Source organism: Euphorbia lathyris, chromosome 1 (assembly GCF_963576675.1).
Source record: "Euphorbia lathyris chromosome 1, ddEupLath1.1, whole genome shotgun sequence".
Lineage (NCBI taxonomy): Eukaryota > Viridiplantae > Streptophyta > Magnoliopsida > Malpighiales > Euphorbiaceae > Euphorbia > Euphorbia lathyris.
The window spans coordinates 22,395,660-22,467,748 of NC_088910.1; the positions used below are offsets into that span (position 1 = coordinate 22,395,660).

Genomic DNA, 72,089 nt, shown 5'->3' on the forward strand with positions numbered 1-72,089 from the left:
GGTTATATTTTACAATTGGACAAGTTTGAGGGGTAAGTTGTTACAATTGAAAGTTAGAGGGGGAAGTTGCAACATTTGGACAAGTTCAGGGGGTTATTTGTGTATTATGCCTTCCTAGAATAACGCTTAACTGCACTGAAAATAAATTTCCTTTCACTTTGCAACGCCGCCAATTCCCTATTAGAATATGTTATTGTATGACAATTAATAAAAGTCAGGGGTAAACTCTTAATCATGTCGGACTATTTTTAAGTGAACTTGTCTTCACAAATGGACAATTATATGTTGCCTTATCTAGGGTTACAAGCGCATCTGGCCTGCGTATTATCATTGAAAATGCTTCCATAAAAGAAAATAACACTATAATTTACACTTGACAAAAAATGTTATTTATCCTGAAATTTTTCAACAATTGAATATCTATGACTTTTTCATCTCGACATCATCTCCTTATTCAACTAATCATTTTAAAGCATAGTGGAGTTCTCTTTAGTCCTTTATTTACTAAGGTAACTAATGCATAGTTTTTTTATTTATCCTTTATTCTTTTTTGTTTTCCAGATTGGTCTATGTTTTACGGGCCTATTTGGAACATAAATAAAGGTAGCAAAAACATTCGGATTAAGGTGCGAGTCGCACAATGTTGGGACTTTATTAACCCAAGAAACACCAAGCAAATTTTGAGCTTCGACCAGCTCTTCATCAATTCACAGGTTCTGTCTTTAATTCCTAAATTACACGTTACGATGACAGATGTCTGTCATCCCAAAAAAATACGATTTTAATCGAAAAGATACATAATCATCAGATGGTATGACGTATATATAACTGTCGTTGTCTCAAAAGAAAAAAGCGTCAAACGAAATAAGTTACGCGACCAACCAAAAGTTATTCCAAATTTAACGCACTCAAACGTTTTACATTTTAGCTCATCAGTCATATATAAACCAAAACCTGCAGAGTAAATTAGGTTTTTAGGTTTCTTCATTGAGGTTGATGCTTCAGGATTTAGCTCTCTCATCCATCTCTTTGACTAACTCCATGGAACCTTTCTACATGAAAATCTATGTTTCTCAAATCGAAACGTAGAAATGGTAAGCTCTATTTGTTCTCTTCCTCCATTTTTTAGTGTTTTATTATTCCTTAATCTAGCTTTTCCTGATCAAACCTATAATAATCATCAGATTTAATCTTGCTATAGTTGTTGAGTTGCTCCAACAAGGATGTATTAATTGTTAGATTTACCAATGAAAATGGTTGGTCTTTCTCTTAGATGCACTGATTTCACCGTATTAATTTAGTATGTGATTTTCTGATCAAATATGTAATAACCATCAGATTTACCAATGAAAATGGTTGGTCTTTCTCTTAGATACACTGATTTCACATTTGGAATTCATGTTACAAGTGGGTCTTTCTACTGGCAATATACTTCGTGAAGGTATTGTGGGTGCTACTGACATAGGTAGATCTTGCTCTTTTTATTTGCAAATATTATTAACATTAGGGATTATGTTTTTACTTGAATATGTATGAACTGATTCTATTCTCTATCCCTATCAATTTGCAGGGATATTAACAATTCTTATCTACATGGGAATATTGATTAAAAAATATAACGTGAGAAGATTGTTCTAACTTATTGTTATTAATAGATGTTCAATACTTTATGGGTTATTGTTTTCACTTGCATAGGTATGAAATATCAAAGTCAGTGTCCTTATGAAATTTGCAGGGATTGTAATATTCATTGATATTTTGTATTGAACATATATTGTTGTTGTTGGGGTAAAAACATGTGTGTAGCATAACATGTTAAACAAGCAAAGATTTTCATTTAGTATTTGTATAAATATAAATGATGTTGATGTTGGCCTAAGTACTTTATTTGAGTGGAAAATCAATGAGTAGATTTTCAATACTTTATGGATTATTGTTTTCACTTGAATATGTATGAAAGATCAGAGTTTGTGTCCTTATAAAAGTTGCAGGGATTGTAATGTTCATTGATATTCAGTATATAACATATATTGTTGTTGTTGGGGCTAAAAACTTGTATATCATAACATGCTAAACAAGTATAGATGTTCATTTAATATGTGTATGAATATAAATGATGTTGATGTTGGTCTAAGTACTTTATTTGAGTGTGGACTTAGCAAGGTCATAATCAATGCATAGATGTTCAATACTTTATGGATTATTACTTTCACATGAATAGGTATGAAAATCAGATTCCATGTCCTTATGAAATTTACAGGGATTGTAATGTTCATTGATATTCAATATATGTATGAACTTAGCTTCGCTGGTATTAAGAGGTTTCACTTCCGGCAACTGTTTTTGTGAAGTTACCCTATTCATATGCTTTACACTTAGTATCATATTTATTAATTGTCTTTCTCTTTAATACCATTAAGTTTGTTTGTTTGTTTTGTAAGGTATCATTTCTATCATTAAGGTATCTTTCATACATTGGTTTTATTATTCATACCCTAATTTATGGAATTTTATAACATTAATTAGGGGATTCAAACACAGATATTGTAAAGCTAGAAAAACTAAGAATCACATCAATTGTTGGGTGCACCTAGCAAGGTCAGAATCAATTGCTTACTTGCCAAACATAGATGTTCAATGCTTTAAATATTATGTTTTGACTTGAATAGGTATGAACTGATTAGGAAGTATATAAATTTCTATTTCAAAACATGAATAAGTTATGTATGACACAAAATCTATAAAAAAACATATATCCACAAGTTAGACAAACAAGTTAGGCCTCACACACTTGAAAACTAAGGGGAACTTAATCTTCAAGTTGTGGAACTGCTTAGTACTCTCCCTCTTGCACATCATGCCCCCATCGCATGCTCCTTCTTCCATCTCCCAACAGTTGCATCATATTCTACCCTATTGCTATTGTATTGCTCAGCAACTTGTTCCTACTCTGGAAATTGACCCTCAATGCAGGGTTCTACAATTAGGGAGTATATATGCCACATTAGCTAACAAATGAATAGATAAATTAGACGAAAACATGAATAATTACGTAGCAAAGAAATAGATAAAAACTTGTGGAAAATCTAACCGTGGCAGTGGGATAAGCAGGGCAAGCAACGAGCTGGGGAAGAGAGATCATCCCCATAGGACTAACATTAGGATGATAAATCACTTTTTTGGAAACTTGGATCTTTTCTTGGTCATTTCACTCAAACCAAGTTTAAATTCGTATCTTGGATTAAACATCACTCTATATGTCTGCTTCAGGTACAATCCGATGAATCAGTTATTTCATAGACCGTTTTCATAGGATCTGTTGCTTTTTCAATCTCGGGGTCTTCAGCTCGGAGCTAAGTCTGTCAATGAATTCTGCACTCTCATCTCCTTTAACAGTCATTGATGTGTTTAGGTATCATCTCCGAGCAAAAAATATGCATAATTTATTCTTAATTGAATGCATCGGCAACACTATTATTAAATAGTTCCTATGTAATAGGGTTATAACAGATTCAGCCAACCTTTCCCCTTAAGATCCAAGGCTCATAATGGAATATTCTCGACAAACTTCTAGGTAAACTATTTCATTCCTTTAAGATAGTTGAGTGTAATATACTTCATTACGTTTCAGTATGGTTGGTCCCTAGACTTGGTCTTCCTTACATACCTCATGTGTTCCTTTTGGCAGAAAAACAACTTCTCTTTTTATTATGTCTGAATTTTCATTTTTTGAAAAATCTTTTCAAATCTCAATTAATGTTGGTGTAATCTTTCAGATTCTATGTCTACAGTCCAATTTACTTCCTATTACAATTGATGCCATCCCCCTACATTTATTGTTGTTTGTTGAAACTAAGTCCATAAGCTTACTTCTTTCTTTGTTTTAGCTACTTAAGTTTTACATTTGGGCTCCTAGTCTTTTGATGTTATATATAAAAACAATTGTACTTTATACTTGCATTTTAGAGGCAATTTATTTTTATATACTCTGGCTTATTTCCTTTAAGGTACATATTATCTAGCCTCCTTATTCTATTAATCCACATGGTTTTCCAAAACATGAACTTTGTTTAAAACTGAAACTATAATGCTTTTACGAAATCTAGACCCGACAAATGGCCTTTGTAATGGGACCATATTGGTTGTAATACAGTTAAGGAGTAGAATAATGTGCAGGTTTTAACATGTTCTTCTATTGGTGAAAGAGTCTTCATTCCTAGAAGGCCTAATACACAAATAACCCCCTAAACTTGTCCAAATATTGCAATTGCCCCCCTCAACTTTCAATTGTAACAACTTACCCCTCAAACTTGTCCAATTGTAAAACATAACCCCAAATTGGGATTTTTTTTACCCCGTACTTGAAGCAACTGTAAAAATATTTCCCCGAATTCGTATCACGCTATGAAATCTTCAATGGAGCTATTTCTCCACATAAATACATTTTCACCCACATAATATCCCAAAACTTTGAATCAAGAAATCACTAAAAAACGAATAGCAATAACAAAAAGAAGAAGAAGAAGTTGAAGAATTGAGGATTTGGTTACTTAAATACTGATTTTTTGGGGTCTAAAGATCTGATTATCACATTCCACGAGCGTTTGCAGCTTTTGTATTTCATGTGTTTCTTCAATTGCAGCCCGTGTCAACAATTTGGGGTTCTGTTTTATAATTGAACAAGCTTGAGGGGTTATATTTTACAATTGGACAAGTTTGAGGGGTAAGTTGTTACAATTGAAAGTTAGAGGAGGAAGTTGCAACATTTGGACAAGTTCAGGGGGTTATTTGTGTATTATGCCTTCCTAGAATAACGCTTAACTGCACTGAAAATAAATTTCCTTTCACTTTGCAATGCCGCCAATTCCCTATTAGAATATGTTATTGTATGACAATTAATAAAAGTCAGGGGTAAACTCTTAATCATGTCGGACTATTTTTAAGTGAACTTGTCTTCACAAATGGGCAATTATATGTTGCCTTATCTAGGGTTACAAGCGCATCTGGCCTGCGTATTATCATTGAAAATGCTTCCATAAAAGAAAATAACACTATAATTTACACTTGACAAAAAATGTTATTTATCCTGAAATTTTTCAACAATTGAATATCTATGACTTTTTCATCTCGACATCATCTCCTTATTCAACTAATCATTTTAAAGCATAGTGGAGTTCTCTTTAGTCCTTCATTTACTAAGGTAACTAATGCATAGTTTTTTTTATTTATCCTTTATTCTTTTTTGTTTTCCAGATTGGTCTATGTTTTACGGGCCTATTTGGAACATAAATAAAGGTAGCAAAAACATTCGGATTAAGGTGCGAGTCGCACAATGTTGGGACTTTATTAACCCAAGAAACACCAAGCAAATTTTGAGCTTCGACCAACTCTTCATCAATTCACAGGTTCTGTCTTTAATTCCTAAATCTAATTATTTAGCATGGCTGGAAAATTTCGGGAATTGTTGGTTGAAGGTGGCATATACCATATATCTGGATTTACCATAATCTCGGCTCAAAGTGGTTACAAACCCACATGTCGTCCTTTTCGCCCAAGACTTCCTTACAACACGTACGTTATGAAGTTAGATGACAATGACTCTGTAATTCCATATGACAAGTCCAATTTTTTAAACTTTGACTCCATTAAGGAACATGTTGGTCTTATTGAATATTTATGTGGTACCATTCTTTGATCTAGACTTGACACATTATTTAGTTTAGCTTGAATTTTATATTCCTTTGTCCTAATTACCAAACTCATAATTGACAAATTTATTTGGTCTACTTACTGATATTGGTGGCCTTGAATAAACACGGGCTCTGGGTCAAGTAAAGACCAAGCGCAACGTGCTTCTACAAAACAACAAGTACGAACATATATTATATTTCTTGTTGAATGTTATATGTAGTTTCTAAATTATGCAAACACATACGTAGATATAAAAAAAATTATTCCTTTCTCTCCTTTCAATTTACATTACATCGTTTGGTATTTCGAAATGAACTAATAACTACAAAACTTTTGTCTTTGTATTTTTCTCAATAGTGGGGAAGAACTAAAAGTTACATTATGGGAGCGAATAGCTATATATTTCCCCGAAGATGGGGTCCTTTCACTTGCAAAAGATGACCCTGTCATTATCGCTTTTGCCGCCATGATTCCTAACCCTTTCGACGGTACTGCATGCTCTTTTAGTTAGCATTATTTGATGAGTATAAAAAAATACAATTGAAATTTCCATTACCATACTTTGTAGATGCATTCACCCTTAATAGTACTTTAGCAACAAAGCTTTATGACAATCCACAAATTCCAGAGATTGAGGTTTTTTCTTAATAGTATTTTTTTAATTTTTATTTTAAATTTTACAAGAATCATTACATTTCTTTTCGCTATTACATTGACATATGCAATTGTTGCTTATCAGACTGCGAGCGTCTTTTCGTTAGCTTAAAAAGGAATGAAAATAAATCGCTTGAAGTGCTTGATGTTAAAACAGAGAAACATGTCAGCAGGAAAACAATCTCAGAACTCTTGCAAGTTGATATCCATACTGACAAGGTTTACTTACTATTCCAATATTTTTTTAATTGTCTCAATTAGTATTTCACGAGATATATATACCATTTTATACTAACATTTATTTGTATATGACATAAAATTTACTTGCAAAGCTACAATCAAAGAAATTGATGCCCCAGAGGGTTGGTGGTACCGCACGTGCCCTCAGTGCAAAAGTAGCCTCCAAAATTTGGTGTAAAAACTGCAAATTCATCAATGAACTCCCATTAACATGGCACATCTTCTAACCTTAACAAACAAACACATTGACTAATGCAAAAAAAAAAAAAAAAAAAAACTAACATATTTTGTTACTTTCAGATAGAGAATCAAACTAGTTGTTGAAGACAGTACATGCAATATATATATACATCTTTCGTGCTCTTTGGCCACATGGCAGCCGATCTAATCGGCATACCTGCAGATTCCCTCAGCTCATGTTTTAAAGAAAGACATGAAATCCCACCTTCAATTAGTAAGCTCTATGGCATGGAAAGAATCTTCCAGGTGTAGCTCAGCAGCATGGTCGAAGACTTAACATATCATTTAAAGTGGTCTACATTTTAAAAGACAACTTCTTAACTCCCAAAAAAGAGATCTTAAGTCCCATTTCAACACCTGCAACATTAACCTCGTCCATATCTTCACATACTACTGCCTAATCTGCTCGAAAATGATTCATTTTATAGACGAGGTAAGGAACACAAGCAGAGCAGATATCCAGTCACCTAAGAAAAAGAAACGCATCGAGTAAGTTTGTTTAGAACTTCCCAATTTTTTTGTTCACCTAGTGCATTGCAACTAAAATATTAATTTCGTTCACTTTTGAAGGGCATAATCATCTTCATCCAAGCAGCCTTAACCACGAAAAAAAACTGACGTTATGTCTCCACTTATGTGCCTAGAATAATGATATGTCTTGAATGTATTGTTTGCCTTTCTTTATGGTTAACTTCAACTTATGTAAGTCTTTGTGAACTATATTCTATGGCTAAATTGCTATCCTTATGAAGTTTAAGATATTAGTTTTATTCTAATATTTATCTACTACACTTATGCTTTTTAAAGTCTCTTTTCTGTATAACATTCATCCCGACGCGAAACGAAGGTACCATCTAGTATATTTTAAAAAATCAACTAATAACAAATTATTATTCAATCTTACAAGTCAAATTCAACTAAGTACAATAAAATTGTATTATTTACCATTAAGTCAAACGGATTAAAACAAGTTATCAATGGGTTGACAAGTCAACCCGTGATCCAATCAGTTTATTTTAAGAGTTAATCGTGTTGGCGACTTGATCCATTAAGCATCAATCTTAATTCATTTAATTTGCGAGTTACACGAATCGTGTTATCGTGTTATGACCCATTTTGAAGACGCTAATCTCTATTAATCTGTAAAATAACCTGTACATGCTGCAATACATAATTGATAAGCATAAAACAAGTATAATATCATATCATTAATTAGCCATATCTTCAAAAACTAATAAAAAAAGAACAAAGCAAACACAGAAAAGGTCTCAACTTTTATCTTCTTCTTCCCACATCTCAACCCAATGCTTCTGAGCCTCATCAAATCCAAGAACTGAACCTTTTCTGTCAGGATCCAAACTTGTAGACAAAGCACCATAAGGAATCCCAAAACAAGAAGCTCCAAAAGTAAGAAAACTTGACAAAAATGGCATCCATTTAGGCACATCATAACCTTGTTCTCTAAGAGCTCCAAAAATGCTCAAGAATCCATACCCTAACACCATAGGCACTCCTACGCAGACACAGACCCTTAATATAAGCCTATTAAACACATCCCTCGGAATTTCTTCCTCATCTTCGCCGCCGGAATTCTGGATTTTGGGGATTTCGAATTCGAGTTTGGGTTGTTTAATGGGCGGTGGTTTTTTGCTGGTAAAGCCTTTGGCATTTGCGTTTTGCTGCCATTTAGTTAGGTTTCGTGGGGTTGTAGGGAGGAAATTTGTATGAAGCTTCGATGGAGATGGAGATGGAGATGAAGAACCTGTGAGATAAAAGGGTGATCTTTGTGAAAGGATTAGGGAGTTCATAACTTGTTAATCTGTAACTTCGTCACTATGAGGATGAGCATTGATTAATATCTGTTTATGGTGTTATGGCGGTTATCTTATCCAAAATAATGAATGGCTATACTAAATTCTGCTCCTATTTTTATTTTATTTTTTTGTTACCAAAGATATTTTTTTCGAGGAGATCCTTGGGATTTTATACTAACTAGTTACTCAATTTTCTGCTCCGTTTGTCTTTAAAAGTAAGATGTTTAACTGTTTGGTTAGGCACCCCGAATATATTTAAAAAGCATGGAATCCTTTTAGGAAAACAGTTCTTCTCACCAACAAACGGTAACATCAAACACTAAGAAGCAATAAGAGTTAAAGTGCAAAAATATCCCCTAACGTTTTGAGTCATGATCAATTTTATCTCTAACATCTAAAATTATGCAATTTTACCCCTAACGTTGATTATTTGGATCAATTTTAGACAATATTATAAAACACATATATTTTTGTTCCTTATTCTTTACCAATTACATATCAATTCGTACAAAAGACATTATTATTTTATTTATTTTTACATTCCAACATATGTTTGTGATTTGTTACTGATAAAATGACGTACGTGTGAAGTGTAGATGACAAAATTCATGAAGACATGGAAAAGAGTAGTTTCATTACGCCTGAAGAAACATACTGCTATAAGGTCATGTCTTTCGACCTTAAAAATGCAGGAGACACTTGGCTGACAAAATCTTCAAAGATATCATAGGAGAGAAAATCGGGATCTATGTTGACCATGTGGTTGCTAAGAGCAAAACCGTTGAGAATCATGCTTTAGACCTCGAAACGGTCTTTAAGACACTCCATGAGTTTGAATTGAAGTTTGATCTGGAAAAGTGTACATTCGACGTGAGGTCAAGCAAATTCCTAGGATTTATGATCTCACAAGAGGAATCAAAGACAATCGAGACAAAATCCAAGTGATCATAGACCTCACCTCGCCTAAAATAGTGAATGATGTCCAAAGGCTGAATGGAAAGATAAATGTTATAGGCCAATTCATCTCAAATTCCTAGGCTGAATGATGCATGCCCTTCTATAAAAGCATTATAAGGGTGAAGAGCTTCAATTAAACATCTAATACCAAAAGTCCTTCGAAGATCTCAAAGACTTCTTGCTGCCTCCTCATTTGTTGAGTCGACCAGTTCCGTGATAAATACTTTACTTGTATGTGAGTGTGGCATCAGAATGTATAGGGATGGTCTTGGTCCAAGAGGAAGGCACGGAGCAGTTCCATGTGTCTTACGTGAGCTGAGTCTCGAGAGACACTCAAACGAGATACTCAGAGCTTGAAAAAAAATAGCATATGATGTAATGATTGCCATGCAGAAGCTCTGACATTATTTTCGAAGTCATTCCATCATGATGTGTACAAACACTCTGCTATGCAAGGTACTTCAATGACCGAAGAATTTGGGAAGATTGGTCGAATGGACCCTTAACAGATTTCGATATGAGATTTGAACTAAAAAAGGCTTTTAACGCTTATGTGTTTGCTTACTTTCTTACAGAGATAACAGAATATGAGTCACACAATCTATCCACTTTGGATGTTTGGGAGATATTTGTAAATGGAAGCTCGATCAAAGAAGGTGTTTGTATCGGCGTGTTCGTTAAGTGCCTAGATAACATCGCCCTTAAGAATGCTGCTTCACATTCCTTCCCTGCCTCCAATAATGTAGCAGAGTATGAAATTTCGTTTAGGGAATCCGGATACTGAATGTCATAAAGCCGAAAAGAGCAGCGCTAAAAGTGATTCCAAACTCGTGGTAAGCTAGCTCTCAACAATTATGAAGCTAAAGATACCACCTTGAAACAATATATTGGGTTATGACATTAGGACAATAAGAACGAAGAAAGGTGGAGATAAAGTGCATTCCCAGGGAGAGATAGGTCTCGATTTGTCCATATCATATTGAGATCATCTCCAAAACAAGCATTCGTAAACCGAAGGTAATGGTTATGGGCCTCAATGATGAGTTTTTTTCCCATTTTCTCACACTTGACAATAAAAACCCTACTAAGGAAAAAATCGAGGAATTCAAGGTCATTAAAGTCCCGATGGTACTCTATAATAGATGACACTCTCTACTGAAGGTCTTTCAACCATATATGGCTTAAGTGTGTTGGATTTGGCGAAGCTCAACACATATATTGTGAAATCTTGTTGTCGAAACCATGAAGGTAAAGATTCTTTAGTGAGAAAGACAACACTCTAGGGATTCTACTGGCCTAGAATGGCCCCGGATGATGTTGATATTTTCCGAAAGTGCCCATGCCAAATATATGTGCCCTATTTAAGGTCTCTTGCCGCCGTAATGAAAATCATCCAATTAGTGTGGCCATTTTCCACATGGAAAATTGACATAATAGGCTTCATCATAGAGGTACAATATGAAAAGAAATATCCGATTGTGGATGTTGATCATTTCACTAAGTGGATGGAAGTCGAACGTCCACACACTTAAGAAAATAATCAACTTTTTGGAAAAGGCCATTATCAGCAAATTTGGAATCGTGATACCATCATCAGTGATACAATAAATAGTTTGAATGTACTTTCTTCATGTCGTATATGTATACATATCAAGTTTCGGTTCACTTCAGTATCCCATCCTTAAACAAACAGGGTGACCGAGGTAAGGAATCAAACCATAGTGCATGGTCTAAAGAAGAGGGTAGACACTCATGGTTCATTTATGGTAGAGGACTTTCACAACGTCTTTTAGGCTTACCGAACAACGCCTAGGAAGCCCACAAGAGAAACACCCTTCTCTCTCACATACGAGATTGAAGCATTCGTCCCAGCTGAGATTGGAGCCTCCAACCTAAAAGTAGTTTACTACTCGGAGGCAAATAATGAAGGGAACTTGAGAAAACAAATGGATTTGTTAGAGGAAAAAAGAGATCAAGTAGCAATCAAGATGTTTGCATATTGACAAAGAATGAAAGCTGCTCATGACAAAAAAAAGTTCGGTTTATGCAGTTTTACGTCGGAAACCCCATCCTCAGAAGTAGTGAAACCTCTCGGTCAAGGAAGGATGTTATTCCAAACTATGGTTGTTTTGCTAGCTTACAAAAGGATGCTTTGGGTTTGATATATGACAAAAAGCATTCTGAGACTCTTGATCATTCTCATTTTAGTGGATTAGAGTTTTAATAATTTTAACACGTTAATCTTTTGATCTTTTTTTAATCACATTTAGCCTCAAATGACCGGAAGAATCAACTTTGAACATAAAAAAATTGTTAACAAAGCATCAATAATTTCATTCGCGTTTAAAATTGGTATTTTTAACGGTTTGAAAGCAAATTTTTGTAATATGGCTACTGAAAAACTTAAAAAAAAACATAATTCAAATTGCAAAAAGTGCAACTATAGACACTTAAGAAATTAGTAATGGTATTTTAATTGAATTAGATAGGATAACTAATTTAATGTGACTACAATTAAAGGATAAAGAATTTAATATGTTGAAATAAACAAATGAAAACTCAGTCCACCAAAATGGGTTCTGATGGAGTTACTGAATCTAGTTTTTGCCTTGATATATGAACCACCTATGTTTTGAATCTTAAATTTGTGAGATAACAAAATATCACATGTTCATTCTGAATTAATTACTCATATAACATACATGACTAGATACATAATTTGCCGCCTTTCACTCTCATCTCAAGCAAAAATCAACTGTTTTTTTATTAACAATGATGAACATAGAATCAAGTTGTTAAAGAAGCATGCACAAACTAATATTTACACCACCAACCATCTACTCAAAAGCAGGTGCATACACAAATATAATATTAAAACTAGAAATATGTAGATGTAAGTAATCTTTTTTCTTAGCTCATTTATTTAAAAAATAAGAGTCTTGAAAACTTCACCACCAGATCTACATAGAGCAATTTATAAGATAAGAAAAACCTATGGTCAAATTTTGAGTTTAAAAAAAAAAAACATATATATCACAGTTCATTCAACCAGAGAGTCAACTCATGATATAATGGCAATTACAATCATCTTCCAATAATCACATATGATCCACTGGTGCAGATGGAGCAGTTGAAAGTGCAGATGTAAGCAAGAATCTTACTCTGATTAGTTGTTGTCTAAAGCAGCTTGTAAAAGTCTAATGAGAGAAACGAAGGTCCCTTTCACATTGAGAACAAGAGTCTTTTGACTTTTTAGATGAATTAATATATCAAAATAAATATGTTTAGTTATAATACCAAACCCGGCCTGTCTTCATGGCTTGAGGTCTATGTGTCGATTTGTTTTAGCTATTCCTGTTTCCTGCTGTTGTTAGTTGTTGCTGATAGGTAGTAGATATTAGTTGTTTTTTCTGCAAAAAGCAGTTGTTTCGGAATTTGTCAAACACTTTCTATCTCTGTTTAATATTGAAAGGCAAAAAGCACACTAAACATGGAGAAATGAACCTGGCTGAGCAATAGAATAATAAACCGATGAATCTAGATACCTTACCAACAGTTCATATAGGCACGCAAGAAATGACATTTAGCCGTATTTCATCGATTCAAGCCATTAAAATTGTGAAATTTTACAATACTCCGATAGCATTTACTTCTCATCAAAACATTTACTTGTTCTAAAGTACTCATGGAGAATGTAGTATCAACCCTTTTTACCCTTCTACTTTTAAGGACTATTTCACTTATAATAAGTAGAGAGTGCTGATGTGTCCGAAAAGCTGATGTGGCTCGCAATTGATGATGTGGATGAGATAGCTATGGGTTTACTCTTAATTTTTTCTGTTCTCAGTGCCTGAATAATACTAAAGAAAAGATGCTAATGCTGCTGTCTTTATTCAGACATAATAAGAAAAAGATTGCTGCTTCTTATAACTTCAAACTTCACTGGTGATAACAGACAACAATTCCCACAATCCTAGAAGATTACAAACTTATTTATGTTTACAGAGTCAATTTGCTTATTTTCTTTGACAGAAAACCTTCTCATCTAAAAATTCTCTGGTCTTCTCATCTTCACATATGATTTCCCTGAAACCTGCAAAAATGTAAGATGTAAACAGAGAAGTTTATGACAGAATACAGACATTTTCTTTGCAGAATTGCAAATTTTCAGCAAAAAATACAAGAACATCTACCTCTGCTGTTTGTAGTAAGCAGGTTTTCTCAAGGAATAATAATTGAAGCATTAAATGGAACTAACTTAAAATTCATGTACTTAGTAGTAGCAAAACATACATTAGCAGAGGATGGTGAGCAATGTACAGCAGGAGAAGCTGATAAAGTTGATCTAATCAATGGAGAATGAACATAAGGTGGAATTGGAGAATGCAGTATGGGACTTTGATTGCAGGAGGATAGTGGACTATGATGATAAGAAGAAACTGGTGAAGCCACTGGAGTCCGCCACTGAATATGGGAAGGCGATGCTGCTACTGGAGACAGTAATGGTGATCTTCGCCAAGGTAGCATATTGATTTTAATCCTTTCAAGGGGAAAAAAACAGGAATCATTTAATTGACTGATATCTATGGTGCACAAAATAAAAAGAGGGAGATGACACAATGAAAATGACAACTGATGTCCCCTTACTTGTTGTGGACATCAAGATACTCATCAGTCTCATCCAGGATTTCTTCCTACAATACAAATACATTGACAACTTTTCTGATTAAAGATCATATTCATCTTGCAGGTGCACTAACTAGGCTACTTTTAATGTATTGAAATAAGTTAAGGATTCATCACCTGCAGCAATTCCTCAATTACATCTTCTAAAGTTATGATGCCAATGACCTCTTCATCTAAAGCTGAAAGAGATTTCAGATTGTCAATCAAAAGATTTTGATCTTGGTATGCACTTCTCAGCTGTAACATTTGGTTCAAGTAATTTCCTTGGTCGATGACATCTTTAGGGATTCGACTTTCAACTTCAGTGTTAGTGCAGTAAAGAGATGATGGTGAGTGGATACAGATGTTCAATTTCTCGATCTGACCAGGCGGATGAACGATCCCTGAATATACTATAGAGCTTAGAAGCTGTAAACAAGTGATATTTTATATGTTTAGTTAATTGATATGCAATGCAATTCTACCTTTAATGTCTCCATTTCTTTGTTTTGATTTAGGAGTTGTATTTGTTTTGGATTTTCTTTCTTCAGCAGTGTCTTTGTCATGATCATTTTTGCATTTGACAACAACAGCCATGTGGCTATGACCAATTTGAAATTGATTCAATATATCATATAGAGGCAAATTATCAGGTACCCTAGCATAAATTGTAAGATCAAAGATTTAGTATAACTGCTTCATGAAAGATCAAATTACTTTTTCTATAGCTCAGAAATCAGCAACCTAAGAAATTAACAACAATTTATACCTTGGAACTTTCCTGATTGTTATCTCTTTTAAAGGAGTTTCATCTTCTGGACTGAACTTGATTAAATTTTTAACCTACAAAATATAGGAACATATTTGACATTTCACTTTCTCCACAAGTCCACAGTCACCAATACAAGAGAGCAGAATCTGAATTAAAGAAACAAGATCCTATGCAAAAGAAGCATGTTTAGTGCTTACCAAAATTAGGCCAATAATATGTGCTGGATTTCCAGAAGAAATGGGAATGCGACTATGTCCTTTGCTTACTATCATCTCCATTGTTTTCCTGGGAAACAGATTAAAAATTATAAGCACACATAGACATATTAATCAGATGGTAAGAATGAACGGAATTCTCTAAAGAAATTCAAGAACAATACTCATCAAGTTTAGAATTTATATCGAGTGAAAATATTTTTGATAATGGTGTCATGGCATCTTTGGCTGTCTTCTGAGTCATATCCAACGCTCCAGTAATGACAGTGGTTTCATCATGTGTAAGCTCTCCACCTTTCCCTGCCTAAGAATTAATTAGACATGACCTTCAAAGAAAATTTATCAATATAGTTTCATTTCTAGTAAATGGGTAGGTTCTCAGTTAATCACAGCAAGTAAACTTGCTTTAGGAGTTATTTTCTTTTCCTTTAAAGGGAAGAAAGAAGAAAGGGGTTAACCTCATTTCCATGCATGTCAATCAAAGTCTTCAGTTCTGCCCGTCTTAAGAGTGCAGAATGCTTTTTCCCAAGGACCCAATCCAACAACTGTCATAGAGGGAAAAAACTTAGAATATGTTGTGGTACGGAAACGGAAACTAAAAGAGAAACGACACACTGAGAAACCTTATTTATGAAGCATAGTGTTCAAACAATAGAAAGGAAATGGAAATGGACATCGAAATGGAAAAAAAACTGAAACAGAAACAAAACTCGGAAACGCTACTGAAGAGGAGTTTTCGTGCTGTCAGAGATTAATATAAGATACATGATTGAGCCTTAACTATTAGCTTGAGCTTTTAGTTTAATCGGTTCCATGACATGGTATCAGAGCCTCGTCGACCAAACGGTCGAGGGTTCGAGTCCCGGCAACCTCATTAATTTGTGGAATTAAAAGCACATGGCGGGATGGGCCTGTGTTGTGCACGCTGCAAGCCTAATGGGCATTTGCGTGTGGGGGGTGTGTCAGAGATTAATATAAGATACATGATTGAGCCTTAACTATTAGCTTGAGCTTTTAGTTCAATCGGTTCCATGACACGTGCAACATAGCTTAGAACTGAAAATGTTAAACACGTACATATACAAAAATCAGAACATGATTTCCACAATCAAACAAAAACCATCCTTTTCAAAGCAGAAACTGGTGCAAGTTACCTTACTGATCGGATAAGCTAATGGGAAGAGGACTATAACAATCAACTGAACTAGAAAAGACAATTTCGCACCAACACTCAGTCCATACCGAGAACAAACAGCCTGAGGGATAATCTACAAAAAAAAAAAAAAAAAAACCCATTAAGCTCTTAGTACATTAATCATGCAGTTCCAAATAAGATTAGTTGTAAATATTAGGAATTTACCTCACCAAATGCAAGTATTAGAGTAACTGATATTAGTATAGCACCCCAAGCTGGAAGCAGCGCATCAATGAATATAGGCAGGGCCTTTATATTGAAAACAAACTCAGATCAGATTATCTTCAGTTGGAAGTTTGAAAGATTAATGTTATAAGATAAATAGATAGATAGATAGATAGATAGATATATACCTCCATTGCAAGGGCATTGCCTATGAGGAGGGTACACAAGAGTAAATGCTGATTCTTAACAACTGGCAAAATTTTCTCTGCCATCAATAAAGCACAAACTCAGGTTTTTCTGGCAGACCGGGCGGTTAAGAAATTTGAAAGGAAACAAAAATATTGATAAGTAGAATTTACCTGCATTCTTGCGGTCTTGAGGCTGACCAGCTTTGATGAGGACCTCAAGATCAACCAAGCTGAGAGACATGAGTCCTAGTGTAAGGCCAGACATGAGGCCAGCAAAACACACCAAAGCCACACATATGACTAGATAAGTCCAGAACATGGGTTCACAACATGGCACATCATTTGCTGCCATTACTCTCCAGAAAAATCAATAAAACCTCAAAGCTTTGGATTAGTGAAGTGAATGTAGGAGTGTTAATGAAAAAAAGAGAAGCATGAGGTATGAAAGCTCAACAGAGGTGTTATATAAAGCAAACTACCTAATATAATATTTGGAATAGTTTAGGACATGACAGTTTCTCAGGGGTTTCACTATAGATAATAATATCTGATTTGCTGAATTCTACCTAAAAGAGAGTAGTCATGATGTATGGGGGCTAAAAATATTGTAATTGCAATAATAAAGGGTAGAATACATTCATGCCCCTTAATTATATAGCCGTACTAACACTGTGGCCCCTAAATTTCATTTCATGAGTCGTGACATTAATTATGGTCAAATACCTATTTCCATGTCATCATTATACAACGGATTTTCTTTGGTTTGGACTTTAATGTTAGTATCATGTAAAGTTCAAGAAGGACTTTTATGTCACAAAGTGAAGTTTAGAGATCATAATGTTAGTAGTGCTATAGTTCAGGGGCCATGTATGTATTTTACCCTAATAATAAAGTTCTTTCACTAAGATCACTAGTAGAATTATTTCCTCCTTTTTGATGCAATTCTATATTTGATGATGTCCTCTGAAGTGTGATAATGATGCTACCTAGTACTAATATAAAAGAGTGGAGCAGTTGAATCTTACACTAATTTGGTGTTTTGCCACTGGATTTTGCAGCTTGTGAGGCTTGGCATATAACAGCATGTCTAATAAGAATAAAATATTTTAGGGTCACACAGACAAAAACTGCCCCTTCAAGATGAGAAGAAGAGCAAATAAATGGGGTATAACCAAACTGACCTGACCTTTGAGAAGCATGCATAGAAATAGTATTAGACCAATGTAAAGACACAGTGTTGATGGCAGAGAACTTTACACTTGTCACTTATCAGAAATGGTTGAAACTAATTAACAAAAAGTGCTCTCTAAGGACAGGAAAGATCCAAAGTTTTCTTAATTGATTGGGACAAGAACCTAACTTATAATTTGCTAAGTTATGCACTAAACTTAGCAACCTTGTTCTAATTCTTCTGTTGTAGCCACTGCAAATTGTAAGAAAACAACCATTTTCTGGTCAATTATGAGACACGGAGCACTTGTGGCTTATGAGATGCTACTTTTCATGGGGGAAAAAGGCACTAATGTAGAAGACATTGACAGATAAAACCATGTAAATGCAAGTTGCCATTCCATAATAGAGCTGTTTCGAATTTGCTTCGGAGCAGAGCAGTTCTCCATATTTTTTAAATTCAAGATACCGATATTCTTCGCTCTGTTTTGAAATGGGTAAAAGATTGAATTGCTGCACTCCAATTTCGGTTTTGGTGCAAGGAAAGTAAATCAATAAGCTATCTTGTTTTTCATATGAATTTGGGAAATTTTTGGTAACTTCCCAAAATGGATCCATGCTTATGGAAGAGAGCAAAGACGGAGGTACAGTATGCAAAATCAGGGTCTAACAGTTATTATTAGAGTTTGCTAGCTTCAGTTTGTGCAAATTTCAATCTAATACTAATTAAAATACTTTATAATCAATTAAGTCCTCATCAATCTAACATTTTTCATAATCTATCTAAACTTGTAGATTTCTACAAGAGTAAATTTGCATCCACATCCTTTGCTGATAAATCCAGTGAAATCAAATGAAAATATAGTTTTTTCTGGGTTCATAATACATAATTGTAACTACATTATTAGATGTAACAATCAAGCTTGAGAAAGAAAACAATAATTAAAATTAATAATTAATTTGATGTTGGAGTATCACGATCCAAGTGGAGATGGTTCCGGATTTATACGATGACGATGAGAAGAAGAAGCTCTTCCAAAAGATCCTGATGATGTTCTTGAACTCGCCAGCCTAATTCTAATACTGCAAATTTTTTTTTTTAAAAAAAAAACATAAAATATATAATCAGTACCATTATATATATACACACACCCATTGGTCATTTTTATTGAATGTGAATTAAAGCAGATTAATTAGAAATAATCAGGGCCAGATTTAGAGGTGTTACCCCCAAATACGGGTAGAAAAAAGAAAAACATATTTACCGTCCAAGTTGCCATCGCTAAATATTAAATAAATTTGGCAACACGGGGGAAATTGGGACGGATATTTCTGTCGTATTTTTTAATCCAAAAATATTGTGTTTCTTATTGACTAGATGTTCAAATTTTTCATGCCGAATAGAGGACCTCCACACATTTTCATTTTTTGACATGTGTAGTTTTGAGATCTCCATTTAACACGAAGGACCTGGACGCTTTAATAATTTCTCCTTATTGACCCTCAAGTATTTGGTTTGGATTCCGCCACTAGAAATAAATATAAGCACGAAGCTACTCACTTGTCATGGACAGCAATATATTCATCGGTTTCATCCAGAATTTCCTCCTTCAAAATAGAATATAAAAAATTATCAGTCTTGTATATATACTGCATATATCAAATAAAATCGAAGAAAATCTGTTGTCCCAAATCCCCTGTCTTTCCCTGTCCCTCGCACAAAAATGTCATTTTTTAAGGGAAAAAAATAAGAACCTGTAGTAATTCCTCCATAACATCCTCCATTGTTATAATACCAGTAGCCTCCTCATCCATGTTTGGATCGCCCTGCCGATGAACCTCTTTCTCCTGCTCAGTCATAACCTTGTCCCTGAAATCCAACGACGAACTAATTGTGCCGATGCTGATATTTTCACTCTGATCCTGTGAAGAAGTCATTCCTGTGAAAAAGATAAATAACATTAGACCAAGAACAGTCTAAAAATAATATAATTGGAAATTTTTCTCAACCTTTTATTATTTGAGTTGGTCTTGAATTTATATCTGCAGTGTCATTCAGGAAAGGAGGCTGGGGCTGGCCTAGTTCAGTGTTAACATTAATCTTCACATCCTTGTTACTCTTCACAACAATAGCCATGTGGCTGTGACCCTTCTTGAATTGACTCATTATACTATATAGTGGCCATTCTTCATACACCCTGCAATGTCAAATTTATCACATGTATACAAAAGTATTCAATGTTAAAGTGAATGTAACTCATCAGGAACTGTGCTTATACGAAATGAATCAAGACATGTGGCGTTACAAGGACCCTCAGATCAGGCACCACGTGTCAAAACACCGACCTTTGAATATACCAAAGACTTTCATGGAACATTTCCCATTAAGGAAAATCTCCATGCAGCTGGATCAGAAACTCTCTATCATGAAGGACTTCTCCCGAAGTCAGATTTCTAACAGAAAAAGGATTCCTAATACAAAAGGAATTTCTAGAAGAAGAAGGGATCAGCCTAACCCTATAAATAGGCAGGTATGTTCACAACCAATGTTATGTTGATACTACTATCTCACAAATTCGTCTTTACTCTTCGACCCTTCCAAATAGCTACTAACGTAATCATCAGAGTGCGCGAGTTCGACAGACTCCAACCTCTCTCTGAACTTCTTATTCCATTTTACACTTAAAACCTCCGAAGACTCCACAGAAACTTCGACACTCAATAGCAAATTCAGATACAGAGTTATCAACGTACATACCTAGGGATTTTTCTGATTGTCATATTTTTTATTGGGGTTTCATCTTCAGGACGGCAGAATATCAAATCTTTTACCTATCCAAACAAAAAATCGTTACTATGTCTTATTCAAAATAATAAAAATCTTTAAATTAGATACTCTCGAAGTTGATCAATTTAATTACGAATTTGATTGTTAAAGTTAAAAACAGCTTTACCAGAATGATGCCCATAATGTTGTTTCGGGTTCCGGAGAAGATGGGTATACGGCTATGTCCTTCATTCATTATCATCCCCATTGTATCTCTATGGATCATTCATTAAATTTTGATATATGAGTCAGTTAATTTAAACAATTCACATGGAAGAGAAGAAGAAGAAGATGATGATGTTAATTACATGTCGAGTTTGGAATTTATATCTAGACAAAATGTTTGAGAAAGGGGTGTCATAGCATCTTTAGCAGTCTTTTGAGTCAAATCCAAAGCACCAGAAATAATTGTAGTTTCATGATGTGACAAATCTCCACCTTTCCCTGCCTAATAAATAGAAATCAAAACTATAATTTTACTAATACATAGAGTAAAAAAAAGAAGTTCATATTAACCTCATCGGCGTGCAAATCCACTAATGTCTTCAGCTCTGCCCGCCTTAATAGTGCAGAATGCCCCTTTCCCAGCAGCCAATCTAGCAGCTGCCCCAAAAAGAAACAATGTTCAGCTAATTTAATCAAAACAATTAATAATTAGAACGGAAATTTCCATCGCCAAATGTGTATTTTTCATCAGTAATTTCACTAAATTGAGAATCTGCAACGAATTTATAATTATCGACGGCATTAGCGACGATATTTCCGTCTGTTCTAATTTTCGTTGTTAGTGCTTAACAGACAAACCTTGCTTATTGGGAATGCTATAGGGTAGGACACCAGCAGGAGAAATCGAACTACGGGAGAGAAATGTGCACCGAGACTTAGTCCATGCCGAGCACACACTGCTTGAGGTATAATCTAATTAAGGAAAATAAAATCAATAATCTCCTTTATTAAGAAAAGAAAAGTGAAAGATTTTTATATGTGTAATAAAAGATTTACCTCTGCAAATGCAAGTACAAAAATGACTGACATGAGAATGGCACCCCATGGTGGGAGAATGTTGTCCAGAAAAATTGGCAGTGCCTATAAAAACAACTAATCAACAACAGAAGCAATATTTTAAAAAAACTAAAAACTTTCAGCGACGGATCCAAGGAGGACCGAGAGAGTTTGAGAATCCAATGGTCGCCAAAAAAATATCAAATTGAAAGCATCTCAAAACTCCCTCTGTCAGTGAATTCTTGAATCCGTCGCTGAAAACTTGCATTGTCACATACGAACCTCGGTGGCGAGTGTTTTGGCTACAAGTAGTGTACACAATAAGAGATGTTGATTCTTGACAATTGGGAGAATTCTTTCTGCATATTTGCGGTTTTTGGGCTTGCCGGCCTTGATGAGAACCTCAAGATCGACTTGACTGAAAGACAAGAGACCTAAAGCGAGGCCTGATGTAATGCCAGCAACAGATACAAGGATGCCACATATGGTAAGATATGCCCAGAATTCTGGTTTGCAACAATATGCCTCGGCAACATCTTCCATACTTATGGGAGCACTGGAATAGGTATTAATATATGGTCATTAATTGGTCAGTACTCAGTAACTAAGTTTGTTATATATATATGGATATGAAGATCGAATAGGTTAGTAAGAGTGACACTGCAGGCTGCAGCAGTTAACTTGAATATTGGATTAAGACAAGAAATGGAGAAAATATGATATTGGAATATCCAATTTTTGTGAAGAAAAGCCAAATATTCATGAGTTAAAATATATATACTTTAGTGAGAACTATTTGGTTTGATTGTTGTTTGCTGTTATAGTTTTTTTTTTTTTACCGTTGAAAAAAGACTGTTTTTTCAAAAAACAATGATTCACTTTTATAAGCTACTTTTCAACTATAAAAGACATATAGCAGTGTCTAACCAAATACTAAAAACTCTTCTGATAAAATAGCAGTAGCCAAACACCTTGAATCTTTACCAATGCCTTGTAAATTGTGTCATTTTCACTTTAATTTTAATGAACTAGTCAACGCCCAACACATTGCCGTTTCATTTGTAGGTATGTATGAAGCGGCAAATTCCATAGGGAGATTAGATAATCATAAATATATATGGATAGCTCTCTCATCACATTAGGAGATTTTGTATAATTTGTTCATTGTTATGAACAGCAACATTAGGAGATTTTTTCCCGTTTTAAACTTTTAACTTTATTCACCGTTTGACATTATATATAAAAGTCAATGTTGGCCTTGTGTATAACTTTTAGGTCAACTAGTTTTAGTTGACAAATGATGTCAAAACCAAGTTTTGTTTTAGGAAAGAGTTCACTTTTTTTTTTTTTTAACGAAGAAAGAGTTCACTCTTAATTACTCAGCTTATTCCATCAAAAAAATAAAATATTACTCAGCTTATTGTTATTCTGTAAATATAAGGTTATATGTATAAAATTAATACGGTAATAATAAAATTATGGGAATAAAAGTAAAATAAGAAACACACATTTAGGAGATTTTATACCGTGCTATTGTAGTTCCATGTAGGATATCCAAATGGAACTTATATCCAATACAATGAATACACGTTTATTCATTAATACATTTCAGCTGGGCCCACGTTAAATTAGAAAATAAAAAATTAAAATTAAAACTTGCATTGTTTCCTGTGTTTGGTACGTGTTTAACTCAATCGGATTCTACCTTTTTCCACCCTACCTCCGGCAACTGTCGTTGCAACCTTTTTCTGCCTTTTTACCTCCGGTGACTGCAACTGTCGTTGCAACCTTTTTACCTCCGGTTCGTTGCTATCTATGGCGACTTCGTTGCGTACTTCTGATTCTTCTAAACCAGCCCAATTTTCGAATCTAATGGCCGAGGTAGAATCGACCGGAGGAGTCAATCCGTGGCCAACCGAAGTTTGACTGTTCTGAAGAGGTTCATCTCCGATCATTTTGATTTCCAGAGTGCTTACACAATTGAAATCAGGCTTGAAATTAAGGGTATATCGTTTTTCAGTTTTTAAATTAAGGGTTTCTACCCTTTCAGGATTTCTCAATTTCTTTCTTCATGTATGTGTATTCAAGAATCTTGTTGTTTTGTTTTTACAGGGTTCTGTTTTGAGCGGTGCATTAAATTACCTCCTTAGACAACTGGAAGACGAATATGGAGTACATACGTTCTGGCCTTCTAGTTGGAAGTAAAGTGGGCACCTGTTGATTTTCCAAAAGAAATTGAAAGAAATTGGTATGGTTACTGTTTTTAACATGTTGAGTTGCATTTTTGTGTCAAGAAATCTTATGAACTATGAAGATTTAGAAAATGGAGATATGAAGTGGCTTTTGAGTAGAATATTAGAGGTTGCTTCAACTCCTAATTTGTCTGATTTGTATCCAGTTTTTGGTAGGTTTGATTTGCAAGGTTTGCAGAAGAAAATTAAGGAATTACATGAGAGATGTTTTGAGATTTTTGAAGGTATTGTTGAAGAAAGAAGAGTATGCAAAGGAAAAGATAGAGATTTTCTTGATACTCTCATCACCAATGGTTCATCCAATGATCAGATCAATGTGCTACTTATGGTTTGTTTTCTCTCCTTACTGAAGATCATGCCCAAACTCACAAAACAGTTTGATTAACTATTACTTATGCTTTCCTTTCATTAGGTGATGCTTGAGAGCCATTGATATATAATATTGAATATTTTTATATATAATTTGTGCCAAATTTTGTGAATATGGGAAAAGCTTTACATATAACAGCAACATTAAAATTGCAGTGCCAATCAATGGTAGATTGATAACTCATGCTCTTTTTCACATTGGAATTGAAATGTCTTGTCTTGTGTTTCCAGTGGAGTAGCGAAGAAGTATCCCGAAAATAGAATGCTTGGTTGGTGAAAATTTGTTAATGACAAGGTAAGTAATTCAACGGAACATCAATTTCATATTATACTAAGCAAATGTCTGTTCTTTTCTTAATAATAGAAGTTATCTCTCTTTGATATGCAAGCGTTTTCCATCGGCTGATTTTGTCCTCTTGGATCTAATATTAATGATCTTACAGAACTGGCTAATGCTTTAAGAAAACATGTTTTTGTGCTGTCATATGCTTAAATTAAACTCTACAATATCATGGAGTTAGAAGTTATTACGATGTATGAATGCAGGTGGTCATCTCAAAACGCAGAAGATCATCTCCACCGTCTTTAGCAATTTTGACAAGTCTTTGGAATAGCCCCAAGTTTTGTACCCTTGGGCAGGACAACACCTTGTTTGAAAAGTGAGTCAATGGCATTGAAGTAAAGGAATCCAAGTGTTTTGTCAAGTAATCTTATGGCAATTTGTGGAACTAGGCTATGAAGAACAGATTTTACTGTCTTTCCTATAAATGAAGCATCTTTTATCTATGAAAATGCCTCATCCCTTGGCACGTAAGTCTTGATGTTGCTTCTTGATTCCGATAATGGGTCTAGCATTTGAATTCAAATAATGTGTTAGTGAAATTGATATTAATTGATGTGGAACAATTTAAAAAATCATGGTTTTTTTTTTATCGATTTTAGAGGGTGGGCATCCAGTTCTGCAACGCCTTGGATATGGAAAAGGATTGGCAATGCCACCTAAAACAGGTCATTTGAGATGAATGTTAGAAACAGGTCTAATTCTTTCTTCCTCAGCCTTTTCAATCCACTTGGTGTCTCTGATGGCAAATAGCTCTGTATTACATCCCATTTATTAGTTCCTGATCTTATTAAAAAATAAAGGTTTAATACATCATGCACTCTAAATTTGTTCAAAAAAAACTTAATTAGCATTTCAAACTTCCAAAATGTGCATAAAATATTCGTTAGTCTACTTTCATGCATTTCCTTTATGCTGATAAATAATGCAGGTGGATTCCAAGTTTGTCATTCATTGGGTGGAGGTACTGGTTCTGGCATGGGAACTCTTCTTATTTCCAAGATTAGAGAAGAATGTTGATGAATGTATAGTTTTGGACAATGAGGCCTTGTATGACATCTGCTTCCGGACTCTCAAGATTGCTACTGCAGTGACAGATTTACTTTCAATGCTTGTAAAAAATAAGCATGCATATTATCTCAACATTCATGCTTTTAATTTTTCTATAATACTCTTATTATATGTACTGCTTGTGTTTCTAATTCATGCTCCATTATTCTTTTTACTGAAATCAGGTTTATTCATGATTTTTTTTTTTGCATATATAGATGACATTATATTTCATTTACTCTCCTCCACGGGTTCATTATATTGAAATAAGGTACCAAAATAGACCTATGGTTTTTAGTAAGTATCAATTTAGGCATCGAGAACAGATTGGACACGTCATTCCACGTACAGAACTTAACAGAGTAATATCAATAACGTGTTTCGTTTCGTTATCGAGACCTAAATTGGTACATTTTTTAAATGCTAAGCTTATATTGGTACTATTTTGTACGTGATATCTAAATTGATACTTACCAAAAACCATAGGTCTATTTTGGTACCTTATCCCTATTGAAATTAGTTATACGTTTCTTATTTTTCAATCAACATATTGATTGAATTATGCCACTCAGTACTAACTTTTAACATTAGCTGAAACATCAATTCTAAAAATATAGATGATAATGACTTAACAAGTTTGTGAACCAAAGAGTTATGCAAAATAATATATGATAACTCGAAAAAACATCTGTTAACATCCAAAATAAACTTCACCCCAATTAAATGTTTCAAAACTGAAATTATTAAATTTATAAAAAAAATAAGACATTAATGTGAAAATTGTTCACATTCAAAGTACACAAAAAGAACATATTGTAACAACTCAGTAGCAATAGGAAAAACGGATAAAAACAACTATTTCATATTTTTGCATTTCCTCCTCAACCTCCTTCATCTTTCTGCACTTCATCTTTAACCACCTCATACCCTTCTTCTTACACTGATACAAAAAAAAAAGAACAATTCACAAATTATCAGAAACTCAATTACAACAATTAAACAATGCAATTTACGAGCCTAAGCTCTCACCTTAGCTCCCATGCTCATTTAGTTTTTCCATTGCAGACGTGAAGTTAATTCTTATAACAAAAAGTAATAGTTAGTTTAACAATGAATATGGATATTTGTAAAATTATCATAAAGTTTAAATACTTACTTGATTCAAATTAGTCCTATGATTAATGTTTTGCATCATGGATGTGAAAGACATATTTGATTCAATACCATTATAATCATATTGCATGTTCTATAAAAAGTATCAAAAAATCATTAGCATATATAGTATATATTTAAATAAAGGGATAAGGTACCAAAATAGACTTATGGTTTTTGGAGAAGTATCAATTTAGGTTCCACATATAAAATAGCACCAATATAGGTTTAACGTTTAAAAAATGTATCAATTTAGGTCTCGAGAACGGATTGCACACGTCATTTCCATTACTCCGTTAAGTTCCGATTTCTCCCTCCACTTACAATTGATAGAACTTAACGGAATAATATCAATGACGTGTCTCGTTCCGTTATCGATGCCTAAATTGATATTTTTTTAAAACGTTAAGCCTATATTGATGCTATTTTATCGCGAAGCCTAAATTGATACTTTCCTAAAAACTATAGATCTATTTTGGTACATTATCCCTTAAATAAATAAAATTTTGAAAAACCTTACAGGAATCTGTTGCATTGTTTGCATTGATAAGGATAATGTTGTAGATGAAGGAATATTCTCGGGAGACACGATAGGAGTAAACCAACTCTATAAAAACAATATAACTAATAATTAGTTGAACTATTTCATTGGATCTTTTTTGTTCAAGTATATAAGATCAAAACTATTTCATTATAAAATAACTCATTTATTCTTCTAGTCAAAACTCTCACCTGTGAAGGTACAACCATTCTTTGAGAAATTTCTATGGGTTGAATCACAACATCCTCCACGTTTGTAACTTTTTGTTTAACTACAAATTTAAAAAAGATTATTAGTACACATATAACAAAATATTCAACTAGAGATTCTTATTAGTATAAGAAAACATACCTAATTTTTTAGATCCTTTTTTTGCTCTTGTTTTTCTTTTTTCAAAGTGGCCCTTCAATCTTACATTCCCAACACCTTTTGGCTTAACCCGTGGAGGATTTAAAATTGCAGTATTATTATCATCACAAAAGTCAGGGTTCACTTTATCATCAACCTTATCACCTTCCAAGTTTAATTTTTCTAGTTCACGCTCAACTTCCATCTCAATTCTAGTCAATGCATCTTTACAAATTTTCCTTGTTGTCTCAAATCGTTGACTTCTAAAAAATAAATTATATGCACGAGATGTTAAGTGATTGCGGAATATAGTTTCGGTCTCTTCAACAACATGGTTGCTTGATTCTCCTAACTCTATAGACTTAATCACATTTGCTTTTGCACTTCGAGTCCACCTCTTTAAAATGTACTTTTCAGGTATCATCTTTACATTTTTCACACTGAGAATTCGTAATGCATCAGAACAAAGTATACCCATAGACTCAAATTTCTTACAGCTGCAACTAATTTCTATTGTATCTGCATTAAAAATCACTATTCGAGTTTTCGTATCTCTCTCTTCTTCAACAATCACCTCAAAAGTATATATATTCTCATGTGATGAAACTTCTCTCCAAGTTTTTGCAATCCCATAAACAACGAAATATATACAACGAAAAAATCGAAGAAAGAGGTGAAGTCTTTGGCTGCCAGAAAAAAATCGTAAAAAACAGATGAAGAGATTGTTTTGCAGTTAAACACAGGGAGTGGTGGGAGGAATCGGAAATTCTGTTCATAATAGAGTAAATAATGTAAAATTAAAATTTAATTTTTTTATTTTCTAATTTAATGTGGGTCCAGCTGAAGTGTATTAATGAATACACATGGATTCATTGTATTGGATATAAGTTCCAATTAGGTATCCTATATGGAACTATCATAGCACCATATAAGAACTACACATTTAGGGGGTGTTTGGTTCACTAAAAATATACCTTGGAATGAGAATGAAAATAATTGATTCCCTTTTATAATGTTTGATTCACTAAAATTAGCTTAGGAATGGGAATCTAATTCCCCAAACTATGGGAATCATGATTCTCATCTCTAACCCCATTAATCAAATTTCATTCCCCCTTATTTATTAAATTTAACAAAAAAAAAAAAAAAATAAAAGATAAAACCGTAAAACCCACCCACTACCTCAAAAACAATCCACTTCCAATATTATAACCCATGATTAGTTTTTTTTTTTTTAAAGAATGATGAATATTAATTATAAAGAATAGTTGGACAAAGAATAACATGAGGGTTTGAATACCACTCCTGGCAACCAGACATAGAATCTGCAGCTCTAGCTAACACATGTGTTGCTTGATTCGCTGATCGGCGAACAAAACTAAGACTACAATTGTCTAAACTTTGAAAAATATATCTACAATCACCTATGATTACACCCAGTGGTGAGTTAACAGGCAGTTGCTGCTTGATGAGTTGAGTCAAGAGTTGAGAATCGGACTCGAAGTGGACGCTTGTCTTGTTTCGTTGTTTCGCCCATTTGAGAACTTCCCTAAATGCCAGCGCTTCAGCCATTAGGGGATCTAATGGTCATCGCACTGTTCCATTCCCACAAGCTTTGAATGATCCGAGTTCGTCCCTTTCAATGAAACCGAAGCCCAGGGAGTTGTGGAAGACTGCTGCATCAAAGTTTATTTTAACAGTTCCAGCTCGTGGGGGAATCCATGTGGGATTAGCTGCTTGAGGAGGGCTTGGAGAGATGCGGGCCGTTGCTTGCGCCTATTTCCATTTGGAGAGAAACGCGGTCGCCTTGCTAAAGATAACAGAGGCTGGGTCGATTTGGTGCTTCCAGATCCACATATTTCACGCCTGCCAGAGAGACCAACAGATTGCTGCTGCAATTTCTTGCTGATTCCTCGAGTAATTGCTTCTTATATGTGACCAGAAGTCCGTGAAGCTCGAAACCAGTGAACTGCAATCCCCCATATCAGAAAAATTCCATACATGTTTAGCTCGTGGACATGAGAGAAGAGCGCGGAAGCTATCCTCAATTCCGTTCCTGCACCAAACACATTGTTGAGGGATCGGAACAAAATGGGCTACTAGCGCTGCGCATGTCGGTAGACAGTTCGCAAGGCTTCTCCATAACAAATCCTTCACCTTTGGAGGGATAAACAAGTTCCAAACTCCACTCCACATTGGCGCTGATATATCGACTATTTGAACATTTTTGCTTGCATAACCACTACGAACCGTATACTGTCCCGTTCTTTCTTGATCCCAATACCAGCCGTCCGCCCTTGGTCTATGGGATATAGGAATCTGGTAGATCAGCGCCATATCCCTTTCAGAAAACAGCCGTTCAATGACCTCGGTATCCCATTGATTGTCAGAAGAAATGAGGCTGCTAACTGTTTTATTAGTATAAGTTGAAAATGGAACAACTTCAACAAAGGGATTCATTTTATCAGGAAGCCATGGGTCGGACCAGACACGAGTGTCTTTCCCATCTCCAACAGCACGTCTTAAGCCTGCCCTAAGAAGGTCCTTCGCAGCTAGAACACTACGCCAAAGAAAACTTGGATTATTGACGGCTATAGCTTCTAGCACCGATGTTCTCGAGAAATAGCGCGCCTTATAGACCTGTGCCACCAGAGAATTAGGATTCATCAGAATCCGCCATAGTTGTTTAGCAAGTAGGGCCAAGTTAAATTGATTCAGTTTTTTGAAACCCATGCCACCGGACTTTTTCGGTTCACATAATTTGTCCCAAGATTTCCAACGAACACCTCTTCGTGAGCCATGTTCTGCACCCCACCAAAATGAATTCATCATCTTCTCAAGATCTGCACAAAGTATTTCCGGTATCAGAAACAGACTCATCGCGTAGGATGGTAGTGATTGCAGGACGGATTTAATTAGAATTTCCTTGCCAGCTCTTGAGAGGAATTTAGCCTTCCAGCTATTTAGCCTTTTAGTAAACATTGCCTCTAAATAGGCAAAAACCTCCACCTTTTTCCTCCCGATTAGTGCAGGTAGTCCCAAATATTTGCTTGCATTAGTGGCCTGATCCACCCCCAACAACAAGCTTATATTGTTGTGTAGCTTCGCACTACAGTTGCGGTTGAAATTAATTGAAGACTTTGAGAAATTTACCTTCTGACCTGATGCTAATTCGTATGCTTTCAAACTGTTCCTGATCACTGTACTTTCTGGAGTTGTAGCCCTGAAGAAAAGATAACAGTCATCGGCAAAAAACAGATGCGAAATACTGGGAGCTGACCTTGCTATTTTGCACCCATGAATATGACCACTATTTTCAAGATGTGTCAGAAGAGTCGACAGGCCTTCCGCACATATGAGGAATACATAAGGCGAAATCGGGTCACCTTGGCGGAGGCCCCGCTGTGGAAGGATAGGGCCAACAGAATGATCGCCATTTATAATTTGGTAACGGGCCTTAGTCACACACTGCATCACTAACTGAATCCATCTGACATCAAATCCCAATCTTTCCATCATTTTTTCAAGGAATCTCCATTCTACCCGGTCATATGCCTTAGCCATGTCGAGCTTCAAGGACGCCACCCCTTTCTTCCCCTGAGTCTTCCTTTTAAGGTAATGGTTAACTTCAAAAGCAAGCATCACGTTATCCGTAATTAGCCGGCCTGTACATATATAAAATAATAAAAAAATAGTAAATAATATATTATATTTTATTTAGTAAATTATATTTATCAAAATTATTAGTCGTCTAATTAATTTAATAAATAAATATTACATTCCGATTACGGATTAAACCAAACAGAATTGTTAAATTGTGATTCCGATTCTAATTTCCTAACATTTCGATTCTGATTCCAAAGTTTAAACCAAACGCCCCCTAGGTGAAATATATGTGATGTTGTAAGAGAAAAACTACAAGTCACTCAAAAATAACTCCATTAATAATAATAATAATACAAAAAATTAAGAGTTTTTAAGCACACTCAAAAAGATATACATTACATTAATTTAGAATTCAGCTAAATATATATAATAATAATAATGTACTTTTAATATTTAAAATAATAATATTTTTCAAGTATAAAATTAAAATTCAGTTGCGATGCATGAATCCGTCCAAGAAAGGAGGGCTAGATCTAGGCGGAGCCCCACACTTGTCCACTGAATCTTCCAAGCCGTATCTAAGGACTAGGGTTGATATTAGGGAGGGATTCTGTCTCACCAAGTCTAATATTTTGAATATTTGTTCACCGACTTGAATCATCAAGCGATCCGTTTCAGAGTGTCAGGATTTGTTCTCTTGTCCTCGTTACCTCTTTTATGAAAGAAGACTAGTGTAATTATTCAATAAGGATATATTTTGTCATTATTAGAAGATGCTTTTAAGGGTTCATTTTTAGCCTATAAATATGTAGTTTCATATTGTAAAAGAATCAATCATAATAATAATAATAATAATATTATTATTATTATTAATTGAGGTATTTTCTCTCAAAAATCCAACCTTTCGTTAAAGGCTTGTTTACCATTAGGGTCTATAATTCATTCAAGTTAACCTTGAGAAACATCTTTGTTGGTTTAAGGTCAAAACTCTCACATTTCTTTCTCCCAACCTACTTTCGATATATATCAAGTGGTATCGGAGTCTCACTGTTTCCTAACTAGAAACCTCTTAGAAGCTATGGTCCAACAAAGAGTTACCTCGGAATATGAAAGCATTCGAGAAGCACATTGAAGATCTAAGACATGAAGCCTGTGTCGAATACCAAGTTGTAAGGGAAAACATCATCACCCTAAGAAGAGATTTGTTATAGGCGATTTAATAGAATCGATCCCCCAATTATGAATCTTGTAAATAGAGCGGGAAATGCCCAATCGAAGAAGATGGAACAACATAGTATTAGGACGAATGCCCTTACTGCAACAGGCACAAGGATTTTTCGGAACACCTCAAACATCACGAGGTTATAGACCTAAATCCTTACTTATTTGACGTTGAAGACAATGAGGATGAGGAAGTCTATAATGAAAAGGGTGACTTAATAGAAGAAGTAATTATGAGCATGAAAGGAAATATCGGGTATATGGCCAAAATGCTCACTACCATGTCAGAAATGGAAGAGGTCCCAAAGGCAAAGGAGGCCCTTGATGTTGGAAATTAGGCTAACGTATAGCAGCGGAAATAGAAAATTTTTAACCTATTTCCGTTTAACCCTAGGATCCGTTAATCGTTATTTCATATAAAGAAGGATAAGAAGAATTACCTTTTGATGATCAATCTACCGTTGTTAATGAAGTGCCCACAACTCTTCTCCGAGTTCCCAAACACGAAATAAAACACGGGAAGATTAATTTAGAATCAACCGTTGAATAGCAACCTAAGTAGATTGCCTCTAACTAATCAACACAAGATCAAGGATAAAAGAAATAGATGAAATCAATTGATCGGAAGGAAGCCGTAGAAAATCTCGTCTTCGAACTAGGGGTGTCGAAGTTTTCTCTCTCCCGGTTGCACTGAGTATTTCGAAAATCTCAATAGGGTTTTCACTAGTGGATTTCAAAAATCCTAGGGGGGTATTTATAATCTCTTGTATCTAATCCTTAGTTAGATAGAATTAGGTTACTGAATAGGAATTCAATTCGGAATAGAATTCCTAATTATTATCTCATTATATATCTAATATATTAAGGATAATAATAATAACCTTATTGGATAATAATAGGAGTATTATAATCTAATTAAAACTCCTAACTTATTTATCTCTTAATTAATTTAATTCATAATCCTAATCTAATTAGGATTAACAAAATCAAATTAATTATTCATGTATTTAACTACATGAATTTTGACCCCCCTTGGTCCATGGGCCTTATTGGGCTCAATTGGGCTTCCATCAATTAATTAACATCTATCTCTCTTTTAGGTTCCAAGTCTTATGTGTGACCCATTAGGTTCTTATTGCTTCTAGCCGTATGCAACGTTATTAAATTAATTTTCAAAGAATTATATTTAATCTTTGCATAACGGAATGATGTACAGAGTATGTGATTAGCAAGTCCGTAATCATTCCCCCAGAGCTATAAGAAGACAGGTTGATTCTGTCGTTAACCTTTCCGTATTAGTTACAGTATAATTCGATCCTTTATCAACTACATCCTTGAACTGAATCTTATGACTATGGATGATGTCAAGTCACATATAGCGAGACGTTCGTTTTACTTGTACAGGCCGAGTCAACTCAAATAGATAGGTTAAGTGAAATCTGTATTTCAAGTCTTAAGCTATCACCTTGCAAGGATTTAGAGTCGAGTCTTCCACAAGCGATCCTTGGATGTATCTCCCATTTATCGGGAGTGATAAATGTTCAATCCAATATATAACGATCCCGCAATCACTTCCTGTGATACCCAACGTCTACTGTTCACACCCCAGAGTCATCTCTGTTAAGGATCGTGTTACACCAGAGTCAAAGCGTCACATTCCGCAATCCAGAATACCAATTAATATTCCTTTGAGTCTGAGGATTAGTTATACCTATTAATACCAATGAGATGAACAGGTGACAAGGATGAATCTACCCATCCTGTTATCTCAAATCGGATCCCCAATCCTAATGAACTACTTTTCATCGGATCCATGTAACTGTCTAGATATCTGTATATATGAAGCTTGTGAGATCAGCTTTCTGTCGGACAGAAGACATTGTTACATGCAAGTCTCAACAGTGATATATCAATCCTAAACATATCACTTGACTTGGGGTGGTTTTAAGTTTATTAGTTTATTATAAAGTTTTGTCTCACTTCATGCTTGTATGAACACTTTATAATCACTTTAAACAAACTTACGGATTTCCTTTTATTAGACTTTATTTAGTGATCATATTGTTTGGTGGAATTCTGCACCAGCTTTTGCAATAGATTTATTTCTGATGATATGTATTGTTTAGAACAATTTCGTTTCTCTTAATTTTTCTCCTGTATTTTTTCCTCATTTTAATCAAATTCGGGTCTGGGTTTTTGATTGGTTTTGTGAAGTTGCCAACCTGGGATCTTTGCATTCCGATCTTAGCCTGTAACCCAACTTTTACTTAAAAAAAATTTAGATAGTCTGAATAAATGTTTTTATGATTTAATTAAGAAAAATTATGTTAAGAATATAATAAGTCGTAAGTTATGTTGATTGAATTAAGAGGATAAATTAATAAATTTTTATGTTTAAGAAGTGATATGATCGATTTCGTAGAAAATATGTCCGCCTTTTAGACTTACAAACATTCATTATCTTGTATTCCCTTCATACCCGGTGTCATTTATGATCGGATGTGACATTTAATCCTTTCCAACAACAAAATATCAGAACGTTAAACTTCCTGATTTATCTCCACTGTTCAAATATTTTTGCCACTTTCTTCTCCACAACTCCACTTCCTAACATTCAATTTTCACATTCTTAGGTAACCAAAAAGAATTTCACATTCTTAAAAAAAACATTCAATTTTCACAATATATATATAGGATTTGGTTTTGTTTCCAATACATAGTTTTTATTCAATGGAATTATCTTTGCAAAAATGATTTTCTTTTAGACAAGTTTTTACTTATTTTTGACCTTGAGTGCACAACACTATAACAAAAAGTGCTTATAGAGATGGTTTCTTTTCGCTTGTAGGGATGGTTTTAACTACCCCTACAAGGTCTAGGGGCTGTTTTGTCGACCTCTCCAAATCTGTAGCCAAAGGAGACCGTAGCTACGAATTAGCGATGAAAATCATCACCGATGGATAGAGTATTTATACATTATTTATTATATATATTGCTTTTTATATTCCAATTTGGTACCTATAATAATTATTGATTAATTTATCAAATTTAAATGTACAAATCAATTCAAAAAGAACATATAATCTATAAAAAAAATATCAACTTTGATACACTACTCCATTCAATACATAATTCTAAAATAAATAAATAAACTAAATTTAATGGAATATGTCATTTCAACACCACTATCTTAATATTGCAACATTAATGTCATTTCAATATAAAAATAAAACACCTTTGTGAAGGTTAGAAGCTGTTCTATTCCTTCTAGAGGAAGTAAAGCTGCCTAGGGGATCAACTTGCTACCTATCTTTGAGGTGAAGTGATCCGCCCGTAGGACTTGTGAACCCTTCTTTGGGAAGGGAGTGAGAGAGTGTAAAGTCCTTGCGTCCAAGGAATGTTTTAACTCTTTCTCGAATGGTGATCATCTAAAGCTGGATCCGCCCATGAGAGTGTTCTCCTATCTTTGAGGAGAAAGTTGAGGGTGTAATGATCTCATGTTTGAGACGATTTTAACCCGCTTTTTATGGTGGTCAATCCTTTTCCTGTCTTTGAGGAGAGAGTTGAGCTTATTTGAAAGCTCTTGAGGGTCTGTGCTTCTTATCTTTATGGAAAAGGGATCCGCCCGTGATGGGATCAATTATCCGATCTTTGAGGTAATTGATCCACCTGTGGAACTTTTCATTCGCCAGCCACTAGGCGTATATCAGCACTAAAAGCTAGGCAAATGAATATAAAAAGTATGGCGAGAAAGAATAAATTATAAAATATAGGATACTATAACAGTTTAATGCACATATAAGAATATGTAAAAATACTGATTTTTAGGCCCATGGTTTCGTCTTTTCTGAGCAACTAGAACCGCATCCTCAATGATGTTTAACTTATGAGTAATCACATCTGGGCTTACTCCTGTGGGGATCTCATTCTCCTATGTAAATACGCTTTCAGACTCAATGAGAACTTTTTTAACATCCTCTTTGATCTCAAGTTTTAATCCTTTGGCGATCCGCACCCGCTTTCCATCAGCAATAAGGAGCGTTTCTGTGTCGGTCAAAGCTGTAGTGACAAGTTAATATTTCTCACCTTCGTCCTCTTTGGATTGTGGGCGGATTGATAGTGACGCCGAGTATAAGTCTCTTTAGCCACCTTTTGGTTCCCGCTAATCATTACTCCTCCTTTGCTGGTGGGAATGTACATTGTCAGATGACGGATGGAAATTAGGGCTGCAACCTCTGGCCCTTGGTCTGGATAGTGTGACCCGTCACTCCAATGATGTCAACAATGGTTGTTTCTATTTGGATCGGATCAACCTTTAGTTTGGCGAATGCACCTTTGCTGATGACATTGCGAGAACTGCCCGTGTCTTTACTCGCTTTATTTTATCTCCCATCCTTGAATCGCCATTGTTACTACCAATGCATCTGCATGTGGAGAGATTACTGGATCTGTTTCTACAAAAGAAGCAATGGAAGGATGTTTTATCCAGAGCGGATATTTTTGCTTTTTCCACGGGTGGCTGATACACTGGTCCATCTGCTATGACATTAATGACACTTTTGAATTTATTTTTGGGATCTGTCTTCTACTTGTCATCTTGTTATTTGTTATTCTGGACAAAGCTATCTAGTTTGCCAGCTCCCAGCAAGCTTCAGTGTGGTGGCCAACCAATGTGGTGGCCAACCTGTAGTACGCTTTGGCGTTTCTTCCAACGGTTACATGCTCCCCTCCTTTGGGTTCGGGATATGTAATGTCCCGCTTTTATTGAATATTTTCTTTTATATTGTGGTAAGTTGGAAGCTTTAAACATTCTGTCCGCTTCGTACCCTAGGATCCGTGCTGTGAATGGCGAATTCATGTTAACTTGATGGCGTACCTTTCTGCATTGTTCTCTTATCTATATAGAGCGGCATGCACTCGCCTTTCAATCTCATCATTCGTGTGTTCAATGTTGAATCATGATGGTGAAGCCGGTTCTTGATCTTGATCTCGATCATGTTGAGGTTATGCTTGGAGATATGGTTTAACGCGGATGGATGTTGTCACAACCGTGGGAGCCATTTTATCTAGCTTCGAATATCTTGTCTCCTCATCCTTCAACATTTTGCTAACATAATAGATGGAGAACTGCTGACCTTATTCTTCTTGAATAACCACGGTGCACATAGCTTTATCCATGACAGATTGATACAAATGCAGGTCTCCCCTTCAGATTGGTCTGCTCATCAAGGGTGGTTCTGCTAGGAATTTTTTTATACCTTGATATGCTTGTTGACAATCTTTCTAGTACGATGATCCGCCCGTTCAACCTCTGGATCTTTCTCACCTATAGTGGGGCTTTCATTTAGGCGCTCTTTTCACCTTTTTCCTCGCAAGGTTTTTATTTTATCTGGATTTGCTCTAACTCCTTTTTGGCCAATGACATAGTCAAGGAATTTTTCTGAAGTGACTCTGCATATACACTTCTTTGGATTGAGCTTTATTTTTCATATCAGTGTTTGCACTAGTTGTAGTATTAGCAACTCCCTTATACATGTGGGTTAGCACTGAAAGAACTCCAGAAGTGGGGCATACTATGTCCATTATTAAAAGATTGTGGTAAGTCATAAAAGCTATATTCACTTACCTTGGGGATCAATGGCTTGATCCATGGAACATACTTCATAGCAAAAGAATGTTTGCATTTGCCTTGTTGGCAAATATCATGTATGATGCAATTCTTTTTATGGAATTTTTAATTCATCTTGGAATCAACTTAATAATTCCTTCGCGTTGGTCCCTGACTCTAGAATGAACTTAGTCAAAGGATAAAACCGAGTAAATATTATATGTCAAACAAATTCATAATAGAATTTTAATCGTGCTTGTTTTAATAATAATATCACGTATAACGGTCATAACGATAAAGATTGCTACTGCACATGAATATCATAATGAATTCTTAATAAATAACCATAATGAGAATGGTTTAAGAATAATGTCCTTTTGTATTCCAATGCGCATTAATATCCAAGATAGCATATTTATTTTAAACGTCATAAAAGTTATGACATTCTATATTGGGTAAGATATCTTACATAGTTGCTATTTACTTGCAATTAATATTATGCATCCATACATTAATGGCATTCAGAGATCATTAAAGCCTCATTTGAATGAGGTGTAATTAAAGAAAGGTAAGTGATGATTTAATAATATAGTTATATATAAAATTACTCTTATATTATTTCATTTGTACGAATAAAATAAAAGAGAAAGGGTAATTTTGGAAGAAAAATACATGTACCATGATTCTCCTCCAATTTGGAGTGTAAGGAAAATTACTCAAAATTCACTCTCACCTACCTTCACATACAATCCTCCAATTTTTAAGGAATTCTCATGTATATCTTAAGAATTTCGCATAAATTAATGTTCTGATCCGAAACCGACACTTGCACTATTTTGTAGTTAGCTCAGGACATGAAAGTTTTGTTTATCCAATTTGGTAATTCATCAGCCCATAATGGCCTTAATAGTTAGGGACAATTACAGGATAATTACAAATAGACTCAATATTTTCAAGTCTCTTGTGTTGGTAACAGAAATTCTAACAATGTCAAATAAACATTTTTTATATGAATAGACACATCCTTGTAAAAAAGGGAATGAAATAACTGTTTGACAAAACAATATTCAAAAATATGAATTTCTGATATTAAAAGTACTATATAGGAGAAAAGCCATATATAGATTGTGAATTGTACAAGGAAAAACCAAATATGATTTTTTTTTGTAATTTCTTCTAATAGTTATATGCATGTTCATCCAAAAGACCGACCAGATCTAAATAATTTGTAATTACATGAGCCCTTTTATGATATTTTAATATCAAATGACAAAATCACATTGAATGGATGATTTTTTTTTGTAAATCCCAAGATTACGGGTCTTATACATGCGTTTGTACTAATTCAATAATAATGGCATATTACACTTGTCATGCATAAAAATATGAGGGCATAGTAAGCATGCAAGATTTAATGAAAGATTTGTGTCTATGACTTCATCTTTCACAGTTTATTAGATTTATCATAATAACATGTAATGATATTCATAGCACTTTATAAGAGTGAGGGATCTCAATTTTCTTTAATTAAAAATGGAATAAGAAAGGGGAGGAAACTTATCTTTTTCATCATAAAATTCCAGATTTAATGTAGAAATCTCTTTCCCACCAATATATGGAGAACTGTATCTTCGGATAGATTTGTTGTACTGATTGAGCCAAAGTTTGAGATTGTGATTTCTATTCTGTTGACTCCATTGTTTTGTTCTTTGTGAAACTCTATACAATCAAGATTTTGTGATCTTCTGTTTGTTAGAGATCCACGATCACCGCACCAATTGATAACAAGTGGAGAAATTCCGATCAAAGTCCGTCCCTGTGGGGGGCATCGTTGGGTTCGACGGGGGGAAGCTCTGATGCCAAAGTCAGTGAGATGATTCAAGGAAAACAAACTGAATTGACAGAGGCTATGAGAATGTGTGTACCTTGATAGCCTAGGGATGTAGGCTATATATAGATAGGAAGTCGTAACCTTCAGCATCTAGAAGGTCTCCATTAATGCTCCATTAATGGCGGTTACTGGTTACCTTTAAGCTGGCGGTTACTGGTTACCTTTAACCTGGCGGTTAGCTAATTGATAGCTCATTAATGGTCTTTATGGCCGAGTCGGCGGTTAGCCGTTACTGTGATGAATCAGGTGAAAAAGGAGATTCGCCTCATAGGTTCGCCAGCGGATCTCACTGAGCTGAATCGTGGAAATCCGCCATCCGGTTCTTCTTGCGGTGTTCTCAAGGTGAATATCCCTTTTGGTCCTTGGGATAATATTCTGTCAGTAAGATGAATATCCCTTTTCATATTCTTTGATCCGTCAAGGCGTATGTACGCTCTCCTTGAGAGCTATGGCGGGTCTCCGCTACTCGCTCTCATCGGGCGTATCTCGTTATGGCGTATCTCACCATGGTCCACGTGGCGTGGCATAATGCTAGAGACTCCTTCCTTTTCCTCATTATTTACATATTCTCCCCTGCATTAATTATCATTAATTCTACATTAATCATGTATAAATATCTCTTTTAGAAGGAATAATGGTTTGCCATTATTTCTATTAATTTTCCCTTATTCCTTATTCAAGAATAATTTGGGTTGTTATCAAAAGTCAAGGAATCAAAAGTAAATCAGCATATGAGATTATACGAGCTGTTCGAGATGAATGATAATGAGGACATCTCGGCATGAATGCTGACTCGACCGAAGCTGACTCATCAGACGATGAGGAGATGGCCATGTTTACACGAAAAATGAAGAAGCTGTTTAGAAAGAGTGAAAAGAACAGCAGAAGGCCATTCAGAAAAAGTGACAGGTACAAAGCTGAGTCCAGTGACAAATACAAGAAGGACAGCTCCAAGCCTGTCACATGTTTCGAGTGCCACCAAACTGGGCACATCAAGTCAAGCTGCCCGAACCTCAAGAGAGACAAGAAGGGAAACAAGAAGGAAATGGTAGCAACATGGAGTGACAGTGACGAGTCAACATCATCCAAAGCTGACGCAAATGAAATGGCAAACATATGCTTCATGGCCGATGATGCTGACCACTCTCAATCTGAGCAAGCTGACCTCTCTAATGAAACTGACCAGGAGGTACACAACAATGAGGTAACGTCCTTACTTTTGCTTAGAAATGAGATGATAAACGCCCTGAGTGATTTATATGCGCTAACTAAAAAGTGCAATAAGAAAGTAAAGGCACTCAGCAGGCGGTGTGATGAGATTGAAGAGGTCAAGCTGAGTGACCTCCGATATCTTCTCCAAGACAACTCAACTTTGCATAGCAACATGAAAATTATGCACAAGTTTGTCTCGGAGGTCGAGTCAGATTCAAAGAAACTGAAAAAGGATGTCACTACATTACAGAGCCAAATAAAAGGCTCAAATAAAAATAAACCCCATGCTGAGTACTCAAGTACTAGTCAGCATAAACAGTTCACACAGTGTGACTGTTGCGGGAAAAAGGAACACACAAAAGAAGTGTGTTGGTACAATAAGCGGATTGTCCAATGTGACTTCTGCGGAAAGAAAGGACATACCATAAAGGTATGTTGGCATGCTCAGCACAATAATGCTGACCATCCTCAAAGGGTAATTTATTGTGACTTCTGTGGTAAAAGTGGCCACACCATCAAAGTATGCCGTCATAAATTAAAATACAACTTTGCACCTGTTTATGCTAACAAACGAGGACCCAAAAAGAATTGGGTACCTAAAGATGAATAGTCTAAAATGCAGGTGAGCCTGAGATGCGTGGAGAAATAAAAAATGTGGTATAAAGACAGCGCATGCTCGAGGCACATGACTGGTGATGAAACTCAGTTCATCACACTAGAGCTTAAACGAGGTGGAAGTGTAAGCTTTGGAGACAATAAGAAGGGTAAGATAGTCGGCTCAGGCACTATCGGAGGTAACCCAACTATTGAGTCAGTCTCCTTAGTTAAAGGTCTCAAATACAATCTGCTGAGTGTAGCTCAGCTTTGCAAGAGCGGCAGAAAGGTTGTATTTGATGATACTCAGTGTCAAATAATCGAGGGAAAAACAAACGAATTGATTTTAACTGCCCCTCGTATAGACAATGTGTACATGCTGAGTTTGGAAAAACAGTTTTCTAAAAATATATGCTTAGTGTCTAAAGAGGATAACTCCTGGCTATGGCATAGAAGACTTGGTCATGTAAGCATGGACCTTCTTGCCAAATTAGCTAGAAAGCAACTAGTTGAGGGACTGCCCAAACTTAAATTTGAAAAAGATCAATTATGTAATGCTTGTCAGCAAGGGAAACAAACTAAAAAGTCATTTCAAAGTAAAAATATTGTCTCAACCAAGAGACCATTGGAATTACTACACTTGGATCTTTTCGTACCTGTCCAGCCACTTAGCTTGGGAGGTAAGAAATTTTCCTTAGTCATTGTAGATGATTTCTCTCGGTACACTTGGATCATCTTGCTGAGTAGCAAGGATGAAACATTTGAGATGTTCACCACATTGATCAAAAAGCTTGAAAATGACAAAGACCTAAAAGTAGCTCATATTAGAAGTGACAATGGTGGAGAATTCAAAAACCAACAGTTTGATGAATTCTATGAAACCAGTGGTATTGACCACAATTTCTCTGCTCCTAGAACACCTCAACAAAATGGGGTTGTTGAAAGGAAGAACAGAACAATTGTCGAAATAGCTAGGACAATGCTGAGTGAAAATAGGCTTCCAAAGTATTTCTGGGGTGAAGCTTGTTGGTCCCTGGTAATTAGTTCCAAGGGGGGGTTAAGAACTAATATAACTTTTTCGTGTTTTAATTAAGCTGACTGGAAGTAATTTTGAGAGTTTATTAACTCGGCTTTTGGTCAGCTTGGTGAGATATGTTTGAAGACAGCTTTAGTCAGATGTTGACTAAAGTTGTTTTCTTGTGAGTTGAGAATTGACACTCTTGGAGGTCAGCTTCTAACTCAGCACCACTTATTTTCTCAAGGTCAGCTTAGGCAATTTATATGCTGAGTAAATATAGCAAACAACACATACAATATAAGAGAGAGTTCAGAGATTACTCAGTATCACTTATCCTGGTTCGGCCTCTCTGCCTACGTCTAGTCCCCAGAGTCCTCCGGGCTTTTGGAATCCAATACTGAGCTCTTTAATGGTAGAGCACAAACCAATTACAAGGCAGTTGAATATGCAAGAGTACCTTTCTCTATTCGTCTACTCAACTCCTACTAAGTGCTACAACCCAGCACCTAGATTTCTCTACCACTGAATGCTTACAACCAAACACTCAGCTTAACACTCTCAATATTCCTATTGATCACAAACTTGTTCTTTTTATGCTAAAGAACACTTTAGATGATTATACAACAATCAATCTAGCATTTACACAGAGAATGAAAAGTTGGTGTAAGATCTTTTTGTATTTGAGTGCTTTTAAGATTTTCTCTCTTTGTATTTTTCTCTTGATACTTCAGTGATAAACCAAGGTTCTTCATTGTCCTTTTATAGAAGGAAATTGCAGATTTGGATCTTGAATTGTTGTTACCGTTAACACCAAAACGGCTCTTTTGGGGAACAATTTCTGGCCAGCTTCAGACTGCTCCGCCATTCCCTTTCTCTGTTTTCTTCAGGCGTCAGATTTGTCTTCTTGCGTCTGGCTTGTCTGTTTGTGCCAGTTGTCTTTTACCAATAATCCAATGACCCATGACTCTTGGAATTAGTCTTTTATGTGTCTTCGAGGTTCCAATTATTGGTGCAGAAGATTTGCAGACTTTGTCCTTTAGTGAACGGATCCTTCATGCTGTCCTGACAGTCATTCAACTTTCTTCGTAATCTTCGGATGTTCAACTTCTAAGCTGAGTTCATTCTTGGTCAGCTCCGCTCTGTGTAACCGCTTCTGAAGAAATCTTTAACTTTAGTCAGCTTCGTTTTGCTTCTAAGTTCTACTCCACTCCGCTTACATTCTGTCATGCTGAGTTCCGTTCTACTCAGCTTTGCTTGTGCTGACTTTTGTCATGTCTTTACTTTATATATATTTTTGCACTCAATATTGAACAAACACATTAGTACAATTAAATCAAAGCATTTAAATTTAATTGCCTCTTAATCATGGATGATTTTGTCAAATCAAAATCTTGTGGAAAGGTGTTTCAACAAACTCCCCCATTTTGATGTTGGCAAAATACATAATTACGGAACTCAGTTATAAGTTGCCCCATGATTGATTTTTGAAATGACTCCCCCGTAAGGGTTATATATATTATCTTAACTTAATTCTAAACCTTCCAAGATCTAACTGAATTAGACTTAAGACATTTGTGTATACTGACTTAGTTTGAGTTTTGAGCTTGTTTGGATTTAAGTCAGTTTTAACATTTTTGGAAGTATGTTGTCTCTCAGTTTATTGCATAAGTTGTTTTGGTGTTAATGTATACTGAGTGTGTTTAACTTTGTGATTTGTTTGTTCAAATTTTATTAGTCAGGTCAGGAAGAAAACTAATACTTGTTATATATTGACCTTTTTTTAAAAAACACATACATTCAAAGACAGACAGGATATAAAGCTAAGTCCTAGATATTGACTAAGCTAGTTCTACTTCTTCTCTTTCTGAGCCGAGTGATCAGTATGAGCAATTCCTTTGCCTTTCTCTTTCTCTTTACTTCCAGAAGCATTACCTGCAGGCTGAGGCTGAGTTCCTCCTTGACTTGTCTCCCCCGTTTTGCCATCATCGGGTTTGTAGAGGAAGGTTTCATTTCGTGCTGCAGAGGAGAGATAATGGGAGTAGCGCTGAAGCCTTTTGGTGCTTTCACCCAAGCCATCAATGACTGGTACACTATCATCCTGGTTATGCCTAGGAACCCGAAGGGAGCTGCTGATCATGCTGAGGAGGCATTCATGGGATTTGCTCAGGCAGGTGAGTGAGCTTGTGATCTGACCAAAAGATTGATGGTACAGTTTTAGCAGAGCAGAATCATAAAACATGCGCTAGGCATTGTTGATGCGCATTGCCTTCATGATAGCTTGTGAAAAGCTCATGAGTTCACTGTTGGAGATTGGATCAACATCCATCTGGGCTCTGTCGATGTTGAGTAGTCTGACTGCTTCACTTAATTGGTCAATAGTGCACTGAGAAGAGGAGGATACTAAGTCACATGTACTGGTCAGCTCAGTATGAAGCTTGGTGAAGCATTGTTGAAGTTCGGCAGAGGTGGCAAACTCAGCATTGCCGGGTGGACTTGATTTGGTCAGCTCAGCATTCAACTTGGTAAAGCAATCATGCAACTCAGCAGAGGTAGCATACTCAGTATGGGCAGTGGCACTAGATTTGGTCAGTTCCTCATTTAACTTAACAAAATATTCTTGCAGTTCAGTTGAAGTTGCATACCCTGGATTTACTGCCGACAATTTTTGAACTTGCCCTTCAAGTGAATTCATATGGGTTGCCATTGTAAGCATCAGTTCGGTCAGTTTTGCTATTTGCCCTTGATTCGGTTGCTGAGTTTGAATCGTAGTGATAATGCTAACCAGATCTTTTAGTCCACGAAGTTCATTCAGAAGCTGAGTAATACCTGACAGGTGGGAGGACTCAGCTTGAGTAGATTGGTGACCATCAGCTTGAGTAGTATTGAAATCTTGAAACAAGGACTGAGCAGAAGCAATGACACGGCGTCCGGACTCAGTAGCATTCAAGTATGCAAATTTATCAGCATTAGGCTCAGAGGCCGGTATTGAGCTTGATGGTGGTGGAGGAGGTGGTTCTTTGCCAGATTGAGTACCTTGATTGGTAACTGGACTTTGATGGATTTCTGGAGCTGAGTTATCAATATGTTGGGTTGAAGGTGGAGTTTGATTAGACAAGTTAATCTGCTCAACTTGAAGAGGTGAAGTGGAAACAGGAAGTGTGTCACCTTGAGCAGCTTGGATTGGATCTGTAGGGTTTTTGGCTTGTTCCTCATCCTGAGTAACAGAGGCTTGTTTTTCTACAGGATTTTCTGGTGGTTACTCAGTCTCATTCGAGAAATATTTGAACTGGATGTTGGAGAGGTCATCCTCAATTTCTTCTGTAGGAAAAGCATCCATAAGATCAATTTGCTTTTGCGCCTTCTTCTTAAGTCTTCGTCGTGTCGTAGCTTTTGGGGATGAAGGGTCAGCTTGAATTTCTTCTCTGGACTCAGTAGCAACTGTCTCATCTTCTACAAGTTGCTCAACCTGACCTACAAAAGCATCACTTTCTTTTTCTCCCTGCTCAGCATCATCCTGAGATTTCTCAACATTGGGATGTTCTTCCTGCTCAGTATTAGCTTCTTGGTGCTCAACATGTAGCTCTGTTTCTTCTACAGCTTCCTTTTCTTAGTCAGTTCCATGACCTTCAGGTTGAGTACAGTCTAGTGGGACAGCTTCCACTATCTTTAAGGAGTTACCCTTTTTCTTTTTCTTTAAAGGGGATTCTGGAGTTTCTTCTTCCTCATCCTCAGGCTCTTCTTGCCTTTTTCTTTTCTCAGCTAACTCAGCTTGCTCCTTAGCCTTGTCAGCTTTAGCTTTTTCTTTTGATAATAGCCTTACTTTCTTTGGGACTGCATGAATGTCTTTTGAGCAGGTTTCTATAGCCTTCCTCTTCTTCTTCCTCTCAGGCTGAGCTGTCTTAGGTGACTCAGCATGAGCCTCAACATCTCTTGCAGGCTCAGTTTCGAGCTCAATTTCTGGTTGCTCAGCTTCTTCATCTTCTTCAGCATCTCCAGCTCCTTCATATCCCTTTAAGGGTTGATTGTACAACAGTCCATCCAGTAGAACTGCAGTGATTTCACTCTCCAATGTACTTGTTTCATTCACTGTCTCTATTTGCTTGTCCTCAATAATTTTTGTAATGAGAGAGCCCAAGCGGAGTTTCTTACCACTTCGTTGAAAAGCTCCAACTAGGAATACAGGAAGATTGAGCGGAGTGTAGGTCAACATGTGCCAGATGAAGCACTGTTCGAAGTTTGATGCGGATGAAGCTGAGTTGAGTTTGGGGAAGATGAAGTTGGTCAGCATGTAATGGACCATCTTCTGTTCTTTTCCCATACAGGTGCTGGGTATCTCGCCCTTATGATCCTTAGGTTTATAGAACCCCTTGATCTTCTCAGTTGTGTCTTTTGGCACTTTCTCCTTTGTCGTTCTGAACTGAATTCCTTCGTCTGGTAAATCTAGTAAGGTGGCTAGATAGGCAGGGGTTACGATGATTTTCTGACCTTTAACTGAGGTCTCCAAATAGTCAGAGTCATCTGCATCAACATGTAGATTTGAGTAGAATTCTCGTACTAACCTAGGATAGGTCGTTCCTAAAAGGGAGAAGAGACCTTTCCACTTGTTCTTTTCGATCCATTCACAGAATGGTTTCTCAGACGAGACAAAGCTTGGAGAAAACCATCGGCATTTCAGAACCTCTAGATTGTTGACCTTTTTGTGAACTTTGATCATGGTTCTTTTCACTGGTTGTGAGGAGCCGGCGAGGTCAGCTTGATTGGGTGTGCCAGAGGTTTGTGTGGGGTTAGGGATTTGATTCTTTCCGGAAGCCATTGTTACAGATGAAGGTTTGAGGTTTTTAGGGAGAGAGAAGGATTTGATTTCAGAGAATCGTAGGCGTAAGGATTCGTGAGTGGGGATTCTTCCACTTTTTATACATATTTTCGGAGGCCCTATTCAATTAACTAGCCATTTTGCCTAGGGACGTTCAACCGATAAGTATTCTGTTATTTATGACATCTTCGGCGCATGGGATTTGTCATAAATGTGGGTCTTTCCAAGGTGCCAGAGTTTACACGTGTAGGCATTTATTTTATGCGAGTGGATTTTTACTTGGTTTTGCTAGAATTCGAAGCATTCACGATATTGAGTGCCTAACTTTTGTGAAGATAATTTTTTTTTCTATCTCTAATTAACTCAACATACGTTACTCACTCAGCATGTATATGTACTCAGCATAGAGTGATTACTCAATACGTTTATCTACTCAGCATAGAATGTTTACTCAGCTTTTATGCCTACTCAGTATCATCACTCAGTATATATGTCAATTCAGCATAGGGTGGATTTTCCATTTTCAAACTTAGTAAGGAGTAGATATTTTACTCAACATGGCATTTGCACAATCATTCAAATTTCCACTCACATGGCAATTATTCAATACAGATTTAGTTAGAGTGGATTTGACATACCAATTGCTTCCCTTAGTGTGTTGAATTGTTCTCGTGCCAAGGGCTTTGTGAAGATATCTGCAAGCTGATCATTTGTTGGCACATAGGTCAGCTTGATCTCATCTTTTAGTACATGATCTCTGATGAAGTGATGCCTTATGCTAACATGCTTCATCCTGCTGTGTTGGACTGGGTTCTTTGATAGATCAATGGCACTTTTATTGTCACATTTTGATCTCTATTGTCTTTGTTTTGACTCCATAATCCTCAAGCTATTGCTTTATCCATAGGACTTGAGCAACACAGCTTCCAGCAGCCACGTACTCAGCTTCAGTTGTAGATAGGGCTACAGATGATTGCTTCTTGCTGAACCAAGATACTAGACAGCTTCCGAGAAAATGACATCCTCCCAAAGTACTCTTTCGTCCTAGCTTATCTCGTCCATAGTCAGCATTAGTGTATCCAATGAGTGTGAAGTCATTTGAAGTTGGATACCATAGACCTGCATCAACTGAGCTTTGCAAGTATCTAAAAATTCTTTTTACAGCAGTTAGATGAGATTCCCTGGGGTCAGCTTGATATCTAGCACAATAGCATACTGAGTACTGAATATCAGGTCTACTAGCAGTGAGATAGAGTAAAGAACCTATCATACCTCGATAGAGTTTACTATCAACTGACTTACTCTTCTCATCCTTGCATAGGACAGTATCAGTACCCATATGGGTTGATATTGGCTTACAATCTACCATGTTGAATTTCTTTAACATTTCCCTAGTATACTTAGACTGGCTTATAAAGATGCCATTCTTACCTTGTCTGATTTGAAGTCCAAGGAAAAAGTTGAGTTCACCCATCATGGACATTTCGAACTCAGTTTGCATCTGTTGGCTAAATTCTTTGCACAAAGATTCGTCAGTAGCACCAAATATTATATCATCTACATATATCTGTGCAAGTAGGGTATGTTTACCCTTTTTCTTAATAAACAAGGTTGTGTCAGCTTTTCCCCTGACATAGTTCCTGGTCAGCAGGAAGTTGGTCAACCTCTCATACCAAGCTCTTGGAGCTTGCTTTAGGCCGTACAGGGCCTTTTTGAGTTTATAAACGTGGTTTGGAAACTTTGGATCTTCAAACCTAGGAGGTTGATTAACATATACCTCTTCGTTTATAAAGCCATTAAGAAACGCACTTTTTACATCCATTTGGTATAGTTTAAAATTCATGTAACTGGCATAGGCACACAATATACGTATAGCTTCTAATCTAGCAACAGGAGCAAATGTTTCTCCATAGTCTATACCCTCTTGCTGACTATAGCCTTGGGCTACAAGTTGAGCTTTGTTTCTAATCACTTTTCCATGCTCATCTAGCTTATTTCTAAAGACCCACTTGGTTCCTATGGGCTTTTGATTCCTAGGTTTAGGTACTAAATCCCATACCTCATTTCTAGTGAATTGGTCAAGTTCCTCTTGCATAGCATTGATCCAATACTCGTCTTGCTCAGCATCAGCAAAGTTCTTTGGCTCATATATTGAGACGAATGCAACATTGCTGAGGTATTTTCTAAGCTGATCTCTGGTCATTAATTTGTTGTTGGCGGCATCAAGAATGGCATGTTCTGTATGTCCTCTTGGGATCTTTATTTCCTTGGGCAGTGTTGAGTCGTTTGGAAGAGGTGTTTCTACAATCTCTACAGGAATAGATTGGTCAGCAAATGATATTTCAATTTCTTGCTTACCTTGGGTCAGCTCCTGTATAGATGACACAGAGGCTTCTGGTTGAGCAGCGGAAGCTGAGCCTGGTTCATCTTCTTCAGGCTGAGCTGACTTACCTGTAGGGTCAGTTTCATCGAACTCAACATGTACAGACTCTTCTACAACCTGAGTTCTTTTATTAAATACTCTATATGCTTTACTGTTTGTTGAGTACCCTAAAAAGATCGCCTCGTCAGCTTTAGCATCAAATTTAGCAAGGTTGTCTTTTGTATTGAGTATAAAGCATTTACACCCAAAGGCATGAAAGTATCCAATGTTGGGCTTTCGACCTTTCAAAAGTTCATATGGGGTTTTCTTAAGTATAGGTCTAACTAAAGCCCTATTCAGTATGTAACATGCCGTGTGAACAGCTTCACCCCAGAAGTACTTTGGAAGCCTATTTTCACTCAGCATTGTCCTAGCTATTTCGACAATAGTTCTATTTTTCCTTTCAACAACCCCATTTTGTTGAGGTGTTCTAGGAGCGGAGAAATTGTGGTCAATACCACTGATTTCACAAAATTCATCAAACTGTTGGTTTTTGAATTCTCCACCATTGTCGCTTCTAATGTGAGCTACTCTTAGGTCTTTGTCATTTTCAAGCTTTTTAATCAGTGTGGTAAACATCTCAAAAGTTTCATCCTTTCAGCTCAGCAAGATGATCCAAGTGTACCGAGAGAAATCATCTACAATAACCAAGGAAAATTTCTTACCTCCCAAGCTGAGTGGCTGGATAGGTCCGGAAAGATCCAAGTGTAGTAATTCCAATGGTCTTTTGGTTGAGACAATATTTTTGCTATGAAATGACTTTTTAGTTTGTTTGCCTTGCTGACAAGCTTTACACAGTTGATCTTTTTCAAACTTTAATTTGGGTAATCCCTCAACTAATTGCTTTCTAGCTAATTTGGTAAGAAGGTCCATGCTGGCATGCCCAAGTCTTCTATGCCATAGCCAGGAGTTGTCCTCTTTAGACACTAAGCATATGTTTTTAGAAAACTGTTTTTCTAAGTTTAACATGTATACATTTTCTACACGAGGGGCAGTTAAAATTAATTCATTTGTATTTCCCTCGAGTATTTGACACTTAGTATCATCAAATACAACCTTTCTGCCGCTCTTGCAAAGCTGAGCTACACTCAGCTGATTGTATTTGAGACCTTTAACTAAGGAGACAGACTCAATAGTTGGGTTACCTCCGATAGTACCTGAGCCGACTATCTTACCCTTCTTGTTGTCTCCAAAGCTTACACTTCCACCTCGTTTAAGCTCTAGTGTGATGAACTGAGTTTCATCACCTGTCATATGCCTTGAGCATGCGCTGTCTATATACCATAGTTTTGACTTCTCCACGCATGTCAAGCTGACCTGCAGTTTAAACTATTCATTTTTAGGTACCCAATTCCTTTTGGGTCCTTTCTTGTTAGTATAAACAGGTGCAAAATCATATTTTAACTTGTGACGGCATACTTTTATGGTGTGGCCTGGCTTACCACAGAAATCACAAAAAGGTACCCTTTGTGGGTTGAACTGAGTATGGTCAGCATTATTGTGTTGGGCATGCCAACATACTTTTGTGGTATGCCCTTTTCTTCCGCAGAAGTCACATTGGACAATCCGCTTGTTATGCCAACACACATCATTTGTGTGCCCCCTTTTTCCACAACACTCACATTGAGTGAATTGCTTACGCTGACTAGTATTTGCGTACTCAGCATGAGGTTTATTTCTATTTGAGCCCTTCCCTTGACTCTGTAACATCGTGATATCCTTTCTAAGTTTCCTTGACTCAGATTGAACCTCCGTGACAAACTTATGTAAGATTTGCATGTTGGTATGCGGGTCAGAGTTGTCCTGGAGAAGATATCGGAGGTCACTCAGTTTGACCTCTTCAATCTCATCACAGCGCCTGCTGAGTGCCTTAATCTTTTTGTTACACTTCTTAGTTAGTGTATATAAGTCACTCAGGGCATTTACCATTTCATTTCTAAGCAAAAGTAAGGATGTTACCTCATTGTTGTTTTCCTCCTGCTCGGAATTTTTTCAGAGAGGTCAGCTTGCTCAAATTGGGATTGGTCAGCTCCATCATCTGCCATGAAACATATGTTGGCTGTTTCATTTTGCTCAGCTTCGGATGATGTTGACACATCACTGTCACTCCATGTGGCTACCATAGCCTTTTTGCTTCCTTTCTTCTCCTTTTTGAGGTTGGGACAGCTTGACTTGATGTGCCCAGTTTGATGACACTCAAAGCATGTGACAGACTTCGAGCTGTCCTTCTTGTACTTGTCACTTGACTCGGCTTTATACTTATCATTTCTTCTAAATGACCTTTTGCCGTTTCTATCATTCCTTCTGAACAGCTTCTTCATTTTTCTGGTGAACATGGCTATTTCCTCATCATCAGTTGACTCAGCTTCAGTCGAGTCAGCTTTCATGACAAGTGACTTTTGTTTCTTATCTTCTGATTTTTCTTTCTCTTTGGCTTCAAAGTTTTTCATAGAGATTTCATGGGTCAGCAGGGATCCGATCAGCTCATCATATTTATAGGTAGTCAAGTCTTGAGCTTCTTCTACGGCTATTTTCTTTGCTTGCCAACTCTTAGGCAGACTTCTCAGAATTTTCTTCACTTGTTCCTCTTCAGTGAAGTTCTTTCCAAGCCTTTTTAGCTCGTTTATAATATTTGTGAACCTTGCGTTCATTTCTGAGATGTCTTCATTCTCATTCATCTCAAACAGCTCGTAGAGTCTCATATGTTGATTGACTTTAGACTCCTTAACTTTGCTTGTGCCTTCATAGGTTACTTCAAGCTTCTTCCAAATCTCCTGTGCTGACTCGCAACCTGAAATCTTATTGTATTCTGCAGCATCTAATGCACAGTGAAGCATGTTTATAGCCGAAGCATTATTTTGTAATTTTCTGAGGTCATCCTTTGTCCACTCAGCCTCACTTTTAACGATTTTCTCATCGTTAACAGTTTTGTATGGCACATGTGGACCTTGAACAATTGCAAGCCATGCACTCATGTTTGTGGCTTGAATAAAGTTTTTCATCCTATTCTTCCAGAATGTATAATTTGACCCAAAGAATAGGGGAGGTCTAGTGATTGATAGTCCCTCAGGGAGTATCTGTGTTGTTTGGTTTCCTGGAAGGAACCGAGTGCTATTCTCATCCATTTTTAGGGATCAGCTCAAGATTGTTAAATCTTTGAGTAGTGAGCTTAGGCTCTGATACCACTTGTTGGTCCCTGGTAATTAGTTCCAAAGGGGGGGGGGGGTTAGGAACTAATATAACTTTTTCGCGTTTTAATTAAGCTGACTGGAAGTAATTTTGAGAGTTTATTAACTCGGCTTTTGGTCAGCTTGGTGAGATATGTTTGAAGACAGCTTTAGTCAGATGTTGACTAAAGTTGTTTTCTTGTAAGTTGAGAATTGACACTCTTGGAGGTCAGCTTCTAACTCAGCACCACTTATTTTCTCAAGGTCAGCTTAGGCAATTTATATGCTGAGTAAATATAGCAAACAACACATACAATATAAGAGAGAGTTCAGAGATTACTCAGTATCACTTATCCTGGTTCGGCCTCTCTGCCTACGTCCAGTCCCCAGAGTCCTCCAGGCTTTTTGAATCCAATACTGAGCTCTTTAACGGTAGAGCACAAACCAATTACAAGGCAGTTGAATATGCAAGAGTACCTTCCTCTATTCGTCTACTCAACTCCTACTAAGTGCTACAACCCAGCACCTAGATTTCTCTACCACTGAATGCTTACAACCAAGCACTCAGCTTAACACTCTCAATATTCCTATTGATCACAAACTTGTTCTTTTTATGCTAAAGAACACTTTAGATGATTATACAACAATCAATCTAGCATTTACACAGAGAATGAAAAGTTGGTGTAAGATCTTTTTGTATTTGAGTGCTTTCAAGATTTTCTCTCTTTGTATTTTTCTCTTGATACTTCAATGATAAACCAAGGTTCTTCATTGTCCTTTTATAGAAGGAAATTGCAGATTTGGATCTTGAATTGTTGTTACCGTTAACACCAAAACAGCTCTTTTGGGGAAAAATTTCTGGCCAGCTTCAGACTGCTCCGCCATTCCCTTTCTCTGTTTTCTTCAGGCGTCAGATTTGTCTTCTTGCGTCTGGCTTGTCTGTTTGTGCCAGTTGTCTTTTACCAATAATCCAATGACCCATGACTCTTGGAATTAGTCTTTTATGTGTCTTCGAGGTTCCAATTATTGGTGCAGAAGATTTGCAGACTTTGTCCTTTAGTGATCGGATCCTTCATGTTGTCCTGACAGTCATTCAGATTTCTTCGTAATCTTTGGATGTTCAACTTCTAAGCTGAGTTCATTATTGGTCAGCTCCGCTCTGTGTAACCGCTTCTGAAGAAATCTTTAACTTTAGTCAGCTTCGTTTTGCTTCTAAGTTCTACTCCACTCCGCTTATATTCTGTCATGCCGAGTTCCGTTCTACTCAGCTTTGCTTGTGCTGACTTTTGTCCTGTCTTTACTTTATATATATTTTTGCACTCAATATTGAACAAACACATTAGTACAATTAAATCAAAGCATTTAAATTTAATTGCCTCTTAATCATGGATGATTTTGTCAAATCAAAATCTTGTGGAAAGGTGTTTCAACAAAGCTGTCCACACAGCATGCTACATCCTAAATAGGGCTTTAGTTAGACCTATTCTTAAGAAAACCCCATATGAACTTTGGAAAGGACGAAAGCCCAACATTGGCTATTTTCGTGCCTTTGGGTGTAAATTTTTTATACTCAACACAAAAGATAGTCTTGCAAAATTTGATGCCAAAGCTGACGAAGCGATCTTTTTAGGGTACTCAACTAACAGCAAAGCATATAGGGTGTATAATAAACGAACTCAGGTTGTAGAAGAGTCTGTCCATGTTGAATTCGATGAAGCTGACCCTGCAGGAAAGTCAACTCAGCTCACTGAAGATGAACCAAGCTCAGCTTCCGCTGACCAAAATGGAGCCTCTGAGTCATTAATGCAAGGGCTGACCAAAGGCAAGAGAATGAAATAACCTTTGCTGACCAAACTATTCCTGCAGAGATTGTGGAAACACCTGTTCCAAACAACTCAACATTACCCAAAGAAATAAAAATTCCAAGAGGACATTCGGAGAAGTCCATTCTTGATGCTGCTGACAACAAGCTGATGACAAGAGATCAGCTTAGGAAGTATCTAAGCAATGTTGCCTTCGTCTTAGTGCATGAGCCAAAGAATTTTGCTGATGCTGAGCACGATGAATATTGGATCAACGTTATGCAAGAAGAGCTTGATCAATTCACAAGAAATGAGGTATGGGATTTAGTACCTAAACCTAGGAATCAAAAGACCATAGGAACTAAGTGGGTCTTTAGAAATAAATTAGATGAGCAAGGCAACGTAGTCAGAAATAAAGCCTGACTTGTAGCCCAAGGCTATAGTCAGCAAGAGGGCATTGACTACGGTGAAACCTTTGCACCTGTTGCTAGGTTAGAAGCAATACGAATACTGTGTGCCTATGCTAGTTTTATGAACTTTAAATTATATCAAATGGATGTTAAGAGTGCATTTCTTAATGGCTGTATAAACGAAGAGGTATATGTTAGTCAGCCTCCAGGGTTTGAAGATCCAAAATTTCCAAACCACGTTTATAAACTCAAAAAGGCCCTATACGGCCTAAAGCAAGCTCCAAGAGCTTGGTATGAGAGGTTGACCAACTTCCTGCTGACCAGGAATTATGTCAGAGGCAAAGCTGACACAACCTTGTTTATTAAGAAAAAGGGTAAAAATACCCTACTTGCACAAATTTACGTAGATGACATAATTTTTGGTGCTACTGACGATTCTATGTGCAAAGAGTTTAGCAAACAGATGCAAACTGAGTTCGAAATGTCTATGATGGGCGAACTCAACTTCTTCATTGGACTTCAAATCAAGCAAGGTAAGAATGACATCTTCATAAGTCAGTCTAAGTATGCCAAAGAAATGTTAAAGAAGTTTGATATGGAAGAATGTAAGCCTATATCAACCCCGATGGGTACTGACACGGTCCTTTGTGCTGACGAGAAAGGTAAGTCTGTAGACAGCAGGTTATATCGAGGTATGATAGGCTCTCTACTTTATCTTACTGCCAGTAGACCCGATATTCAGTACTTAGTATGTTATTGTGCAAGATATCAAGCTGGCCCTAGGGAATCTCACTTAATAGTTGTAAAAAGAATTTGCAGATATTTGCAGAGCTCAGCTAATGCAGGTTTATGGTATCCAAATACAAGTGACTTCACAATGATTGGTTATACTGATGTTGACTATGGACGAGATAAGCTAGAACGAAAAAGCACTTCAGGAGGATGTCAATTCCTAGGAAGCTGTCTGGTTTCGTGGTTTAGTAAGAGCAGTCATCAGTAGCCTTGTCTACAACTGAAGCTGAGTACGTTGCTGCTGGAAGCTGTGTGGCCCGAGTCCTATGGATTAAGCAACAGCTTGAGGATTATGGCGTCATAACAGAAACAATAGAAGTCATGTGTGACAACAAGAGTGCCATTGACTTATCTAAGAATCCAATCCAACACAGCAGGATGAAGCATGTCAGCATAAGACACCACTTCATCAGAGATCATGTGCTCAAGGGTGAGATCAAGCTGACCTATGTATCAACAAACGAACAGCTTGCAGATATCTTTACGAAGCCCTTGGCTCGTGAGCAATTTAACATACTAAGGGAAGCTATCGGTATGTCTAATCCTCTTCAATAAATTCTATGTGTTAAACTAAAAGTTGAAGTGATTACCATGCTGAGTAATTTGTGATAATTTAGTAACTATTGCATGCTGAGTTAAGAATGACATGAAATCACCCTAAGCTGAGTAGACATACATGCTGAGTGTTTTTTTTTTTTTTAAAAACTAAGTTACTAAATCCACAAATAACTATCCTACGTAAAACTGACTACTCAGAATCACAAACGGTTGATATTCTTAATGCTGAGTAAAACCCATTTAACACATTAAATGCTAGCACGCGCATTAATAGCTACCTAGGATGATGCAATCAATAATTAGAAAACCCATGTGTTGGAAATTAGGCTAAGGTATAGCAGCGGAAATATAAAATTTTTAACCCATTTCCATTTAACCACAAGATCCGTTAACCGTTATTTCATATAAAGAAGGATAAGAAGAAATACCTTTTAGAAGTTCTATCTACCGTTGCAAACGAATTGCCCACAACTTCAAAAGAGATAGAAACTGTCTACCAATCTGCCCCTATTCTAAATAGACCTTCCAGACCTCCGAACGACAATCCCTTCGGTGAAAACGTGGAAGAATATGTCTAGAAGCTCCTGTCCAAAAATCGCGACGATCCGACGGTTCAATCTCCGGGAATCCGCGAAATCGTGAACAGACCTGATGTAGGAGTAGTAAAACGAATTTCTCCCTTTTGTTTGTTTTTCTTCTTCGAGTTCCCAAACACGAAATAAAATACGGGAAGATTAATTTAGTATCAACCGTTGAATAGCAACCAAAGTAGATTGCCTCTAACTAATCAACACAAGATCAAGGATAAAAGAAATAGATGAAAATTAATTGATCAAACGAAGCCGTAGAGAAATCTCGTCCTCGAACTAGGGGTGTCGAATTTTCTCTCTCTTGGACTAGGTGAATTTCGAAAATCACAAGTAGGGTATGGCTTGCTTGGATTTCGAAAATCTCAAGGGAATGGGTATTTATAATCTCTTGTATCTAATCCCTAGTTAGATAGAATTAGGTTACTGAATAGGAATTCCATTCGGAATAGAATTCCTAATTATTATCTCACTAGATATCTAATATATTAAGGATAATAATAATAACCTTATTGGATAATAATAGGAGTATATTAATCTAATTAAAACTCCTAACTTAATTATCTCTTAATTAATTTAATTCATATTCCTAATCTAATTAGGATTAACAAAATCAAATTAATTATTCATGTATGCCACTACATGAATTTCGACCCCCTTATGTCCATGGGCCTTATTGGGCTCAATTGGGCTTCTATCAATTAATTAACATCTATCTCTCTTTTAGGTTCCAAGTCTTATGTGTGATCCATTAGGTTCTTATTGCTTCTAGCCGTATGCAACGTTATTAAATTAATTTTCAAAGAATTATATTTAATCTTTGCATAACGGAATGATGTACAGAGTATGTGATTAGCAAGTCCGTAATCATTCCCCCAGAGCTATAAGAAGACAGGTTGATTCTGTCGTTAACCTTTCCGTATTAGTTACAGTATAATTCGATCCTTTATCAACTACATCCTTGAACTGAATCTTATGACTATGGGTGATGTCAAGTCACATATAGCGAGACGTTCGTTTTACTTGTACAGGCCGAGTCAACTCAAAAAGATAGGTTAAGTGAAATCTGTATTTCTTACTCTTAAGCTATCACCTTGCAAGGATTTAGAGTCGAGTCTTCCACAAGCAATCCATGGATGTATCTCCCATTTATCGGGAGTGATAAATGCTCAATCCAATATATAACGACTCCGCAATTACTTCATGTGATACCCAACGTCTACTGTTCACACCCTAGAGTCATCTCTGTTAAGGATCGTGTTACACCAGAGTCAAAGCATCACATTCCGTAATCCAGAATACCAATTAATATTCCTTTGAGTCTGAGGATTAGTTATACCTATTAATACCAATGAGATGAACAGGTGACAAGGATGAATCTACCCATCCTGTTATCTCAAATCGGATCCCCAATCCTAATGAACAACGTTTCATCGGATCTATGTAACTGTCCAGATATCTGTATATATGAAGCTTGTGAGATCAGCTTTCTGTCAGACAGAAGACATTGTTACATACAAGTCTCAACAGTGATATGTCAATCCCAAACATATCACTTGACTTGGGGTGGTTTTAAGTTTATCAGTTTACTATAAAGTTTTGTCTCACTTCATGCTTGTATGAACACTTTATAATCACTTTAAATAAACTTACGGATTTCCTTTTATTAGACTTTATTTAGTGCTTAAAAGGGATTGCCTTTATATAGTTATAAAACATATATCTCATTAAACAAATGATATAAAGAACAATTCATTTACATTAAGTTTTTATCCTAGAACAATTGTCTGTAGGACACTAAACCCCAACACCATGCGCCGAACGTGTCATAAATGACAGAATCTCTGTCGATTGATTATCTCAAGGTAAAACGGCTAGTTTAATGCCTAGGATCAATTTGAACACCTATAAATAGTGGAAGCATTCCCACTCAGAACTCTTTACTCTCGAATTCCAGGCATCCAAACCTCTCTCATTTTCTCTAAATCCCAAAACCTCTCAAAGAGATCCTAAAAATGTCGGACTCTCAAAATCTCTCCGGCGCCGGTTACAATGATCTCGGCTTCGATGAAAATCCCAAATCTCCCACTCAGGAGGAGTATGAAGACACTCCTACTAAGTCCCAAACACGCGATCAGCAAGACCAAACTCCGGTCAAGCAAGGCCATGCTGACCCAGCTACCTCGTCGAAAAAGAAAAGTAAGAAGGATAAGCAACCACATGAGAGGGTACTATGTCAGGTATACAGAAGCGTCAAGAATCACGAGGTCCTCCACTCCAGGTGGTTCTCTCCAAGTTTTATAACGGACGAAAAACCCTTCTGTGAATGGATATCAAAGAATGGGTGGACCAAGCTATTTTCCCTTCCTGGCGATGCTTACCCTAGGTTAGTACGAGAATTCTACTCTAACCTTAAAGTGGACGAAGATGATGCTGACTACCTTGAGACTACCATGAGTGGCCAACGCATAATAATCACCCCAGCCTATCTAGCAACCTTGCTAGAGCTTCCAAACAAGGGCAAAGAATTTAGAACCACCAAGGAAAAGCTTGACCACATCGCCACTTTCTGTAAACCTGCGGGGCACAAAGGGAAAATACCCAGCACGTGTATGGGACAAAACCAGAAGATGGCGCACTATATACTAACCAACTTTATCTTCCCAAAATTCAACGCAGCATCATCCGCTTCAAACTTCGAGCAGTGCTTTATCTGGCACATGCTGACCTACAGTCCTCTCAATATGCTTGTATTTCTGGTTGGTGCCTTTCAATGAAGTACTATTAAACTCAGGTTAGGATCACTCATCACCAGAATACTTGAGGACCACCAAATCGATACAGTTCAGGAAGTGACTACTTGTGGGACTGAAATAACTGCTGCTCTACTATTCGGTTTAGTATATAACCAGCCAATAAAATCAAAGGAGGGAGAAGAGAACTTGGTTGAAGAAGTGGCAACTAAGAAAGGGAAGAAAGCTACGACTGTCCCTGCTGACCAATCTAAGCAAGACAAGAAGAGAAAAGTTGTCCAAACATCATCAAAAGATGTCCATGCTGTCCCAAAGAAACTTCGGGTAATATTGAGGGAAAAGAAAACTGATGCTGAGAAAGGTCAGGAAGCATCTAAGTCAGCAGAGAAGAGAAAAAGGCAAGATGAGCCTGATGAAATGGAAGGTGAGGAAACCCCTCTAAAGAAGAAGAAGAGAATCTCTGGCTCAAGTCCAGTTGATGCTGTCCCTCTCGGTTTTGCAGTTCCAGATGATTCCCACTATGTGAGAAGTCAAGAGATTAACCTTGAACAAATTCCTGCTGATCAAGAAGTAGAAGAACAGAGAAATGATGATAATGCCGAGGATGACTTACAACATCAAGAAGATCATGCTGAGCATGAGCAGACGGTAAATGATGAAATTGAGAATCTGACTATGCCCAGCAACACAGTTGATGCTGAGAAGGAAATAGCTGTGGAAGATCTCACTGCTCACCCTGAGGTAGAATCATCTCTTGAGTCCATTCCTGCCGACTCCCCACCTCCAAAGGAGAAGAAATTCAAAAGGCTTAAGAAGAAGGCTCAGAAAACTCCAGTTATAGATCTTATGGGCGATTCTCCCCTGAGGGATCCCATTACCAACCTCACCGACTTACAATTCAACTTCTTCTCCGATGATACGGAAAATCAAGGCTCTATTACTCATGCTAAGCAACATGCCAAGTCTCCAGAAAATCCAACTCATACCGAGAAAGAGCTCGAAGTCCAAACTACTCAGGGAGCCACACAAGCTAAGGAAAACCCTGCTCAACCTGAACTTCCTGCTCATACATCTCCCCAAGATAATGTTGAGCAAGTAAATGTCTCTGTAGATCCACCTCCTTCTCCAAATATGCAGAATATTGAGCAGTCAGCTCCTGCTGATAATCAACATCAAAGTCCCGCTACTGACCTCGCCGGCACTTCCACTCATGGACAGCACCACACATCTTCTCCTTCTGGTGCCACCAAAATTCCAGCAACTGAGCCAAGTCCTGAGACACAATTCGCCTATCTTCATGCCACTGAGTCTGGACGTCACATCATCGACTCAACTCAAACAATTCTCCAGGACTTGAACACATCTTCTGCTGATGCCGCTGGGTTTGCTAACGCTGAGTCACATTCTGTGTCATCAATCACTCAGCTTTTTCATGAGATTCAAAACTCTCAAGGATCTGGTCAGTGTAATGACAACGGTCCAAACCAAGCAACCTAAGTAAGACTCTATTGACAAACTGGCCGAGCTGCACTTACTCATGGTAAATCACATCGATTCACTTCAAGGTCAAATCCATGGACTTCAGAGTCAGCTCAATGCTCTTCCAACAGTCAATATGGGATATGCCACTTCAGTTGAGCTACATCATTGCTTTTCTACGCTGACCTCTGAGCTAACTGGCACTCGAGAATTTCTCTCCTCAACTTCCCAATGCACAATGGATGAGATTAGTGAAGCTGTGCGTCTTCTAAATCTGAGCAAAGAGGAAATGGAAACTGACTTGGTTAAAACCAACACCATTTTGCAAACTTCTCAAAGCATCTTTCGACATGTGCGTCACACAAACGAACAGAGAGAAATCTATGACAAAGCTGTCCTGAGGATGTATCATCAATCGTATGCTCAGCTTACTGAAGCCATCTCTTGGGTAAGTAAATCTCAAGAGTACATCCTGAGCATGCTAAGTAAATCCATCTGAATTCCTCGTGCTGTCATAGATGATGGGGTGCCCGTTTTTGATGGTTTAAGGGAAAGTACTGACCGACTTAAGAAGTATTCAGTCAAACTCACTCGTGCTGCTCTCAATAATACATTCCTTCCTCCTCCGCCAGATGGTGGAAAAACGGGGGAGAAAGAACTGGTTGATGATGGAACTCAGCAAGACACAGGGGAAGCTTCGGGCAGTAAGCAGCGGAAAGAAAAAGGTAAAGGAAAATTGTATCAGGCTGCTCATCAAGCACAAGTTTACAGGAAGCAATAGCTTAGTAAATCTTAGGACTTAGCATGTTATGTTATTATGCTTGATGACTTGAATATATATGTTAAGTATCCTTCAGTTAAATTGACTTAACTATATGCGCTGCTTATTAAATTATGATACATGCTGACCTGTCTAAACGTTGAACAAACAAAAATTTCAAAATCAAAATACTCAGTACATACTAACATTGACACCAAAATTATTCATGTATCAAACTGAGTAACTCCTCTGAAAACTGACCTAGGTTCATCTGAAGAAAATCTTAGAAAGTCTAGGATTGAACTAAGTCAGTACAAACATATCCTCTCTAATTACTTAGAATGTTTAGAGTTAAGTTAAGACAATGTATGCAAACCTTACGGGGGAGTAATTTCAGAAGAACAAAATATAATTCAATCATGGGGAATTTCAATACTGATTTCCACAAATTAAATATTTTGCCAACATCAAAATGGGGAGTTTGTTGAAACACCTTTCCACAAGATTTTGATTTGACAAAATCATTTAAATTTAATCCATGATTAAGAGACAATTAAATTTAAGTTCTTTGATTTAATTGTACTAATCCGGTTGTTCAATGTTGAGTATAAATATAAATGCAAAAAGAAATTAAGACAGGACAGTCAGCATGAGAACACAACACAAGCTGAGTGAAGAGCAACTCAGTATAAGAGATGATAAGTCATCTTCAGAACAACAGCTTCAGATTAAAGATGAACAAGGAAGCTGAGTAAAATGAAGCTCAGCACAGAAGAAGTCTGCTAGAAGAAATAGATCCTACAGAACGAAGCTGACCATGGAAGCTGAGTGGAAAAAGATCTCAGTATGAAACTTGGTAAAAATCAAAGACAATGATTATTGAAGTGAAGCTGAGTGACCTTCAGGACAGCATGTATGATCCGTTGACTAAAAGACAAATTCGACAACTGTCTGCACCAATAATTGAAGTCTTAAAATACGCAAAAGCCAAATTCCAATATACATGGGTCAATTGTTCGATGCTATAAGACAAACTGTCGCAAGAAGACAAAGTCTATAGGAAGAAGACAAATCTGACGTCTGAAGAATTCAGGAGACAGGATTGGCCTGCACATCTGAAGCTGACCAGAAGTTGTCTCCCCAAAAGAGCCGTTTTGGACTCAATAGACAAATCAATTCCAAATGATTTGTTCCTCACATTTCAACTATAAAAGGGACAAAGATATCATTTGGAAGATTGCCAATTTACAGAAAATTACAAGTGAGAAAGATACAAATTCAAAGCACTCAAAAACAAGAAAGAAAGCTTACACCAATCTTCTATTCTTTGTGTAAATGCTAGCTTGATTCTCTGTAATCATCTAAAGTGTTCTTTATCCTAAAAGGAACAAGTGTGTAATCAATTGTAATATTGAAAGTGTGCGTGCTGAGTGCTTGGTATTAAGTACTTAGTGGTAGAGAAATCTAAGTGTTGGGTTGTAGTGCTTAGTAGGAGTTGAGTAGAAGAATAGAGGAAGGTACTCTTGCATATTCAACTGCCTGTAATTGGTTTGTGCTCTACCCTTAAAGAGCTCAGTATTGGATTCTAAAAGCCCGGAGGATTCTGGGGACTGGACGTAGGCGGAGAGGCCGAACCAGGATAAGTGATACTGAGTAATTTCTAACTCTCTCAAATATATATATATATATAAGTGATTGTGTTGCTTGTTATATTTACTCAGCATATAAACTGGTTGAAACTGACACTGAGTAAATTGGAGTGCTGAGTTGGAAGCTGACCACACAAGTGTCAATTCCCAACTCTTGAGTGAAACAGTCTTAGCAGCATCTGACTAAAGCTGTCTTACATTAAAATTGGCCAAGCTGACCAAAGCTGAGTTAATAAACTCACCAAAATTATTAAGTCAGCAAGATTAATTAGCAAAAAGTTATATTAGTTCCTAACCCCCCCTTGGAACTAATCACACGGGACCAACAGAGGTGTGTAAATCCCCGCCTATTGAGCGATTTCCACAAGTGCACGGTATACTCTTGTAGTAATAAAAGATATCAAACCCACAGGGAACGCTTTTTAACAAAAAACTTATTTTGAATGGTTAAATTTACTTTTAAGGTTTATAATATGGAAAATCGTTTAATTGGATTTGGTTTTGAAATTGTTAGAATAAGAATTAGATTAGAGTATAACAAATGTTAGAAATCACTTCTAATTTAGGGATAAATTTACAAAACAGAAACGTTTAGTTCTTTAGAAAAGTAACAAATGTATTTGTTTGCATTAAGCAAAGAAAACAACTTTAAACTTTGTATAAATTATAACAATGAAATAAACATCGATTCCTCTAATTTTAAGGCTTTGAACTGTAGTCAATCCTCCTACGGTCGGGTTAGATTGCTACTTTAACCAAATTGATACTCTACTGATGATATCAATTTGCCTAAGTGTTCAACAAAGTTTCCTTGTAAAGATTTTGAATTCAACTACGTTTTAATGAAAACACCAGAACTCACTTTGGATCATTTACCAAAGTGCCACATAAAAATCTATCGAATAGAATGAACTTTATTAGACGAAATATGAATTTGATACAAGTTTACAGAGAACAAGAAACATGGAAACTTTCGACGGCTTGCAAGTGAACAGGTTGTCAATCCTTTCCTTGGGTTTCGTTAGAGTTTGTCAGACTCCGGGGTGGATCCTCTACTAAATCTTCTCGCTGTAACTTCGTAGTAGAGATACGGTCGGCTACTACCAAAATGTAAACTAATATGAACAAATCTAAACGCTACTGTGTTTGTAATTATTTAATAAAAAATGTGTGTACATCATATTGCTTTTTACAGAATCGAACTTCTAATCTCTGACTCATTTCTGAGTCAGAGTTTCTGCATAACTCATGCACTAATCTTAAAATCTAAATCTCTCATTATTATATCTCAACTCTCAAATCAATACTTTATTTATAGACGTTGAAGAATCGTGATTGAACTGTCGTGTCCGTTGTGAAGGGTCATATCCGCTGCGAAGAGACGTTTCTATCCACCCGAACGAACGCGTTTCTTGGAATTTAAACATGTGTATGTTGTGCTGCAAAGGCTGCTGATCTTACCGAGAATAATTAATTCTCGGTCGAGAATGGGGAAGTGATTTTTGGTCTTCGGAACACAAAGAAGAGTTGATACGATTTAGCGTGTCACGATCGAGAATTTGGGATTCTCGGTCATGACCCATAATTCTCTACCGAGAATTTGGATTCTCAACCGAGAATAGGAATTTTTCCCCCATTTCTGACTTCGTTCTCGTCTTCCTCGTATCGGTGTGCTGATTCCTTCGTCTTTTGGCTCCTAACTTAGGGTTTTTCCTTCGTTTTGACCTCTTTTCGTTCCTATTTGGATTTTACCAAATATTTAGGTACCTTGCATGAAAGAAACATATTCGGACGTAAAAGTACTCTAAATAGATATAAACATCACGAATTCATAGCAAAACTAATGTAAATATTAATGATATTTTAGGTATATTTTGGGCTTAACAAATCTCCACACTTAATCTTTTGCTAGTCCCGAGCAAAATTTCACTGAATTTATTCTTTAACTAATCTATTTATGAAAATAAAACATATATCTCTGTATTACTTTTTAAATTAGTTAAGCCGAAAAGACTAACTTCGCATGGCAAATTTATACGTAAAATATCAAACTAACTAGTATAAAGGCGATATATCATTCGTCTTGTATCTTTATTTTAAAACTGAAGTATTCGGGACGATATAAGCACGCATGTTATTGAGTCTTTTGTCTCAAGGCATTTTCAAAGCACAAAATTTCCTTTCCCAAACCTAAACTAATATATGAAATATATTAAATGAATAAGTACTTGGGTTAATCTTATTTGCTTAGTTACGCCCGAGAAAATGGTGGTCTTGATCGTAACCTTATACGTATTTTATTGCTTAGTGTTCGCTTAAGAGGTACCGACCATGCCATGGGTGAACGCAATCGTTATTTTAAACTTAAACACGCTTAATTTTTGTTTTTAAACATTCCTTACATACCTCGATTGTGATAAGGGTGGTCTCAACCGTGGCCAAAAGTAAACGGTACTTAATTTTCTTCCCTTTCATACCTCGATTGTGATAAGGTTGGTCTCAATCGTGGCCAAAAGTTAAGAATTCAACTAATTGATTAATTAACATGAATTTAAAATTGAAATTGTAACTTGGGAAAAAGAAAGATAGCACATTCATCCTATATTGACTTAAAATTCAACATGTATTATGGCTAAAGTTTTCTTAAAAACTTCAATTGGTGTTAATGTAAGACGAAAATCAAACCGAGCTAAAAATTGTTAGTTCAATTTAATGCCTATAAACCTAATTGAAAATTTAAAAATAAGATTTATTGTATCATGATTTGCATGATATAAAATAGAGATAAAATAAAGAATTTTATTAACTTAAATACATTCACTCGAGACGTTTTTACTTAAAATCATATCGGACATTTGTGAAATTTTTTAAAAATTATTACCTGTATAGAAATATTATTTCTAACGATAATGATAACCTAAAAATTTAATTTATAATCATGAGTTAAAATATTTTTAAACATATGAAAAATAATGGAAAGTTTAAATAAATTGTGTTTTGAATTGTGTTGCAATATATGTTGCATTTGTATAAAACAAGTGTTGCATTTATAAATTATTCTTATTCATTGCATAAAAATATGGGAAAAGTATAAAAATAAACCTTGTGGTTTGGCCTATTTTCGAACTGCACCCATGTGGTTTAAAAATTTGCAAAGTGGTACCATGTACTTCATTCCGTTAGCAAACACATACAAAATTGACTAACGGCGTTAAAAGTCAAAGGGAAAAGAGTTAATTTAGTCCTTATATTTATTAATTTTATAAATTAACCCCCTTTATTATCTAATTATCACAAATAAACCCCAAAATAAAAATTAAAAATCAAATACACCATCTTCTCCATCTCTTTGATTTCTTATTTTTGTTCTTTCTCTCTACTCTTTGTTAATTTCTCTCTCTAAAATCAATTGAATCAATTGAATTTCTTAGATTGCAAAAATATGGGGAAGAACAAGAAGCCGGATCCTCCCAGCTTGAAAAATATGGCATTCTTTTCTACTCTACTGCTTTTGTTCCCTACAACCAACTCAGTTCCAGACTCCAATCTGAAAATCCTATCGAGGCCCACGACGAAGATGCTGATTCAGCTAAGGATTCCTCTCCTCCTGCACCTTTGCAGGACATCGCTAATGAATACTACGCTATTCTTGCTGGTGGCGGCGGCGAAGGACGCAGCGGCATTCCCAACGCTACCGTCGTCGTTCATTTCGATTTTGCCTCCAGTTCTCTCTCTGCTCAACCTGTATGTTGAATTTTCTGCTTATTTGAAATTAGTCCTAATTTTCATATTTGAATAACCTTCCCAACCACGATTTTTATTTTTTTTTATTTTTTTGAGCCATTCCATACAGTGCAACTCAGATTGAAATTCAATTGTTTCTAGAGAGAGAAATTAACAAAGAGGAGAGAGAAAGAACAAAAATAAGAAATTAAAGAGATGGAGAAGATGGTGTATTTTATTTTTAATTTTTATTTTGGGGTTTATTTGTGATAATTAGATAATAAAGGGGGTTAATTTATAAAATTAATAAATATAAGGACTAAATTAACTCTTTTCCCTTTGACTTTTAAGGCCGTTAGTCAATTTTGTATGTGTTTGCTAACGGAATGAAATACATGGTACCACTTTGCAAACTTTTAAACCACATGGGTACAGTTCGAAAATGGGCCAAACCACAAGGTTTATTTTTGTACTTTTCCCTAAAAATATTATTCGTTGCATTTATTCATACTAAAAATAAAATGATATATGTATATCTCCTCCCACACTTAAATTGGACCATGTCCTCATTGGTGCAAAAATAAGGATATAACATGAAAAATTAGCACGAAATAAAGCATATGAAAGAATAGAAAGACAAATTATGAAATGGATTTTATCCAACATAAAAAGAAATTGAAATTGTACCAAATTTTAAGAAGAATAAAATTATGGGACCAAACTTTAATGAAAAACAACAAGTCAAGATAAACGAGTTGAGAAAAGATAAGATAAAACCTATTCTTGTGAAGGTGAACCCGGTGGAGACGGTGCGCTCACTACGCCTCGATGTCGGAAAAATGAAAATAACCGGTGTCGGGTTGTCGTGTGATCTCTCCGCAAAGTATGTATATAGGCATCCACCGCGTAAAATCTGGAACTCATCTCGTGGTTGCTTTCAACAATAACATCTAACCGTAAATTCATTGGACGGTTGTGTGCAGTCATTTGGTTCAAAATTCTTGGCAAATTAACTTGACCATTAACACTGTTCTTAGCACCAACATGGCCTTGTGCTTGTGTTTAGGCAGCAACATGCTCCTCTTGGCACCCTCGTCATCTTTTGTATCTTCATGCATATCGTCATACCCACCAAAATGTGTCTGCTCATTACCATCCTCTTTAATACCATTACCATGTGAATTTGAAGTATCAACATCGAACTTGCTAAACTAACCAACATTGGCATAACCACTAAATGAATGTGTAAAAGTTGTGGCATAATCCAACATCGAAAAATAAGTAGGAGTAAGTGATTGAAAACTACTCCATAATACTCGTAGCATCCAAAACAATACTCGTAATCAAAGTACACATAGTAACCTGCTTATTGGTTGAAACAGAAGCATGGTTAAAATTGTCAAAAAGTAATCCAATCCCATCTACTACGAAATCCTTGAAGATGGAATCCAATATAAACAAAGCCGGACTTCGAATCCTGATCTTGTAAATTTATCTAATCTAGGCAAAATATGTCCAAACCGGATTAGTTTGAAAATTGATGGCTTAACAATAAACTATTTTGTATGATATCCAAACTAAAAACGCATCTCGTCATCCCCAACTTCATAAAGTGGAACCGAATTCCTAAATGTAATCCTCTCATTCCTTTTTAGCATGGGAAAGAGTAATCTTCTTATGTCTAGGCATTTGGGGGGTTAGGCTATGGAGGTTGTGGTTGGGAAAGAAGTATATTGGGTAGGTAAAAATTTGGTAAAAGTAAAGGTGATATGGTGTGGAATTAATTGTACTGGGAAGAGTTTGGATTGTGTAATTGGGAAAAATAGGAGGTGATGTAAGGATTGTGTAAGGGATAGGTATATATAGGTATGAATATAGGTGTTTAGGAGTTATGCAGGAATAGGAAAAAGTTGAAAAAAGGGATAAATTTGTGCCTATACCCGTCCTACAGAGTGCGTGTCGCGAATAAAAAAAAATAACTCCGTTTGTGCAATTTTCTGGGTAAATATGTCCTATAATTAAGTAAATGTATACCTGAAACTTAAAAACACAAATCAAAACATTAAATACAAGGAAAACCAAAGGTTTATCCTTATTAAATTTGAGTAATGAAACAATTAAAGCCTTAAATAGAGTTTAATGTATAAACAATGCTCATTAATTCACATAAGGTAAATCAATCTTCTAAAAGATAATGAACGTAAGTTCATGTAGGTATTTATTCATTCTTAAAACTTAAACATGAACCTTATTTAAATTAAAGCAGCATTCAAATAAAGAAACATTTAACCTTAAACATTAACCTTATTCTAATTGATACAGATTCATATGAAAAATTGTATGTTTTATTTTAATAAGTTCATACTGATATATGTAATAACCAACATGATATAAGTTCATAATTTCAGAAGTAAAATTAAACTCAATGATTGCATGAAAATGAAAATTTATTATCATGTTCAATAGTTAATAATGATCATAACTTATTAGCATTGAAGATATATATGAACGGATTCATTTGATAATAGTTTATAAATTTTAATAGACATAAACCAGAACATAAGATTAAAGTATGAAAATGAAACAAAGTTTTATTGCATAACACATATTTGCATAAATGAATATTAACATATGTACAAGAAAGATTAAAAACAAACCTATATACAAAAACAAACAAATGAAAATTAAACAAATCAAATTATTAATCACTTATTCATATTAAATCTGAAACATTGAAACTTATGCAGATTAATGAAATTATTGACAGATGCATTTTATTATTATAGACAAATTCATGGTGAATGTGATACTGTTCCATATGAACATATATACAAATTCATTCTAATAACTTGCATAGTTAACATATACTAATAAAAAATAACCAAAGAATCAAAGTTGATATGTTATCAAAATTGAAAAACATAAGTACACAACAAAACTTAGAATTATCATATAAAATGAATGGTAATGAACTTGTTCAATAGTTATAATGATTATAGCTTATGAGCATGTAATATATATGAAAAGTCAGATATTCAGAAACATTTCTGAAATGGATACAGATTCAAAATAATTACAGATTCATTGTAAAAGTTATACTGTTTCATTTAAACTTAGATTCGGATGTATTTGTATAACTTGTATGGTTAATGTATATTAAGGAAAAAGAATCAAAGAATCAAACTTGTTAGTTTTATTAAAATGAGAAGACATATGTACAAGTTACAGAAAGAACAGACACAAAACAAACCTATATACAAACTATATATAACAAATAGGTTTATAATACCTTCGTTCTTCATTATGTGTGTGAATGGGAAATGGTGCACCGTAGCATTCTGATAAATCAGGACGCTTGTTACGTGCAACAGTAATCTTCATGGAAGATTTATGCTTGGAAGTCATGGTTTTGAGAAAAGGAAAAAGTCTCTGGAACTTTTTTTTTTGAAAGGTTTGAGAAGAATATCAGATTTTGTCTGAAAGAGATGAAAAGTATGGAAATCTGATCTTCTCTAATTATTTATAATGATGTTAGGATGAATTAATGTGTCTGTTGGTGGCGAAAAGGTGCAAATTCACACTATTTGAACATGAAGAATCTTAATTTTTGTGAAATATTCAGCAATGGTGCATGAACTGAAGGAGAAAAGAAAGAATACATGTCTGATACCGCCCGTGTCGCGACCGTGAATGGCGATTCTCGATCGCGACAAGTCATTTTCAGAGAAAAAAATCTCTCTAAAAATTTCATTATTTCGCAGAATTTCGATTCTCGGTAAGTTCAGAAATTTTTTTTTTTCTTCCTTTCCCTTGAAATTTTGGAATCCTGAATTCTCAACTGAGAATTCATATTCTCGGTAAGTTCAGAAATTTTATAATGCATTGAAAGTGAAAATCTCAGTTGAGAATCAAAATTCTCAGTAAGTTCAAAATTTTTTTTTTTAAAAATCTAAAGACACTTTCCTAATCAATTACACATATTTAAGATACATAACATATCTTGAATATCTTTCAATGATCACAAAAAATTTTATTTCTAATCTCACTATTATTACTAAACTAAAGACTAATGTATAGACTAAACTAAAATGAAATGTAAGAATTAAAATATCAAAAACTAAAAACTAAAAAAAGTGATAATCCTTAAGAATTCTCAAGGAGAATCAAAATCATGGAC

At 36.0% G+C, this 72,089-nt stretch overlaps 3 protein-coding genes and 2 long non-coding RNA genes across 8 annotated transcripts; 1 reads left to right on the forward strand and 4 right to left on the reverse strand.

Moving 5' to 3' along the window:
* Positions 1-8,005: 8,005 nt before the first annotated feature.
* On the reverse strand, positions 8,006-8,731 carry LOC136224722 (uncharacterized protein PAM68-like). The gene has a single exon (XM_066013140.1). The coding sequence runs from the start codon at positions 8,631-8,633 to the stop codon at positions 8,094-8,096; it is 540 nt and encodes a 179-aa protein (XP_065869212.1). The 5' UTR covers positions 8,634-8,731; the 3' UTR covers positions 8,006-8,093.
* A 4,910-nt stretch (positions 8,732-13,641) lies between these two features.
* Positions 13,642-17,148, reverse strand: LOC136217270 (DUF21 domain-containing protein At5g52790-like). Its single transcript, XM_066003869.1, has 13 exons — positions 16,968-17,148; positions 16,797-16,873; positions 16,609-16,692; positions 16,403-16,516; positions 15,707-15,793; positions 15,413-15,552; positions 15,231-15,318; positions 15,031-15,104; positions 14,747-14,919; positions 14,400-14,665; positions 14,244-14,290; positions 13,890-14,136; positions 13,642-13,689 (listed from the first exon to the last, which is right to left on the reverse strand). The coding sequence occupies exons 1-13, from the start codon at positions 17,146-17,148 to the stop codon at positions 13,642-13,644; spliced, it is 1,626 nt and encodes a 541-aa protein (XP_065859941.1).
* A 1,792-nt stretch (positions 17,149-18,940) lies between these two features.
* On the reverse strand, positions 18,941-22,338 carry LOC136217279 (DUF21 domain-containing protein At2g14520-like). Its single transcript, XM_066003880.1, is given in 11 exon segments — positions 18,941-19,049; positions 19,528-19,574; positions 19,722-19,906; positions 19,977-20,212; positions 20,713-20,798; positions 20,921-21,008; positions 21,102-21,241; positions 21,310-21,396; positions 21,598-21,711; positions 21,796-21,879; positions 22,078-22,338. Coding segments are annotated over 11 exon segments (1,437 nt in total).
* Positions 22,339-23,451: 1,113 nt separating this feature from the next.
* Positions 23,452-25,991, forward strand: LOC136222523 (uncharacterized). Of its 3 annotated transcripts, XR_010685680.1 has the most exons (7): positions 23,453-23,799; positions 23,908-24,043; positions 24,194-24,375; positions 24,648-24,711; positions 24,963-25,226; positions 25,359-25,451; positions 25,688-25,991. It is a non-coding gene; the product is annotated as an uncharacterized lncRNA (long non-coding RNA). The 3 variants fall into 3 exon arrangements; XR_010685678.1 differs by having other exon boundaries at positions 23,452-23,799; positions 24,204-24,375; positions 25,359-25,989; XR_010685675.1 differs by having other exon boundaries at positions 25,359-25,988.
* Positions 25,992-26,613: 622 nt separating this feature from the next.
* On the reverse strand, positions 26,614-27,886 carry LOC136222641 (uncharacterized). 2 transcript variants are annotated; one of them, XR_010685692.1, is made up of 5 exons: positions 27,851-27,886; positions 27,691-27,770; positions 27,479-27,565; positions 26,836-26,885; positions 26,614-26,746 (listed from the first exon to the last, which is right to left on the reverse strand). It is a non-coding gene; the product is annotated as an uncharacterized lncRNA (long non-coding RNA). The 2 variants fall into 2 exon arrangements; XR_010685687.1 differs by lacking the exon at positions 27,851-27,886 and having other exon boundaries at positions 27,691-27,811.
* Between the last annotated feature and the right edge of the window lie 44,203 nt (positions 27,887-72,089).

Excerpts from the sequence above, each read along its gene's own strand:
- LOC136224722 (XM_066013140.1), bottom strand. The coding sequence starts at position 8,633 with ATGAACTCCCTAATCCTTTCACAAAGATCACCCTTTTATCTCACAGGT.
- LOC136217270 (XM_066003869.1), bottom strand. The coding sequence starts at position 17,148 with ATGGCAGCAAATGATGTGCCATGTTGTGAACCCATGTTCTGGACTTAT. Across the intron at positions 15,319-15,412 it reads ATAAATTCTAAACTTGATGA|GAAAACAATGGAGATGATAG; the intron begins GTATTGTTCTTG and ends TCTGTTTCCCAG. Across the intron at positions 14,291-14,399 it reads TAATTGAGGAATTGCTGCAG|GAAGAAATCCTGGATGAGAC; the intron begins GTGATGAATCCT and ends TTTGTATTGTAG.